Here is a 72,089-nt window from a genome sequence, read left to right on the forward strand (position 1 = left end):
TATGAAGCCCCTAAATAAGATCTGGTGCAATCAATTCCCTTCAGAATTAGTTAAATAAAGTCCACCTGTGTGCAATCTAAGTGTTACATGATCTCAGTATATATATACACCTGTTCTGAAAGGAGAGTCTGCAACACCACTAAGCAAGTGGCACCATGAAGACCAAGGAGCTCTCCCAGCCAAGGCTGCCAGTTGTTTGGTTGGCATAAACCAGGAGAAGACAGGATATGTCACACCCTGATCTGTTTCACCTGTCCCTGTGATTGTCTCCACCCCCTCCAGGTGTCACTTATTTTCCCCAGTGTATATATCCCTGTGTCAGTTTGTCTTGTATGTTTTCCAAGTCAACCAGTGGTTTTTCCTGTTCTTTGCTATTCTCCTTTTCTTGTCCTCCCGGTTTTGACCTTTGCCTGTTTTTGGACTCTGTACCCACCTGCCTGACCCCTTGGCATTTTTCCTATTTTGTTGCCTTACAACCTGGAATTAAAATTGATTTACACAACATGCCTACCACTTTGAAGATGCAAAATATTTTTTGTGAAACAAACAACATAACTATTCACCGTCCCAAAGTCCATACTTTGTAGAGCTGCCTTTGTCGAACACCAAACGTGTTTGCTTTTTCCTTTCTTTAAGCAATGGCTTTTTTTCTGGACACCTTTCCGTAAAGCCCAGCTCTGTGGAGTGTACGGCTTAAAGTGGTCCTGTGGACAGATACTCCAATCTCCGCTGTGGAGCTTTGCAGCTCCTTCAGGGTTATCTTTGGTCTCTTTGTTGCCTCTGATTAATGCCCTCCTTGCCTGGTCTGTGAGTTTTGGTGGGTGGCCCTCTCTTGGCAGGTTTGTTGTGGTGCCATATTCTTTCCATTTTTAATCATGGATTTAATGGTGCTCTATGGGATGTTCAAAGTTTCTATTTTTTTTTATTTTTATGTCCCAACCCTGATCTGTACTTCTCCACAACTTTGTTCCTGACCTGTTTGTGGCTGGACACTTTGCTGCTTTCTTTTTTCAGATACTGTATATTACCATGTTTGTAAATATGTAGGTAGCTTTTTTTCTCTCAAGAAATTGAAGCTAGATATAAATGTAGCTTACCCTGCATAAGGGCTGGGAAACAACCCTCCCCCCCATAAACTGATATAGGATTAAACTGACTGTCAGATTCAGTTCCTCTTCTCTTTGAGTGAACCAAAGCAAAGACCTGTGGCACTTCTAGATATATTATTTTGTGGTGGTGGACTGTACAGGAAATGGTAACTAGCTTGACCTCAAGGAGGACAGAAAAACAGTAAGGGAAAGGGGATACCTAGTCAGTTGTACAACTGAATGCATTTAACTGAAATACATCTTATGTCTTCCATTTAACCCAGTAGGCCTTTCCTGCACTGAACATAAGTCAGAAGTATTATTTTGTTAAAGTATACAGTGCCTTGCGAAAATTCATGGAAGCCTGAAATGTGGCAAAAGGTCGCAAAGTTCAAGGGGGCCGAATAGTTTCGCAAGGCACTGTACATGAGGTTTTGAGTTGTTGGCATGTAACCAGGCATGTAAGCAGGCATGCGATCTTCGGATCATGTCAATTGTGATTTATGAATGGTGTGAGTTTCTTTTAGAAAAATACAACATAATGATGCTTGAGACATGTTATAGCTGTGACACTTTAAGGTGAAGTAGTAATAAACAGGCGGTCAGTGTTTGGAAGTACAGTAGACCTAGGCCATACTGTAAAATAGATAGTCAGTACTGGACAACTTCTCACTTCATGACACTTCTCTTTACACTCTTTACGCAAGCCAGGTTTGCCAGGTCCAGCAAAAATATCTAGACAATGACCAATCAAAACCAGCCCAAATGTTGTTTTTTTCACAGCAAGAGAGGAGTTGCCACATTCGTCCAATAAACCCTTTTTCCAAAATGCTATCGTGCCAATGAAGGAGTATTGATGTAACTTGTAACGACATTAGAAGCTACATTTTCGTCAAAATAATCATTGTTGCGAGCAGTGACATAAAGAAATTTGAATATGTTGCAAGAATATCTGGATACAGTCATTAGCCGTGGTATATTGGCCAAATACCACAACCCCCCGAGATGCCTTATTGCTGTTATAAACTGTTTACCAAAGTAATTAGAGCAGTAAAAAGTTTGTCATACCCCTGGTATTCAGTCTGATATTCCACAGCTTTCAGACAATCCAGGGTTCAAACCCAGTTTATAATTGTAAATAAATCCCTTTTTCACATGTGCATAACTATAGATAAATCCAACAGGCGAGTTTGAGTGATGACAGTTGGACAGAGGATCTCAATCTCTCTGCAAGAAACTCTTGGACGAACTAAAAAAAACATGTTATGTGCCAGATGTTAAGACTACAAACTGTCATAAATGGACCATTTGCGAGATTTACTTGTCTTTTCAATAGGCATATGCGGCATAGTAACATATGGGTTTATGATTGCAACTCAACTTTGCCATGGTTTGCTCAGCTAGATGCAGGTAGTCTATAGCCATTGATAGGCCTACAGTAGCCTAAGCAAGATGTAAACTGAAGTTATAGGCTATTTATTGAATCTGTTTGCCAGCTCCAGATAGGCTACACAAGTGATAATGCAATTTTAACATATTTATTGTATCCAGTGGTGGAAAAAGTACCCAATTGTCATACTTCAGTAAAAGTAAAGATATCTTTAATAGAAAATTACTCAAAAGTGAAAGTCACCCAGTAAAATACTACTTGAGTAAAAGGCTAAAAGTTTTTGGTTTAAAATAAATGTAATTTCTAAAATATACTTAAGTATCAAAAGTAAAGGTATAAATCATTTCTAATTCCTTATATAAAGCAAACCAGACGGCATCATTAGGGCATGCTCCAACACTCAGACACTCAGACATCATTTACAAACAAAGCGTGATGTTCTCTGAATAAGTGTGTGAATTAGGTAATTTTCCTGTCCTGCTAAACATTCAAAACATAACGACTACTTTTGGGTGTCAGGGAAAATCTATGGAGTAAAAAGTACATTTTCTTTAGGAATGTAGTGAAGTAAAAGTTGTCAAAAAATATAAATAGTAAAGTACATATACCCTAAAACACTACTTTAAGTAGAACTTAAGTATTTTTACCTAAGTACTTTACACCAAATGGTTGGCTACAGTAGCCTACAATGACAGATGGATATGTATCATTCGCCACATTTAATGTCAGTTTCATTGGAGACTTTTTCCCAACAACAGAAACACAAGAGGGAGTTCCATAACTTCCATTTAAAAAAAATGTCCACTAGCACAAATCTCCTCTCAACCCTTGAGACCCAAGAACTGACCTTGAGTAAAACACTTCACTTGATACAGTTTCTCCATAGCGAATTTGTCTAATGCGCTCTAGCGCGCCAAAAGTTTTTTTCAAGTGCTATGTCGACAATATTTCTTAACTCGCATCAGTCCTAGCATTTAGCATGTTTTGTTGAAAACGGGTTGGAAATAAATAGGTGTCGCCATAATGACAATTTTAAATAGACTAACTACAAACCACTTCGGCCCTCCCCACAACTCAAGTCACTTAATCACTCAGAGACAGTCTGACTCAATGCCGGATAGTCAGCAGGTCACAGTAAATATATATATATATATATATTTCTCTCTGCAAGAAATACATTTTTCATAAGAGCAATGCCACGGCGGAGGCAGTGAGGTAGGCCAAAAACCGGCACTCGTTTTCAACAAAACATGCTAAATGCTAGGACTGATGCGCGTTAAGAAATATTGTCGACATAGCACTGGAAAAAACTTTTGGCGCGCTAGAGCGCATTTTTAAGCTATTCTGACAAATGGGGGTAATGACTGCAGTAGCTATGTTTTTGGTATCGCTCATGTCATACTGCGTGTCATTACTCAACTGTCTGGATTTTACATTCATTTTGGACCTCCACCAAACTGACACACTAAATCAACAAACTGTTTTTGTACATATTCAAGTAGCAATTCATAACATCCATGTACTGATTGTATTTGTCTTTCCATTAATTTCTTAAACTCATTGGAAATTAAATGGAATTCAACTATGCTATAATCCCACTGAAACATGAATAAGCCTCATTCAGATGATTTTATCTGTTTGACAATAAATCACTGCCTTTACAGAATTCATCTAAGATAACTCAAGAAATCTAATTAATCAGTGCACTTCTGTTGTAAAAGCGTTACATGGTCGCTGCCCATATCATTGCATAGTGCAGAAAATACACGAGACACACACACACACACACTTATATACTGCTTAGAAATGTCAGGTCTCTACACTATAAATATACCGAGAAGGAGGATATTGAAAAGTCTGTTGAAGAAGGTGGTGTGAAGGCCCAATGAATGGTACCATCCAATTACTAGCAAAAAATACGAGTACATGGCAACCCTGCCGCAAGCAAGCAGTAGAAAGAGCCACATGACCTGTGTAGAAACAGAGATATTAGAAAAAGAGGAGAAAATAATCCCATCGACAATTGTCTGTAAAACGTATAACGCTCCGCCCAGCACCGTCGACCAATTGCGTTCACGTTGTCATGCCGCGTCAAGTGGTTGCTAAACTAAACTAATCGCAACGCAAACTATTCTAAAAGTCAGGATATGAGAAACCTGACTGTTTTCGTCGAAAGTACGCAATGTTACGATTACAAAACTATACGATATTTCAGAGAATAAATTGCGCATCTCATATCTCAGAAAATATTTGTAATATTGTACTTTTCGTTCACGTAATTTAGTTTTTTGGGAGCAAGCGCCTAATTGACTCCGATATAAAAGCACCTGTGCCATAATCTCCCAGAATACACCGCGCGGCCCATTGACAACCCTTGGGCAAATACACAAAAGGCGTTAATACAATTCCCATCTCATCAAAAGTGAATATCTCTGGGAGAAGGAAGTAGCCAGTTAGATAGCAACAGCGTCAGAAAACCCGTATCCAGTAGAAATCAGATCTCTCTCGCGACTCCTCATAAATCGGGTGGAACGACGAACAAGTTGGTGGAAAATATAAATTAAACATGTACTTAAAACTTGTTTACGTTACATTAGTCCTTGCATTGGTAGCTGCAACAACAGTTGCGAGCGTAGGTAAGTTTGCGACCTAGTAAAGCACAGCTTGTTTTTGCGCTCTCTGCATAAGAAAGCCTGCGAGCTAAGCGCTAGCTCCTATACATAAATGCGCGAGCCGTTTTGAGTGCATATTTATGCCACTTTTCGTTCTAGTTGCCCCGAATGTGACAGCAAACTGTTTCTAAAAACGATTTGTGGGAATCATACGTGTTGTCAAGTTTGTTCGTTCTTAATGGTAGATGTGTAACGTTAGCCAGCTGAGCTAGCCCTCTAGTCTTTTTTTCAGACTGCGAGCGACAGCCAACGTGGGCTGCTTGATATCGTCATAGCTGCTAACGTTAGCTTTTAGGACAACATTACTGAAGTCAGCAACCCTGAAATAACAGGCACATATATGTATTTGTTTAATAAGAGTTTTGATTATTGTCCCTTTGGACAACATCATTTAGAAGATGGGTGGTTAGTGAAATGGCCAGCTTATGCTCTTGTTGGCTAGATGGCCCTTGCTTGCCTGTCAGCCTTGCGTCACATTTGAATTTATATTGCGTTATTAATCTATAGCTATATTTGCAAAAAAAAATCACAGGTCAAGCTACATAAGTCACACGGACAGAGGGGCAATACATTTTAATGTCCGTCATTGGGACAGCGGGTTTCTCAGTCCCTCTCTTCTTTCCATTAGTTACATGCACAGGTGTTTTAAATGTCATTAACCAACGTTGGAGATTGACATGACCAGGCTCACCTCGTAGGCATTCATCTACCAGAAATCATATCTAAGTAACTTTACTGCTCCCTGTGACTAACGTGCTTACAGTTGATGAGTATCTACTGTTGTGTTGTGCCTGTTAAGTAAATATCTCCCTGGCAAGTCCAATTAGGTCTATATCCATCAGTTGGGCTAATTCCCTCATTGGTGACAATTCTAACCTTTGTATACAACTAACCTTTGTATACACTTCTAATTACTTGTATGTTGATTGATGTTTCCCCTTTCAGATGATGGATGTGCTGAACTCGCTTGTGACACTTGTGTCGGTGACTGTCAATGGTTGAACTGCACATGTAAGTAGTACCTACCCGTTAAAGCTGGGTGATATGGACAAAAATCCATATTGTGATAAATTGCCTGAATTGATGTAATAACAAATGGAACGCTAAGTTTATAACATTAATGTGCACAACTGTTTTTTTTAAATACGCATTATCCTTTATACTGCTGCTACTGGTTTGATGGTTGTAGCCATCAATTGTCCCATTAACAATCACCCATATTAGGAAATGTATTTAATTTCAAGCTTCACATTTCTCTAGTATAGTCTATGAACGATATCCACAAAATGCCTGCGGTAAGTGGTCGGTATGGCAGTGTTGATCATTTTCTACATTTGTGCGATATTGTAATCAAGAGGCATACATTTTGTCCTTAATGTGTAAGCCTTATAATTTCCTAGGCCATGTACTGTATTTTGGGGTTATGATCATTGAACTACCAGACAGTACCAGTCTCTTCAGGTAGATTATAAGGCACTGGAGCCTGCCTTTTGACCAAGTCATTCCAAAGGATCAAGATTGAGCTATTTTGAGATCAAAGGTCAAAAAGGAATTGGACGGGCCTCCTGAGTGGCGCAGTGGTCTAAGGCACTGCATTGCAGTTGCTAGCTGTGCCACTAGAGATCCTGGTTGGAGTCCAGGCTCACTCTCAGCTGGGCCACTACCGGGGGTCCCATGAGGCGGCACACAATTGGCCCAGGCTCGATCGGGTTAGGGAAGGGTTTGGCCGGCAGGGATGTCCTTGTCCCATCGCACTCTAGCGTCTCCTGTGGCGGGCCGGGCGCGTGCATGCTGACATGGTCGCCAGGTGTACAGTGTTTCCTCCGACACATTGGTGTGGCTGACTTCCAGGTTAAGCAGGCATTATGTCAAGAAGCAGTAAGGCTTGGGTGGGTCGTGTTTCATGGGACGCATGACTTTCGACCTTCGCCTCTCCTGAGTCCGTACGGTAGTTGCAGCGATGAGGCAAGACTGTAAGTACCAATTGGATACCACTAAAAAAAGGGGTAAAATACAAAAAGGAATTGGGCAGGTTGCACAAGGCAGTGAACAGACACATTTGTGTCCTCCATTAAGTGTCAGCTTAGGACATTTGGCCTTAATCCCTTCCGCACCAGCCATTTTAGAGTAGAGAAATATATCATTGTCTTTGGACAAGAACACTTTTCTACGTAGTAATCTCATTATGATAATGGGAGTGCCGGTCAGACTTGAGAAATGTCTTGACTATGCAGGATAGTGTGCGTATGGGATCTCCAATGTTTGTTTTTAGGCTTCGGTCTTTGCTTTGGTCGATTGTGTGATATATTAAGCTCCTATAGGCCTGAGTCATACAGTATGCAGTATAACAGTCTTTATATAGCCAGCCTATTGCTTTGAGTTTGTTCCCTGCTGCTCTGACTGACTCAACCAAACTCACCTCTCCCACCAACTCTACTCTCACAGTTTGCCTGTTACTGTGGCATTGTAGTCCAAGCCACTGCTTTATTTGTTTGCCTGTGGATGTTATCAGCCCAGTAATGGGATTTTCTAAGCCAAGCTCAGGTCCTAGCCCATGAGCGCTGCTAAATGATAACGGTGAACAGCTGTGTCATTCCCCCGTGTGTGAGATACTCGGAAGAACCCAAGCAAATCCGCTTGTGTTTTTTTTAAGAGGTTGAGCCACTTAAGCTACCAAGGGTTGTGGGATGTTTTTATAAAGAGCCTCTGTCTGTCATGGTTTGCATAATTAACACCAACATTGCAAACCAACTAGACAGTCCCCTAAAATACTGTCAGTTGTGGGTGTGGTAAGTTTGCTTATAGTCAAGGTTCCAGGCATACTAGCCTCCTTGATTACGTGGAATGAGGACTGAGCTGGATCTAGGCCCTCGGAGCTTGTCACTGTTTGAGAGAGTGAATGTATTTGGGATGCTTTCTGAAAGGCCTCTAGTAGGCCTGAGCAAGTATGATGCCGAACAATGGTGCATAACAGACTTCCGTGTGTTCTACTCATACACATACTCCATGTCACTGTGTGGACCTCGATGAAGACTGTTCCAATCCCAGAGACGGGAGAAGACTGGTCGAATGTCAGGAAGATGACGAGAGGGAATGAAGGAAAAGGAATAGAGGAATGAGAAAAAAATGTGTTAGGACTAGGCAGAGAAATAAAATCTAGTTGCGGGGAATAGCAATCTACAGTGTTGGAAGCAAATCAAATCATCAAATCAAATTTTATTTGTCACATACACATGGTTAGCAGATGTTAATGCTAGTGTAGCGAAATGCTTGTGCTTCTAGTTCCGACAATGCAGTAATAACAAGTAATCTAACTAACAATTCCAAAACTACTGTCTTGTACACAGTGTAAGGGGATAAAGAATATGTACATAAGGATATATGAATGAGTGATGGTACAGAGCAGCATAGGCAAGATATAGTAGATGGTATCGAGTACAGTATGTACAAATGAGATGAGTATGTAAACAAAGTGGCATAGTTTAAAGTGGCTAGTGATACATGTATTACATAAGGATACAGTCGATGATAGAGAGTACAGTATATACGTATGCATATGAGATGAATAATGTAGGGTAAGTAACATTATATAAGGTAGCATTGTTTAAAGTGGCTAGTGATATATTTCCCATCAATTCCCATTATTAAAGTGGCTGGAGTTGAGTCAGTGTCAGTGTGTTGGCAGCAGACACTCAGTGTTAGTGGTGGCTGTTTAACAGTTTGATGGCCTTGAGATAGAAGCTGTTTTTCAGTCTCTTGGTCCCAGCTTTGATGCACCTGTACTGACCTCGCCTTCTGGATGATAGCGGGGTGAACAGGCAGTGGCTCGGGTGGTTGATGTCCTTGATGATCTTTATGGCCTTCCTGTGACATCGGGTGGTGTAGGTGTCCTGGAGGGCAGGTAGTTTGCCCCCGGTGATGCGTTGTGTAGACCTCACTGCCTTACGGTTGAGGGCGGTGCAGTTGCCATACCAGGCGGTGATACAGCCCGCCAGGATGCTCTCGATTGTGCATCTGTAGAAGTTTGTGAGTGCTTTTGGTGACAAGCCGAATTTCTTCAGCCTCCTGAGGTTGAAGAGGCGCTGCTGCGCCTTCTTCACGATGCTGTCTGTGTGAGTGGACCAATTCAGTTTGTCTGTGATGTGTATGCCGAGGAACTTAAAACTTGCTACCCTCTCCACTACTGTTCCATCGATGTGGATAGGGGGGTGTTCCCTCTGCTGTTTCCTGAAGTCCACAATCATCTCCTTAGTTTTGTTGACGTTGAGTGAGGTTATTTTCCTGACACTACACTCCGAGGGCCCTCACCTCCTCCCTGTAGGCCGTCTCGTCGTTGTTGGTAATCAAGCCTACCACTGTTGTGTCGTCCGCAAACTTGATGATTGAGTTGGAGGCGTGCGTGGCCACGCAGTCGTGGGTGAACAGGGAGTACAGGAGAGGGCTCAGAACGCACCCTTGTGGGGCCCCAGTGTTGAGGATCAGCGGGGAGGAGATGTTGTTGCCTACCCTCACCACCTGGGGGCGGCCCGTCAGGAAGTCCAGTACCCAGTTGCACAGGGCGGGGTCGAGACCCAGGGTCTCGAGCTTGATGACGAGCTTGGAGGGTACTATGGTGTTGAATGCCGAGCTGTAGTCGATGAACAGCATTCTCACATAGGTATTCCTCTTGTCCAGATGGGTTAGGGCAGTGTGCAGTGTGGTTGAGATTGCATCGTCTGTGGACCTATTTGGGCGGTAAGCAAATTGGAGTGGGTCTAGGGTGTCAGGTAGGGTGGAGGTGATATGGTCCTTGACTAGTCTCTCAAAGCACTTCATGATGACGGATGTGAGTGCTACGGGGCGGTAGTCGTTTAGCTCAGTTACCTTAGCTTTCTTGGGAACAGGAACAATGGTGGCCCTCTTGAAGCATGTGGGAACAGCAGACTGGTATAGGGATTGATTGAATATGTCCGTAAACACACCGGCCAGCTGGTCTGCGCATGCTCTGAGGGCGCGGCTGGGGATGCCGTCTGGGCCTGCAGCCTTGCGAGGGTTAACACGTTTAAATGTCTTACTCACCTCGGCTGCAGTGAAGGAGAGACCGCATGTTTTCGTTGCAGGCCGTGTCAGTGGCACTGTATTGTCCTCAAAGCGGGCAAAAAAGTTATTTAGTCTGCCTGGGAGCAAGACATCCTGGTCTGTGACTGGGCTGGATTTCTTCCTGTAGTCCGTGATTGACTGTAGACCCTGCCACATGCCTCTTGTGTCTGAGCCGTTGAATTGAGATTCTACTTTGTCTCTGTACTGGCGCTTAGCTTGTTTGATAGCCTTGCGGAGGGAATAGCTGCACTGTTTGAATTCGGTCATGTTACCAGACACCTTGCCCTGATTAAAAGCAGTGGTTCGCGCTTTCAGTTTCACACGAATGCTGCCATCAATCCACGGTTTCTGGTTAGGGAATGTTTTAATCGTTGCTATGGGAACGACATCTTCAACGCACGTTCTAATGAACTCGCACACCGAATCAGCGTATTCGTCAATGTTATCTGACGCAATACGAAACATCTCCCAGTCCACGTGATGGAAGCAGTCTTGGAGTGTGGAGTCAGCTTGGTCGGACCAGCGTTGGACAGGCCTCAGCGTGGGAGCCTCTTGTTTTAGTTTCTGTCTGTAGGCAGGGATCAACAAAATGGAGTCGTGGTCAGCTTTTCCGAAAGGAGAGCGGGGCAGGGCCTTATATGCGTCGCGGAAGTTAGAGTAACAATGATCCAAGGTCTTTCCACCCCTGGTTGCGCAATCGATATGCTGATAAAATTTGGGGAGTCTTGTTTTCAGATTAGCCTTGTTAAAATCCCCAGCTACAATGAATGCAGCCTCCGGATAAATCGTTTCCAGTTTGCAGAGAGTTAAATAAAGTTCGTTCAGAGCCATCGATGTGTCTGCTTGGGGGGCATTTAGCATTTAGCGTTGCGCATTTGCATTTCCAAGGGCATACTTGAGACGTCTGCGTCTCAAGTATGGTCAAGAAGTTAATCGGCAGATTTAAATAAAATATATTTTATAAATATATATATGAAAATTACAACAATAATGAATTAACTCTTATTTTAACTTAATATAATACATAAATAAAATTGGTCTCAAATAAATAATGAAACATGTTCAATTTAGTTTAAATAATGCAAAAACAAAGTGTTGGAGAAGAAAGTAAAAGTGCAATATGTGCCATGTAAAAAAAGCTAACATTTAAGTTCCTTGCTCAGAACATGAGAACATATGAAAGCTGGTGGTTCCTTTTAACAGGAGTCTTCAATATTCCCAGGTAAGAAGTTTTAGGTTGTAGTTATTATAGAAATTATAAGACTATTTTTCTCTCTACCATTTGTATTTCATATACCTTTGACTATTGGATGTTCTAATACATACTTTAGTATTGCCAGCCGAATCTCGGTAGTAAATAGGCTTGAAGTCATAAACAGCTTGAAGCATTGCGAAGAGCTGCTGGCAAACGCAGGAAAGTGCTGCTTGAATGAATGCTTACAAGCCTGCTGCTGCCTACCACTGCTCAGTCAGACTGCGCTATCAAATCATTGACTTAATTATAATATAATAACACACAGAAATACGAGCCTTAGGTCATTAATATGGTCAAATCTGGAAACTCATTTTGAAAACAAAACGTTTAATCTTTCAGTGAAATACGGAACCGTTCTGTATTATCTAATTGGTGGCATCCATAAGTCTAAATATTACTGTTACACTGCACAACCTTCGATGTTATGTCATAATTATGTAAAATTCTGGCAAATTAGTTCGCAACGAGCCAGGTGGCCCAAACTGACTCTGCGTGCAATGAATGCAAGAGAAGTGACACATTTTCCCTAGTTTAATATTGCCTGCTAACCTGGATTTATTTTAACTAAATATGCAGGTTTAATAAAATATACTTCTGTGTATTGATTTTTAAGAAAGGCATTGATGTTTATGGTTAGGTACATTCTTGCAACGATTGTGCTTTTTGCCCAAATGCGCTTTTGTTAAATCAATGTCTTGTTAGAGAAAGGGCTCTTGACTCTGACAATGGAGCAACTCTCTCCTGCTCGCTTTATTAACCCCTTAGAGTTGATGAGCCCCTGCGGAAATGTAATAAGCATCATAATTTTAAATCGGCCCTAATTAATCTGCCATTCCGATTTTAAATCGGTCGACCTCTAATTTACATGTCTACTATTCAATCCCTTGCTTCATTCTAGCTAGTTAGTCTGGTTGCACATCTAACTATAGCTAGAGCATATCTCTATTCTAGCAATGGATAGTTTTTGGCTGTATAGAATCTTTTAATAAGATTAACAATGGTTAGCTAGGATATACTGTCAGTCAGCTAACCATTTACAGTAACAGCAGTTTATAAATCAAGTCAATACACAGTAAATCTAATGCAGAAATTGAGAACTCCTACTGTGGCATGGTATGGGCAGCTATTAATTGATAAGAGTCCTAGAATGGAGTTATAAGGGTGACCAGAACCTTTTAAAGTACAGGAAGTGTTGGCTGTGCACTTGACCACATAACCCCACCAACATTTGAGGTTTTTCTTTATTTTTCCTATGCAAAAACAAATAAACGGGCAGTTTTCACTAAATAAATGATCAAACTACACAGATCGTAATCTTACATCAGGAATCTTGATTTCATGACGTCCATGAAGTAGGCTAATTATCTTGACTGCCATAACGTAGACGCCAAAATGTTCTGTCAATCCTCGTGAGATACATGAATTCCTGCACTTTAGCTGTTTTAAAATTGTGTGCAGTATCACACAAGCTCTTTAACAGATTTTTCAGAAAATCCTTTCCTCAATCAGCTGATGTTGTGTGATAATGTCACCACGTAAATAAACAGCTACACATTTACATTTGAGTCATTTAGCAGACACTTATCCAGAGCAACATTTTTTGTACTGGCCCTCCGTGGGAATCGAACCTACAATCCTAGCGTAGCCAGCGCCATGCTCTACCAACTGAGCCACACAGGACCAACCAATCAAACACGCATCAAACTATTATTTGTAATTATTGAAGTGACAGTATTGATTTGTTTAATTAATCATATTAAAGTTCCTCTTTCTGTTTTGAAGCATTGGATTTTGCAATCGCATATTATTTTGGATATGTGTGCCCTTGAACACTGTTTTCACATCGTAACAATGGGAGATATGAAATATTAGTGTTACCGGTGTGAAATGGCTAGCTAGCTTCTTAGCGGGGTGCGTGCTAATAGTGTTTCAATCGGTGACGTCACACTGAGACCTTGAAGTAGTTTCCCTTGTTCTGCAAGGGCCGTGGCTTTTGTGGAGCGATAAGTAACGATGCTTTAAGGGTGTCAGTAGTTGTGTGCAGAGGGTCCCTGGTTCGAGCCCAGGTAGGGGCGAGGAGAGGGACGGAAACAAAACTGTTGAATTCGGTTACAGTTAACTTCCCGAGATCTCCATACAGAAAGAGTCCAGCAGCAATATCCAGGAATTTCACAGGATCAAGGTCAATGTGTAATTCAATTGTTAAATGCTTAGTATATGATATAACAAACAGTATCATACATATAAGGAAAGGTAGTGCTTTGTCACATGATTTTTGACAAATATGGGAACTCAAAGCATAGGTTTTTGATTAAACTCATGTGTTCCCCTTTTTCTATCTTAACATGAGGAAAAAAAAGGCAAATGTATTATTGACTTTGAAACAGCGCCAAACTGTTGTCCTCTACAAGAAATTCTCACTCTTACCCTAGTTTTATAGAAAGATCCACTTAAGTAAAAATACTTTAATGTTCATTTTAGGGATATCTATACTTTAGTGCTTTATATTTTTGACAATTTCACTTCACTACATTCTTAATGAAAACAATGTATGTTTTAATCCGTACAATTTTGACACAACTACTTGTTACATTTCAAATGCTTAGCAGGAAAATTCAAATTCTTGTGTCTGGTATGCTAAATATAAGGGATGTAAAATTATTTCTACTTTTACTTTTGATACTTTAGTAGTATTTTACTGGGTGACTCACTGTTCCTTGTCATTTTTTTTATTAGGGTACGGTGTCTTTACTTTTATTCAAGTATGAAAATAGGTTATTTTCCCACTTAAGCTCCTCTGTCTCGATGCTCGGATCTGATTTATTTGGATCAGTTTTTTGTTGCAAATTACCGTTACCATGACAACCACCTCAAAATGTTAAGGAACAGTGACAGGAAATGAGTGTGGTATCTGTGTGCTACATCCGTGTGAATGCGCACATCTTATATCATCTTGTACAGGGTCACCTGTACAACTGAGTGTGGAGATATAGAAAGAATCCGATTTGGGTTCTTAGTAGTGATGGGGGAAAATATTTAGATTTTTTTTGTTGAATGTATTGTTTTGACACGTGCAATATTATTTTAGCCCTAGTCTGCTGTACCTGCACCAAAACTCCAGTATTTTCCCTTCATAGCCTGTTCTAATAGTTTTTTTTTTTACGTAGGGAGCCAATTTGTTTTCAGCACTTCTATTTCCATGTCTGATCAAAATACATTATCTCATGGCTCTCGTCACTCTGCAGCAATATTTTTAGATCACTGAATCACAATGTAATCACCGTATCGAATCGCAATACACACAATCGTGAGAATTGCAATACATATTGAATCGGCACCTAAGTATCGTGACTATATTGTCTCGGAAGGTCCCTGGCAATTCCCAGCCTTAGCTCTTAGTGGCTGTGTGAACACAGCCATAGTGTGTGTATGGCTCATATTCACTCCTCTCAGCAGCCACAACGACATAGACAAAATCCTAAAGCACCGTGTGTCACACACCAGAACAAACAACTCTCACCACTATTCCAGTCACTCTTAAACACACGCACCCAAACTAACATCTCTAACCACACAGTAGGTCTTAGGACTGAACTAATGCTTCTCACAATTCCCCAGCAGATCGCCTATTAGATATGAACTCAGAAAATCTGAAAGCTCACACACTCACTATGGAGGTGGCAGTTCTAAAGTACACTACAGACCCAGCTCACTTAGGCCTAGGTAATAACCCAACTCGCTGTGGTGAGTTTGTCAACCCCACTGTTATTATCAGATTTGTCTTTGATTTAGGGATTTCATGTGAACAATGCATTGCCGTCAGAGTGACACCATTTTGTTCTGAAGGCTGTATTTTAATGCCGCAGAGCTACGTGTGTCAGCTGGTTTAGCTCAGTGGTCTTAAAAGTCTTGATGTAAGAAAAACGGAAGGCGCACTTACGCATCGGTATTATGAGCCTTAAGGGTTTCTCCTCTAACAAGCTTCTTCTCTGCTCTCTCACTGGATGCCCCTAGCATGTCATAATCCTTCTGGAATGTGTGTGAGTTCCATCTTTCACAGCTGCCTGTAAGGTAACGGACCCTTCTACCCCCTCAGCCAATAGAATGTCTGCTGGATACACTGATAGTAGTGGGGTCAAATGTTATTTGTCACATACACATGGTTAGCAGATGTTAATGCGAGTGTAGCGAAATGCTTGTGCTTCTAGTTCCGACAATGCAGTAATAACCAACAAGTAATCTAGCTAACAATTCCAAAACTACTACCTTATAGACACAAGTGTAAGGGGATAAAGAATATGTACATAAAGATATATGAATGAGTGATGGTACAGAGCGGCATAGGCAAGATACAGTAGATGGTATTGAGTGCAGTATATACATATGAGATGAGTATGCAAACAAAGTGGCATAGTTAAAGTGGCTAGTGATACATGTATTACATAAATATGCAGTAGATGATATAGAGTACAGTATATACATATGAGATGAATGTTGGGTATGTAAACATTATATTTGGTAGCATTGTTTAAAGTGGCTAGTGATATATTTTACATTTCCCATCAATTCCCATTATTAAAGTGGCTGGAGTTGAGTCAGTGTGTTGGCAGCAGCCACTCAATGTTAGTGGTGGCTGCTTAACAGTCTGATGGCCTTGAGATAGAAGCTGTTTTTCAGTCTCTCGGTCCCAGCTTTGATGCACCTGTACTGACCTCGCCTTCTGGATGATAGCGGGGTGAACAGTCAGTGGCTCGGGTGGTTGTTGTCCTTGATGATCTTTATGGCCTTCCTGTGACATCGGGTGGTTTAGGTGTCCTGGAGGGCAGGTAGTTTGCCCCCGGTGATGCGTTGTGCAGACCTCACTACCCTCTTGAGAGCCTTACGGTTGTGGGCGGAGCAGTTGCCGTACCAGGCGGTGATACAGCCCGACAGGATGCTATCGATTGTGCATCTGTAGAAGTTTGTGAGTGCTTTTGGTGACAAGCCAAATTTTTTCAGCCTCTTGAGGTTGAAGAGGCGCTGCTGCGCCTTCTTCACGATGCTGTCTGTGTGCGTGGACCAATTCAGTTTGTCTGTGATGTGTACGCCGAGGAACTTAACTTACTACCCTCTCCACTACTGTTCCATCGATGTGGATAAGGGGGGTGTTCCCTCTGCTGTTTCCTGAAGTCCACAATCATCTCCTTAGTTTTGTTGACGTTGAGCGTGAGGTTATTTTCCTGACACCACACTCCGAGGGCCCTCACCTCCTCCCTGTAGGCCGTCTTGTCGTTGTTGGTAATCAAGCCTACCACTGTTGTGTCGTCCGCAAACTTGATGATTGAGTTGGAGGCGTGCGTGGCCACGCAGTCGTGGGTGAACAGGGAGTACAGGAGAGGGCTCAGAACGCACCCTTGTGGGGCCCCAGTGTTGAGGATCAGCGGGGTGGAAATGTTGTTGCCTACCCTCACCACCTGGGGGCGGCCCGTCAGGAAGTCCAGTACCCAGTTGCACAGGGCGGGGTCGAGACCCAGGGTGACGAGCTTGGAGGGCACTATGGTGTTAAATGCCGAGCTGTAGTCGATGAACAGCATTCTCACATAGGTATTCCTCTTGTCCAGATGGGTTAGGGCAGTGTGCAGTGTGGTTGAGATTGCATCGTCTGTGGACCTATTTGGGCGGTAAGCAAATTGGAGTGGGTGTCAGGTAGGGTGGAGGTGATATGGTCCTTGACTAGTCTCTCAAAGCACTTCATGATGACGGAAGTGAGTGCTACAGGGCGGTAGTCGTTTAGCTCAGTTACCTTAGCTTTCTTGGGAACAGGAACAATGGTGGCCCTCTTGAAGCATGTGGGAACAACAGACTGGGATAGGGATTGATTGAATATGTCCGTAAACACACCAGCCAGCTGGTCTGCGCGTGCTCTGAGGGCGCGGCTGGGGATGCCGTCTGGGCCTGCAGCCTTGCGAGGGTTGACACGTTTAAATGTTTTCCTCACGTCGGCTGCAGTGAAGGAGAGTCCGCATGTTTTAGTTGCGGGCCGTGTCCGTGGCACTGTATTGTCCTCAAAACGGGCAAAAAAGTTTAGTTTGCCTGGGAGCAAGACATCCTGGTCCGTGATGGGGCTGGTTTTCTTTTTGTAATCCGTGATTGACTGTAGACCCTGCCACATACCTCTTGTGTCTGAGCCGTTGAATTGAGATTCTACTTTGTCTCTATACTGACGCTTAGCTTGTTTGATTGTCTTGCGGAGGGAATAGTTACACTGTTTGTATTCGGTCATATTTCCGGTCACCTTGCCCTGATTAAAAGCAGTGGTTCGGGCTTTCAGTTTCACACGAATGCTGCCATTAATCCACGGTTTCTGGTTTGGGAATGTTTTAATCGTTGCTATGGGAACGACATCTTCAACGCATGTTCTAATGAACTCGCTCACCGACTCAGCGTATTCGTCAATGTTGTTGTCTGACGCAATACGAAACATATCCCAGTCCACGTGATGGAAGCAGTCTTGGAGTGTGGAATCTGATTGGTCAGACCAGCGTTCAACAGACCTCAGCGCGGGAGCTTCTTGTTTTAGTTTCTGTCTGTAGGCAGGGATCAACAAAATGGAGTCATGGTCAGCTTTTCCGAAAGGAGAGCGGGGCAGGGCCTTATATGCGTCGCGGAAGTTAGAATAGCAATGATCCAAGGTTTTTCCAGCCCTGGTTGCGCAATCGATATGCTGATATAGTTATTTAGGGAGTTTAGGGAGTCTTGTTTTCAAATTAGCCTTGTTAAAATCCCCAGCTACAATGAATGCAGCCTCCGGATAAATGGATTCCAGTTTGCAAAGAGTCACAGACACTTTGCAAGGGTAGTGGCAACACTCCACGTACAGAAAAGGAAGGGTATAAGAGATCCCCAAGGTTTCTGTTCGTGTCGATGTTTTGCTATGAGCAGCAGCAAGTCAACTTAGCCTAATTGTCTTCACACTGTTTTTATAGTGAGGCCAGACCAGATTGGTCATATGAGGATCTGTGTCAAAACAGAGGTGAATATCAGACACTTGTTTTTTTTTCAGCAGAGAGCTGTCATACATTTTCTGTTTTGGTTCAGTTTTCCAGTTTTGGCTGTGGTTGTTGTGCATGATGTCACAGAATAGTAAGTATAGCCCTACCTAATTTTTTTACCCTATGATAAGTGTGATGAAAATCAATGTCTTGTTAAAGGACCCTTGACTCTGACAATGGAACAACTCTCTCCTGCTCGCTTTAGTAACCCCTTAGAGTTGATGGGCCCCTGCGGAAATGTAATTAGCATCATAAAAAATCCCCATCAAAATCTTGTCAGTTTAAGCTGGTGATATCTGTTTTTTGGGCTGCCTCTCAAGCCACCACATCCGCCGATGTCGCTCTTCTGCATCTGTGGTGAAAGGTGGCAGAGCTAGATGAAAACGTCTGTCGTGTCTGAACGGTTTGGCCTAGATAACTATTATGACCCCTCTAAGGGAAGGTGAGTCTCTCACAAACATGTAAATGACTGAAGGTAGCTGGGTACAAGTTAAATCCATGTCAGAAGCTGTTATTCGTTGTGTTCCTATGGGCTAATAGAAGCAAGGACAAATCCAATGTTTCATCAAGTAATACACTAAGGGGTCCTAAAATTCGAAATCGAACAGCTGAATGATCCATGGTATACATTTTTTTTTTTTTTTGGGGGGGGGGGGGGGGGGGGGGGGGTGTTTTTAGACTCTTAAGGATTAAATAAAGACTAACAGTTATTCAGTGTCACTTCTTGTAGCTGATGTCCAGAGCAAGGGGTTTTGCTCAGGCTAGGATTTCTGGTCCTTTCAAGTCTCTTCCTGTACCTCCACACTCATCTCACTTTCTTTTTTTTTTCGCTCTCACACATGCACACCCTAAAGGGCCCTTGACTCTGACAATGGAACAGTAATCAGTAATGGAAAGATCATGCATTGGGAGGGGGAACGGGCTTTGACTCAGGACTTTCCAGGAAGGAGGAGGTCTGGGAGAAGGAACACACTGTAGACTCCTGAGCTGACACAACCATTTAATTAAAATCTCACCTTGTGCTAATTCATTTGACTGAAAACAAAGGTGATCCTTGTGTTTTTAAACTGCTCGTGTTCCATGGGGTGTCAGGATTAGTGTAAGGAATCTTTTGGAAATGATCACATGAATATATTTTCTTGTCTTTGTTTCCTGTAGAGCACACACAATCACATCTTTTATTTGTGCTTGTTTTTCTTTTATCCCCCTGTTCAGTTAGAGAAACTCCAACTGTCTCCAATGTTTCCTGTGTCAACATCATGTCCATAAACAGTCAGAACATGACCGTGGGCAACTGCTCTAATGAAACCTGCTCAGGTAAGGACTAATACCATCACCTGGTTCATTTAAAGGCCTCTCCAGAGGGATTAGATGTTTTGTCATTCCAGTGATTCACTTTGTTAACATGACAAGTCTACCTTTAACAGTAAGTGACTGATCTAGGTATATGTAGAGATTCTATATCTTTGTTCTGTGGTCTTAGTTGCTTTGTCTCAACACTCTAAAATGCTTCCCTTCTTTCCTAATTCCTTTGTCCCTGCCATTCTCCACCCCATGGCTCCTTCCTCCCATCCCTTATCCTTCCACTGGTCCAAAAGGATTAAATGGGTGAAAGCTATTTAAATGAATTCACCCTATTACATTCACCAATCTAGCCCTGTCAGATCACAAGGGAAGGAATCATTTTGGGACTTTTCAGACATAGACACCGCCATAACCTGGCGATCTCCTTCTTTCCTGCTTTTTACCCTGTCTATCTCATGGTGTCCGTCACTTCAATGGGATCTCCACCTGTTGCTACTACAGTTGTAACTGACATCCCTGCCCCACCCACAATCTCCCACTCTCCTACCACTGCTGCTCCAGTTACCCCTACGGCCAGCAATGCAACTAACAGCAGCACCACTGAGCCCGAGCCCACCCCAGGTAACCAGCCCAAACCAGCATCTCGTCTGCTCCCTTCAAATCGGTGTATGTTTGCTGTGTGACTTGATTCTTTTGAGGGAGTTTTTGTATGTCAAATTTAAATATGGTGAAATGGTCAACTGTTTTTGTATGTCTAGTATATGCATTTAGTGAAATGATACTAAACTGACATCTCACCGCTGGTTACAGCTGACCTAACCACTGCAGTACCAACTGCCCTGCCCGCCACTAACGGTACCGTCCCAGTCTCTGCCGCAACGCATGCTTCAAGTAAGTTCCCATGCCAGCCCAGCCTGGTATGAAATCAAGACTATTTTATTTATGGCTGCTTGTAGAGCACCAAGGATTCCATAGAAAGCGTTACTGAATAAAAACTGGATTCCACCTGTGTATTATCAATATGGTTCTATATCCACTTAGCCCTGGCTAGTGGCTCATACAGTGAAATAACCAACTTGGTGCTCTCCCTCCTTGTGCAGACGTCAGTGTCACCACCGCATCACCTGTGGGGCCCTCTCCAGCGCCTCATAAGAATTCCACATTTGACGCAGCGAGCTTCATTGGGGGCATAGTGCTGGTCTTGGGCCTGCAGGCCGTGGTCTTCTTCCTCTACAAGTTCTGCAAGTCCAAGGACCGCAACTACCACACCCTCTGAAGAACCCACTCCACCTCCACCAACCACAATACCTACTCTGGGGCCCACTATGGACACCCAAACCCGAACCCCTGGCCATTGTGATTATCACAGTGTTTCCGATCAGTGTTTCTCCCAAAAGCCTAATGCCATTGCGGTGCCAACCTGTGGTTTAGGCCTGTAGCTTAAATACACACAAGGTTATAAACTGTACACACCCACAAGTGCGCCACATCTTTTACTGTACGTAGTTTTCTGCACATTTCCCACACCCTGGTGCAGCTGAAGTGAACTCCAGCGCAGTGGCATTTGAGCCTTCAACAGAGGATTACATCACTGTCTCTCATCCCCTCTCCTCTCCTACACCCCCCCCCCCCCCCCCCCCTCCTGCAGTGAGTCATTGTGGCTATTCTCCTGTGTGCTGACTGGATGAAAAGCAGATTTGTTTACTGCTTCACTCCCCTGGACCTTCATTTTAATGTTTTACCTGCCTGGCCTGTCATTAATAGACCCAATAGTAATTTATGTAAACTTTCAATTCTGCTGGTGTATAGTGGGGCTGCCACAGCGTTGGAGTACTAGCTTGTTCATGCAAAAGAGCAGCTCAATGCAATAAACCCAAGTCAACCCCTAATTTCTACAACCCCCCCCCCCCCCCCCCCCCCTAAAATCTTTACCGACTTCAGCCAAACAGATTGCAGTGATGAGTCGGACCACTAGACTGGAGATGACCCCTTGACCCACCACCTTCCTTTAACAGGAAGGAAATCACAATGAGCCAAGTCTTTAGGACACAGGTGAAGGGGTCTACAGATAAAATATTGTGGTAAATATATGGGAGTGATAAATCAATCAGAAGTATACATTATTGTGTTGGATGGAGTTGGAAGAAGATAAGACAGCATGCACCTTGATGCTGACAGTATTGGAAGCAAAGTGCCTTTAATGTTATGTCTGTTACTTAAAGTGGGGGGAATGAGGGAGATTTATGATGATGCTCCTCTTCCTCCTGGCTGAGGCTTGATTGTCATGAAGTAAAAGCAGTCTGGACACAGGACATGAGCAGTATCGCGAGAACAGAACCACAGTTGGCCTCCGTTCCATTTTAATTCAGCCAACCCAGGTAGTAAACTGAAATTCCACATTTTCCTCATAGAAAATGATTGGGAGTGATTTACATTTCAGTTGACTTTATGAATTGAAATGGAATTGATCCCAACCCTGAGAACCCTAGTATCCCAGCCGTACTGAAGAGCCTTTTATTATTGAAGAGTAGATAGATACAGTAGTTGCTCATCGTGGTTTTGGATGGATGGATGAAGACCTATTAGGTTTAAAATGTTTTAGAATGGCATTGGTTAAAAATTGACCCCTATGCACACTGAATATATTTTGTTTCATTAAATGTAGGGCCTAAGTTCCACACAGCTCCCTAATGCTAGTTCCCCCTCATATTGTACACACATTCTAATGACCTGTGTTTTTGAAAATAATAAAGGTGGAAAGGCATTTATAGGTAACTGCCAAAATAAATGAAACACTTGCATGAATGAGGTATACAGTATATTGAAAGCATGTGCTTCCACACAGGTGTGGTTCCTTGGTTAAAAAAAGCCATTAACAGCTCATCATGATTAGGGTCATGTATTAAAAATGCCCAGTTGCCCATTATTTTGGCTACCATTGCTAGGAAGAAGAGAACTCTGTGACTTTGATAGAGGGGTCTCAATAGGAGGTTTAAACGGTGTGTCTCTCACAGGAGGTTGGTGACACCTTAATTGATGAGGGTGGGCTCGTAGTGGTTGGAGCGGAATCGGTATATAGTATCACAACTCAAACATGGTTTGATGCCGTTCCAGCCATTATTATTATGAGCTGTCCTCCCCAGTCAGTTACCTGTATTTTTAGCTTAGTTAGTAAATGTAATGTTTTCTGGAGTCATTGCATAAATTGGATAGAGTTTTGAAAGTGTCAAATAACTGACTTAATAATAACTGGTCCCAGAACTTAAGTGACTTTTAATGTTGAGACATTGTCCTTTGCATTTTGGGAGTTTTCTTTTCTCCTATTGAGGCACCTTTTAAAAAAAAAAAAAAAATGTATGTAGTGCCAAGGAGAGGAGATGGGTGTTGAACTACAGAAAAGCAGTGACTAAGTTTCCCAAGTTTAGAGTGCAAACAGTATGTGTTCTGTTCTTTGATTAGCTTGCTGCTAATAGTGTGACTTTGTCCCCTTTGTACATAGCTATCATGTCATTCAGTTGATTTACCTTAAAGGTTTGAACTTTCAATCCTGTAAAGGCAAGATTGTGTTTTCTTTGAGTTTTTTCAGTAGCATTCACTTGCAATGGCTTTTTTTTTTTTTTTTTTTGTCAAACAAATGGATATGTAATATTTTCTGTTGAATTATGCTATTGGGGCTTCAGACACTTAAAAGAGAAAGAACCACTTGATTAATTTGTCAAACCATTTGGTAGAGAAGAGTATGCCTGAATAATGTGTGTTAATGTCGAAGTTCTCAGTCTTGGCATGGAAAATGGAGTGCGGCACTGACGGTTTTGTTTTGTACTTTTTGCCTTCCTTGTTGCTGCCAAAAATGTATGAATGCTTGTGAGAGAACTCTTAGCTCAATATTTTCATAATTATGAAAAAAATATCACCTTGCTTTGTATGGAACACTCAGTGTAATTTAAAAGTGCACGTGTCTGTCGTTCATTGGCCCTGATTTAATGTATGTTCTTAATCATCTTAGGTTTGCCTTTTAAAGATGAATCTGCAGTCACCCGATGGCATTAGGCTACATCCCAAAGACGACCCCCCCCCCCCCAACTATGGCAAGTCAGATGTACATATCTAGTTTTGCTTTGTCTGCATTCACAGTATGCTGAACGTTAATGGCCAAATGTCAGGTGGAGAAGGCAACTGATAAGCATTTCTGAATCCATAGAGCATTCTGAGTGTTACTTCACCATTATTTCTCCTTTTGCCATGGTCTTAAGGACACCGTGATTTAAACTGTCTGCATGCCGTAGGAACACACAATGTAGCAGTGAGTATTTTCTTTCAGTGTTTGTCACAGGACATTGCCAGTACCCATAGCAACTGATACAAATATTCTGATACAATTTTTTTTCTTCAGCTCGGGCAAACTAAGTCACACGGCCCGGCCCCTCTCATGCACCTTTTCAAGAAAAGTGCCTTACTCAGTTGAACATAAATGAAGATATGTATTTTTGTCTTAACTTGATAGTACACCCAGTAGATATTAAAGGGACTCCGCACTTCCAGACCCCTTGTAAAGATTCAATCAAATATGCTTTGAGTGGTGAGAGCAGCTTTAAATGTATTTGTTTTCTTAGTCACACTCGACTTTGGGAGCTTAAACCAGACAGAAGAATGGGTCAGCTGGCCAGATTCACAGGCATGCAAAATGTCAAATTGTGTTCCATGACTTGGCTACATTCCAACAGAATTCGATTTACATTCTTGACCTGAGAATGTAGCTGTCTTTGGAACAATGGCACCCATTACTATTGTACATCTCAAACCCAGTTTGCTGATGTTTACATGTCTATGGCTCTGGGGGCAGCCACCATTTTCTGTGTGAAGCTTTGAAGCTTATGTTTATAGAGCTTTTAAAATTGAGTTTTTGTTTGTTGCTTTCTAACAATGTCCATATGTCACCTTGATTTTAGTCCAGTTAAATAAGAGGTTCTAGGTCTTATGGAATGATTATTCTGCGTTGCTCTCATGTGCACAAAGATGCAGATGAATATGTACACGTACAGTTGCTGTTATATTTAGCCATGATGCCTGCTACTGTTTTTTATGCTTGTTTTACATCCATTTTGCCTGGAACTTGATTTGCCTTGTTTTCTTTTATTAGTTTTGCCATTAGCTTGAAGATGTTAAATTCAATAAAGTTTGAATATTGTTGAACATAGACTTTGTATTTCTGTTGCTGCAACTTCTGACGTTTCATAGCAGGGAAATCTTATTTAGAATGCAGTGCAACATGCTGTAAATCTCAAACCAAGACCACTACAATGGGCTCTACACTGTGAAACAGTTTGGTAACCAAGGCCTTGAGTTTGAACCTCTTATCAGTGGGACAAGGTGGCAGGTTGGCTCAGCAGCAGAAGTTACAGATTTCAGAGATTAGCTGCTGGACTAATAAGAAGTGCCAACTGCATTCGGTACCCCAAAGTGAAGGTGTGGATGTCAACGACAGTCAAACATAAACACAGATCACTCTTGGCTTGGTGGTCTAGCCGCGTGCTGGAGGGGTCAAGTTGCCCACAACTCCTGTAGAGAGGCAACAGGTTTTTACTGATTTTATTCTGCAGCATTGTCTCTCACAGACATGCACACCTGTCTTGCGCCTATCCAGGGTAGTAGGGGCAAATCCTGGCCAGAAAAATACTGTTCTCTTTTACCCCTTCTCTCTATATTGCTCCTCTACTTAGTGCTCTCACACACAACAGGATCTCTACCACTGGCTGTGTATGCAAACAGTGACCTTGATATGACTGGCTTATTGACAGAGTTAAGGCTGCATTACCCATTAAGGAGCCATACTGATACATTATATTGGACCAAAGAGGTCACTCACTCTTGCCCCACCCCCTCTCTTTCTCTCACACTCCTTTTTTTCCTCAAACATCCAGTTCAGTGTCCACTCTCTCAAACTAACAGGATATTTGGTCAGTTCCCAGGGTCACAAGTCCTGCTTACTTAGCAGAAAATGCTAGTGGGAGAGAAAGTGTGTGTGAATAAGTGCATGTGCATTTTTGAAGGTGTTTGTGTGTGCCTGCGCTGTCGCTGTGTTAAATATAATTTATGCTTGATCTGTCAATGGGGTCGGAGGCTCCTTATGGACGATGTGAAGCAATTGCGGAGCCTCCAGAGGCCAAATTGAGCTCCATACCGCGTTGCCATGCGCCTCCCAAATTTTGTAACAATGCAGATGGCTCCGTATAGCTCAGCATTGACAAGTTTGGTTGGCGAGAGGTCCTGAATACACAAACTCACTTCCTTGACAACAGCTCTGCGCTGCTCCGTCATCTACCAATGCATCGCCTTTTAGAGGGTTTCACTCTGTTCAGGAGCAGCACTCGAGGCTTGCGTTCTTTTCCTTACAGGAAAGACGAGGTGTTTTGGACACTGAATACTCTGTCCTTTCTATCTTTCCAACACTAACAATCTTACGCCCTGCACTAAAAGACAATTTATGCTTCATCTGAAAATGTGGCCAGAGGCTTCGTATGGAGTGTGGGACGCACTTGTGGAGCCTCAGGAGGCAAGCAGAGGCCAAATCGAGCTCCATACTGCATGTGCACCTCTCAAATTTTGTAACAATGCAGAGGGTTCCGTAGCTCCGTATTGACATGATTGGTTGAAGGTAGGTAGGGGCGGTACGTCCTGTATAAACTATTGACAACTTCCTTTACAATTGCTCTGCTCCGCGAGAGCAAGAATTATGAAAGCCCTGACATCTGCAGAGGCAGTAAATGCTGAACGGCCACTTTGGAATAACCGTGCAGTGGACATGAATGGTTGGTGAGCCACATGGTTCTTTTACTTTAGTCAAATCCATCTCAGATTTATGTCCCCAGATGCCCTTATACAGAAGAGGGGAAAATCTCCCAGTCAGTCTTATCAGTTTCTTGATTACTGATCAACTCACTGTTATAGACTGACAGGGAATTTGTCTTGTGAAATCATTCAAGTCAACATGCTTCACTTTAGTTACTGTTTAGAGATGGTCAGTAACCCAAACAGACAGAAAAAAAGGCCATTATTATTTGTCATGTTTTTATTTTATTAGAATTTGAAAAGACCTTGAGTGCCAATTGTCCAGGGACTGTGTTTTGGGACTTTCACACACCCACAACAACATGCCTGGCACTGTAACAATACAGACAATTCTCTGGGCTTCCCCTCTGGCTGCTACTGAAAACCATTCTGTCTTGTCCACTGGCCAGTTTCAGATAGGGCAGGAGAGGGAGGGAGGGAAAGTGAAACCAGATTAGGAGGTTGAGAGAGTGAGAACGGGGAGTAAATCAAAGAAAGTAAGGGAGTGGGTAAAGCTGGTGGTGGAAGAGGTAACTGGTGAGAGTGATGGAATGATAGAGAGAGAGAAGGAAGGAGAGGTAGAGAAAGGCCAGGGCTCATCTGAGTTAACTTGATTTCTGCTCCCAGTGTTAGTCGACAATCTAATAAGGAAGTACGAAACAAAACACTGGATTCAGTACTGCTCTCTTATCCCCTCTCTCTGTGCAGAGTGATGCAGTGAGCTCCGAATCACACAGAATATACCAGAACCCAGTGATAGCAGAGATATGGAAGCGAATCATATGGCTGGTAAAAACAACGAGTGTCAGCTGAGCCCCTTCTCCCATGACTCGGGGCCCTGTGCATTCCATTTCAGCTAGGGTTAGAGACCAGCCCTGCCAGGTCCCCATTTTCACTTTTTTACAATTTAGATTTAGCTTTTAATTGAACCCTGAGTAGACCAGAGAAAGCAGACCACTGCCCTATTACCACACACACACACCTGCAGGTCAGGACCAAAGTTGGGGTTGATTAATAGTTGGACCACTGTTTTTTGGGGGCATCTGGGAAGTTTCTTTGGTAATTATGTGTCTGAGACTGAGACAACGCCTGTGTATCTGTTTGTAAACAAATATAAGTCTCCATGTCCCTAAATCGAACTCATAATTTCACATCAAGCTGTAATCAATTACTGACTGATGAGTTGAAGTAGAACTGGAGGCCTTGATGTGCATCTAGTTTCCTATCCAGGAGAAAGATTGCCATCTAGTGGATATTGACTGTATGTGACCATTAGGCCACAAAGCACTGGACTGAAGTAGTGTTGAATAGTTGCATTAAAATCTGACGAATTTAGAACATAAGAAAATAGTCTGATGCTGTTATATTAGTGTTTATTAGACAAAAACATGCAAATGTCACAATAGTTAAATCATTACAAAATGACTGTTTGTGCATGTACAATGTGTATGACAAACAAACATACATTACAAATACAAGTAACAAAAGGTTACCCGACAATCATTCTAATAAAATATTTTAGACATTTGGCCACGCAGAAGCTGACATGTAAAAACCACAATGAGGGACCCACAATGCTTTGTTTGTGTGCTTCCCTAAGCCGGTCCTGAAGGACCCCTATACGCTCCCGAGTGTTGCAAAAGGCATCACTACAGCCCCTGGTTCGATTCCAGGCTATATCACATCTGTACGTGAATGGGAGTCCCATAAGGCGACGCACAATTAGCCCAGTGTCGTCCCGGTTTGGCCGGTGTAGGCCGTCATTGTAAATAAGAATTTGTTCTTAAATTACTTGCCTAGTTAAATAAATGTTAAATGTTAAATAAAAAATTGTGGGCAGGCTTTCTTCTTCATATCACACTGATCAATGGGCATCTCTTAAACATAATCAAGCATGGTTTGAGATTAACCTGTTCACAGAAGGATCCTCCAGATCCAGTTGTGATACATGTTGATAGGTGATATCATCTTTCTTCAGGCTGGTTCACAGTGTCTAGGTTTATCTGAGCACCTGGAGGTTCTCCTGACTCACCCCTGCTCTCACCCCCCCCCCCCCCCCCCCCCACCCCGTGAGGTGGTCTTAACAGGGGAGTAGGGCAGGGGTGTCACCCCGCTCCCCCTTAAGCACTGCTGTCTTTACAGGGGGAGGAGATACAGTATTATTAGATATATCAAAAAAGCCCCTCCCCAGTCCCCACCAATCCTCCTTCTCTCACTTCTCTTTCAGACCCAGAACATCCCCTTATTCCATTGTTTATCCCATCTCTCTTTCCGTCTTTGCGGTATTATGTTATATTGTCTGCTAGTGCTGGTGGGGGGAGTGGGCTGGTGGAGCTTCATCATGTGGAGGACATTCTGCATGTTAGCATGCACCGAGTGGCTGGGGATTGTCGACTGAGAAAGGGAGAGAGAACAATAGGGAGAGATGTGGTGTTATGGCTTTCTTCTGTTGAAGGAGAGGCGGACCAAAACACAGCGTGGTTATTGTGATACATCTTTAATAAAGATGAAAATAGAACAATATACAAAAAAAAAGAAACGTGAAAAAACCGAAAACAGCCCTATCTGGTGTAACAAACACAAAGACAGGAACAATCACCCACCAAAACCCAACACCAAACAGGCTACCTAAATATGGCTCCCAATCAGAGACAATGACTAACACCTGCCTCTGATTGAGAACCATATCAGGCCCAAACACAGAAACAGACAAACAAGACATCCAACATAGAATGCCCACTCAGATCACACCCTGACCAAACAAAACATAAAACATACAAAGCAAACTATGGTCAGGGTGTGACAGTATCCACCCCCCCCCCCAAGGTGCGGACTCCGGCCGCAAAACCTGAACCTATTGGGGAGGGTCTGGGTGGGCATCTATCCGCTCTGGTGCTGGACGTGGCCCCCACTTCACCATAGTCTTAGTCCGCCCCATTGTCCGCTTCCGTGGCCTCCTAACCACGGCGACCCTTCTAAATGAACCCACTGGACTGAGGGGCAGCTCGGGACAGAGGGGCAGCTCGGGACAGAGGGGCAGCTCCGTACTGGCTGACGACTCTGGCAGATCCTTTCTGACTGGCGGCTCTGGCAGAACCTGGCTGACTGGCGGTTCTGGCGGATCCTGGCTGACTGGCGGCTTCTGGCTGACTGGCGGCACTGGCGGCTCCTGGCAGACTGACGGCACTGGCGGCTCCTTGCAGACTGACGGCACTGGCGGCTCCTTGCAGACTGGCGGCACTGGCGGCTCCTTGCAGACTGGCGGCACTGGCGGCTCCTGGCAGACTGACGGCACTGGCGGCTCCTGGCAGACTGGCGGCACTGGCGGCTCCTTGCAGACTGGCGGCACTGGCGGCTCCTTGCAGACTGGCGGCACTGGCGGCTCCTTGCAGACTGGCGGCACTGGCGGCTCCTTGCAGACTGGCGGCACTGGCGGCTCCTTGCAGACTGGCGACACTGGCGGCTCCTTGCAGACTGGCGGCACTGGCGGCTCCTTGCAGACTGGCGGCACTGGCGGCTCCTTGCAGACTGGCGGCACTGGCGGCTCCTTGCAGACTGGCGGCACTGGCGGCTCCTTGCAGACTGGCGGCACTGGCGGCTCCTTGCAGACTGGCGGCTCCTTGCGGTGCTGGGAAGACTGGAGACTCCGGCAGCGCTGGGGAGGAGGAAGGCTCCGGCAGCGCTGGACGGAGGAGCTCTGGCGCCTCTGGCACAAAATTACATTTTAATTGCATGTCATTAAGTTGTGGTTATTGCGGGTAGTACACTGGAGGCGGTATTGGATTTTTTCTTCTTTGGTTTGACCTCGTCAGAGACAAGTTGAGAGATTAACTTTCAATCAACTAATATGATGAATCAAAGGGGCTTGGAACAGGGGCATATCTGAAATTTTTCATTTATCAGTCTAACAAGAATTGAAAACACCTTTGTTCTTTGCCTCAGTCTGGATCCATAATTAAATCAATTGAATTGGCACTTCAAGCAACTTTAGCTCAATATTTGGCCATGTAGAAAATTATTATGAATTATATTTTCATACCTTCAGAAAGTTGTCAAAGCTGGAGCAGCCTGTTTGCAGATGTTGATGATGATGAGATGCAGAAAAAAAAATGCAGATTTCTGCATGTGCCACACAGGTTTGGGTTTTGTGAGTTGTGTGTGTGTGTGTGTGTGTACATGTATAAAGAAACGGAAAAACATGTCTGTCTGACACTTGCCATCTGGTGACAGTCGTGAACGGGACATCAGTCTGCACACGTCCCACTGTGGTACTCTCCCCATCACAGACTGAATGTTTTCACAATGATTAGTCCAAATGATGAAAAACCTCAAACTATGATGTCATTCTCTCCATACCCTAGCTGAGGAATGTTTAATTCCGTTCTCTTATAACAGAGTTGAGTGTTCCTCAGTTATCCATACCATTGTGAAGGACTCTATATCTTCAAATAGAAAAATGCACATTTCTATATTCAAAGAGTTGTAAATGTTGGCACTGTTGCAAACAGTATTTTAAATGTATCTGTGTCACCTGATATATGGAATAGAACTTCTAAAATTGTGCACTTCTAAAATTGTGTTATTATACATTTCTAATAAACAAGGGGAAGGGGGCCCTCTGCTCAGCAACAATCACTATGTTTGCTGGGAGGTGTAGTTTGTTATTTCTCTTCATCCCATTTTTGAATGGGTCCGATTGCTAAAAGAAACAAACGTCCATGTTTCCCCTGCAGTGGGTATGGGCCCTCTTTCACGATGACTATTGGCCAAAATCTGGATAGAACTGCCTATATTTGGTTACAGAGCAGACTATTGGACATTGGACAAGTCTTACCAATCAAGTGTCAACCCAAGATGCTGCTTTTTTACATTTTATTGTATAGATTTTTTTATGAACACAACAAATACAAAAAACAGAAATATACTAACAAGAGTACATAAACCTAACAGACAGGGGTATTACATATCAAGATTCATTTTCAATTTGTTAAATAGTTCCAAGTTGCTGCTCTGTAGTAATGAAATATGCTTTGGTGTCTCACTGCCGCATGAACTGTGGAAAATAATGTAAATTAACTAAGTATTTCTCTATGACACCCTTCGTTTGCAAGATGTACTGAAAGATGAGGCTACGGTATATAACTGCTAAAATATATATTTGTACTCAATAGGTGTTTGTAACCATTCACTGTTCATAAAAGGGTAGAGACCGAGAGAGCAAGAAAATATTGAATGGACCATTTGGCTAGCTAACCAACGGTAAACCATATACCACATGTTTACAACCAGCTAATGAAACCACTAAAACAATGGCTGTGTTATGGATACTGTTAGACCAGTGGCAAGCCTTTTGGAAGTACATAGGAAGCATGTTTTTTTGTGTGGGTTTTTTGCATGTTGAACAACACATTATAAGCTGCTAACGAACTGCAAAACAGCTAACGTTAGCTAGATTTGTACAGCAAGCTTGCTGTACTCTGCAGTAGTGCTACTGTAAAAGCAGGCTTCCATTGTTGGCATTAACCTTCTGGTTTACAAACGACTGGCTTTCGCATAGAGTGTTCAGAAAACTGTTCTGCATTGTCCATTGATATGCATTTTTGTTCATTCCCTCAGCTTTAGACACATATCTTGACAATGCAAACAATGTCCTTTTTATTAAGTAAAAATGTGTTATTTTCTTTTGCATAATAGGGGGAAACCCTCCAGCCACATTGTTCAAGTTGACATATTTGTCAAGAACATTCATGAATATTTGTACTAGCTGCTGTCTATTGAATGCATTTGGTGGTAGGCTGTAGATAAAATATTTTAGCATCTGAGTATTTGACAACGGTTGGCATTTCATGCACTTCCAGTGGTGGAAAAAGTACCCAATTGTCTTACTCAAGTAAAAGTTAAAGTCACCCAGTAAAATACTACTTGATTATTAGTCTAAAAGTATTTGGTTTTAAATATACTTAAGTATCAAAAGTAGAAGTAAAAGTATAAATAATTTAAAATTCCTTATATTAATTAAGCGAAGCCAGGGGCACACTCCAACACTCCAATATTTTCTTTAGGAATGAAGTAAAAGTTGTCAAAACTATAAATAGTAAAGTACAGACACCTCCAAAAACTACTTAAGTAGTACTTTAAAGTATTTTTACTTATGTACTTCATACCACTGTCCACTTCATATGCCACGAGAAATCAAGACAATCCGAATACCATGGACATCCGGGATCAGGATGCCACGGCCAGATGGGACGCGCTGGGCAGCCGTGACGCGAGATCCAGAGACACGGCAATGGAGCACATCAGCCAGGAGGTGATGAGGAGAGTATAGGACCCATACCAGCTACTGTTCCCTCTCCTCCAGCTACCGTAGGTCACCGCACCAGCGACCTGAACGACATCCTGGCCCGTCTACTCATGCTGTCCATGCAGTGCCCCTTCGATGATGTCAGAGAGTGTTGCTTTTGGCTGCTACGGAATGTCCAGGTAGGAGAACGCGCATTGCAAGGTCGACAGATGTGGTGCTGCTCTGATGCGGCAGCGGCTGTACCACTACTGTTGCCAATGATGCAGTTGTTCGTGGTGTTCTATGTCCCAGTTTGTTTTCTAAAGTGTTAGTGTAACGACAGATTTCCTCTTCTTCGTCTGAAGAGGTGTAGCAAGGATCGGACCAAAACGCAGCGTGGTAAGTGTCCATGTTTTAATAGTATAAACTGAACATGACACAATACAAAATAACAAAGTGAATATAAACGAAACAGTCCCGTGTGGCACAAACACTGACACAGGAAACAAACACCCACAAACCAACAGTGAAACCCAGGCTACCTAAATATGGTTCTCAATCAGGGACAACGATAAACAGCTGCCTCTGATTGAGAACCATATCAGGCCAAACTCAGAAATAGAAAAAACATAGAAACACAAACATAGACTGCCCACCCCAACTCACGCCCTGACCATACTAAATAAAGACAAAACAAAGGAAATAAAGGTCAGAACGTGTCAGTTAGTCCACATCGTCTTTCTGTTTATTAATATACATCATGTAGGAAGAGTAGTTGGTCTGTAGCAATATGTTTAGCCTACAGTCATAATACCTTTAATCGTGTAGCTAGGCAGAGTGAGCTCTTTTTTTTTGTTGTTGTCTGGTTATTAAGCCCTGTGCACACCTCCGATCTCAATGGATCACCATTGACAGGTGTGGGCTGCAATGGATGGAGATTACTGTACACTATCATAATGCTGAAGGGGCTCCTGGCAACTGTATTATTGACTACTGAACATGGTCAATAACTATGTAACCAGCAAAGCACTAAAGGAAAATGACAATAACCTAATCTCTGATCTTGACCCTATCTCCTGTTTTCTGTCTTAATTATACTGGTCGTTTAAAAACTATAAATAACAGTATCAGTGCATAGGGAAACTTTGCCGTGTTAATCAACATAGGGGTGTCTTTGACTATTATAAATATTGCCATTTGTTGCATGCATGGGAAAATAGGTTAAACAATGCACCCTATAGAATAGGCCATAAATGATTTGTAATTTTACATAACTTGGTGGACATAGCCTGTATCCTCTCCAGATAAAAGTTTATCTGTCTATAAGAACAAACCATCAGAACAGCTCATGACGATGTGGGATTATAGGATTATATTCATTATAGACAAAACCCTGTTAGGTTCCAGGATTAATTCATGTTTGTGTCCAAAAGTGTATCCGGGTGACAGAGAGAGCAAGAGGGCGAGGGTCAAAAAGAAAGCTGCTTTGTGGTTTAACAGTGTGCCACCGAGGGTATGCACCACCGTCTGGCATTTCCAAATTATGTTAAACTGCCATTGTTGAGGGCTTGCCAAAGGTTGCATTTATAAGCCCTGCACATCTGTCCCTCAGCATCCCTGTGCTCTGGTCCCACAGAGGTTCAGGCGGATGGGCCTCTAATTCTGGCGGATCTGAAGATTAAGAGAAAATCTTGGAGAGCACAGGGCAGGCAGTCCGGCTAGTCTAATCACACAGCTGCCCCCCTCCAACAATATTCTCCAATGTGAGGGTTTCCTGCTTAGTGAGAATAATCTTTCTGTAATACCCCTGTAGTTAACAACCCAGGAGTTATATCAATGACCTTTGAATAATGTAGTTTCCTTTCAAGCATGAAGTGAAATAATGTCTTAAAGCCTGAGAGAATATTGGGTTATCTGTTTGTAAATGGAGGCTATTTTTGAAAATAGAAATAGCTTCTTCTCTCGTTCAGACACATCCTAAAATACAATCTGCATTTTACAAAATTGCACATGACATAACATAAGCAGCTGTCGTGTGCTATGTTTTCCGAGGAGGCAGCCTCTGAATATGTAGGACAGTGTTGACAGTTGCAGTGAAAGGAGTGGGCTCATATTTTTCTGGTGTTGTGTTCTGTACTGGAGACTGCTGGGGGTGAAGGGTTAGGGGAGCATGGTCCAAATATGTCTGCGGGATAGTAGGGCTGGGCAGGGGGGTCGAGTTCTACAAGCCGTCGCTGTATAGGGGGTTCAGAGAGGTCAACGCTCTGAGGTCAGAACAGCTCGCCCTGGCAACATAAGCAACAGCGGTCAGAAGGTCACCCTGGTCTTGTTAGCATTGTGCTTTCATTAGAGGTTGAGTCGATGCATGTAGGAGCACAGCTTCTTTACAGACACACACACACACAAAGTGAAACAAGGCAACAGTAAACATATCATCCCCCAAGACTAATCGGCCATTCAGTGTAATTTTAATTTCTCATCTCCATGGCAAGATGCATCATTCACCCATGTTTCGTCAAACTCGGGCCAGTGGTGTCTGTGATATTACGTGTGACTAACATACAATTTCGTTATGGGGGACAATAAATTATCTCAGTTGATCCTGTTTTACCATGTTATTTAGTTCCTGTTATCTACATTAGCTTCTAAACGCATAGATGGGACACATTTTGGATTTGATCAGAAGAAGCCAGACTCATTGCCACAAGTTTGTAAAAATGACACTGTAATTAAAATTATTCTCTAATCTATCATACAATGCTAGTAGGAAAAGCCTTCTAGGCATGAGCAGAGGTTATGCTAGCTAAGGGAGGAAGTGTTATTAATGCTTTAAAGCTTTTCATTTTTTTTTTTACATATACATTGAACAAAAATATAAATGCAACATGTAAAGTGTTGGTCACATGTTTCATGAACTGAAAAATTAAAAATAATTGTGTTTGCCACTTGCACCAAATACAAAAGGTGTAGACCTTACCGTGAAATGCTTACGTACAACCCCTTAACCAACAAGAAAAATAAAAATAATTAAGAAAATATTGACTAAATAAATTAAAGTTTAAAGGGGGTCAATGTACGGGGGTAAGGGTTAGTCTTATGGCTTGGGGTAGAAGCTGTTAAGGAGCCTTTTGAACCTGGACTTGGTGCTCCGGTACCGCTTGCCGTGCGGTAGCAGAGAGAACAGTCTATGACTTGGGTGACAGGAGTCTTTGATGTTTTTTGGGGTCTTCCGCTGACACACCTAGTATATAGGTCCTGGATGGCTGGAAATTTGGCCCCTGTGATGTACTGGGCCGTACAAACTACCCTCTGTAACGCCTTACGGTTGGATGCCGAGCGGGGATTCAACCGGTCAGGATGCTCTCAATGGTGCAGCTGCATAACTTTTTGAGGATCTGGGGACCCATGCCAAATCTTTTCAGTCTCCTGAGGAGGAATAGGTGTTGTCGTGCCCTCTTCATGACTGTCTTGGTGTCTTTAGACAATATAGTTTGTTGGTGATATGGTCACAAAGACACTTGAAACTCTCAACCCGCTCCACCACAGCCCCGTTGATGTTAATGGGGCCTGTTCAGCCCTCCTTTTCCTGTAGTCCACAATCAGCTCCTTTGTCTTGTTAAAAATATATACTTGATTTTATTTCACCTTTATTTAACCAGCTAGGCAAGTTGAGAACAAGTTGTCATTTACAATTGTGACCTGGCCAAGATAAAGCAAAGCAGTTTGACACATACAACAACACAGAGTTACACATGGAGTAAAACAAATATAGTCAATAATACAGTAGAAAAATAAGTCTAAATACAATGTCAGCAAGTGAGGTGAGATAAGGGAGGTAAGGGCAAAAAAAGACCATGGTGGCAAAGTAAATACAATATAGCAAGTAAAACACTGGAATGGTAGATTTGCAGTGGAAGAATGTGCAAAGTAGAAATAGAAATAATGGGGTGCAAAATAAATAAATAAATAAATAAATACAGTAGGGGAAGAGGTAGTTGTTTGGGCTAAATTATAGATGGGCTATGTACAGGTGCAGTTATCTGAGCTGCTCTGACAGCTGGTGCTTAAAGCTAGTGAGGGAGATAAGTGTTTCCAGTTTCAGAGGTTTTTGTAGTTCGTTCCAGTCATTGGCATCAAGAACTGGAAGGAGAGGAATTGGTTTTGGGGGTGATCAAAGAGATATACCTGCTGCTGGAGCGCGTGCTACAGGTGGGTGCTGCTATGGTGACCAGCGAGCTGAGATAAGGGGGGACTTTACCTAGCAGGGTCTTGTAGATGACCTGGAGCCAGTGGGTTTGGCCACAAGTATGAAGCGAGGGCCAGCCAACGAGAGCGTACAGGTCGCAGTGGTGGGTAGTATATGGGGCTTTGGTGACAAAACGGATGGCACTGTGATAGACTGCATCCAATTTATTGAGTAGGGTATTGGAGGCTATTTTGTCTTTGAGTCTTTTGTTCACACATGTAGCTACAGTTGAAGTCCGAAGTTTACATGCACTTAGGTTTGAATCATTAAAACTAATTTTTCAACCACTCCACACATTTCTTGTTAATAAACTACAGTTTTGGCTATTCATTTTTCCAACAATTGTTTACAGACAGATTATTTAACTTAATTCACTGTATCACAATTTCAGTAGGTCAGAAATGTACATACACTAAGTTGACTGTGCCTTTAAACAGCTTTAAAAATTCCAGAAAATTATGTCACAGCTTTAGACGCTTCTGATAGGCTAATTGACATTATTTGAGTCAATTGTAGGTGTACCTGTGGATGTATTTCAAGGCCTACCTTCAAACTCAGTGCCTCTTTGCTTGACATCATCGGAAAACCAAAAGAAATCAGCCAAGACATCCCCCCAAAAAATGTAGACCTCCACAAGTCTGGTTCATCCTTGGGAGCAATTTCCAAATGCCTGAAGGTACCACGTTCATCTGTACAAACAACATGGGACCATGCAGCCGTCATACCCCTCAGGAAGGAGCCGCGTTCTGTCTCCTAGAAAAGTGCAAATCAATCCCAGAACAACAGCAAAGGACCCTGTGAAGATGCTGGAGGAAACAGATACAAAAGTATCTATATCCACAGTAAAACGAGTCTGATATTGACATAACCTGAACTTGCTCAGCAATGAAGAAGCCACTGCTCCAAAACCACCATAATAAAGCCAGACTACGGTTTGCAACTGCACATGGAAAAATGTCCTCTGGACAGATGAAACAAAGAATATAACTGTTTGGCCATAATGACCAACACTGTGTTTGGAGGAAAAAGGGGGAGAACACCATCCCAAGCGTGAAGCACATTGTGGGGGTGCTTTGCTGCAGGAGGGCCTGGTGCACTTTGGTGCACTTTGCAAAATAGATGGCATCATGAGGGAGTAAAATTATGTAGATATGTTGAAGCAACATCTCAAGACGTTAAAGCTTGGTCACAAATGGGTCTTCCAAATGAACAATGACCCCAAGCATACTTCCAAAGTTGTGGAAAATGGCTTAAGGACAACAAAGTCAAGGTATTGGAGTGGCCATCACAAAGCCCTGACCTCAATCCCATAAGATAATTGTTGGCAGAACTGAAAAAGCGTGTGCGAGCAAGGAGGCCTAAAAACCTGATTCAGTTACACCAGCTCTGTCAGGAGGAATGGGCCAAAATTCATCCAACTTATTGTGGGAAGCTTGTGGAAAGCTGCCCAAAACATTTGACCCAAGTTAAACAATTTAAAGGCAATGCTACCAAGTACTAATTGAGTGTATGTAAACTTCTGACCCACTTCGAATGTGATGAAAGAAATATTAGCTGAAATAAATATTCTCTCTACTATTATTCTGACATTTCACATTCTTAAAATAAAGTGGTGATCCTAATTGACCTAAAACAGGGATTTTTTTACAAGAATTAAATGTCAGGAATTGTGAAAAACTGAGTTTAAATGTATTTGGCTAAGGTGTATGTAAATTTCCGACTTCAACTGTAAAGCTAAACAATGAACCATAATCCCAATCCAGATATGTTCAAAGTTAGCTAGTTAGCTAGCTAACATTAGGCTATAACTAGCAATGCAAATGGCTTTCTGAGATAATATTACTACACAGATCGTACACGTAATGTTACCTAGCGAGCCAGCCACCTAAACGTCACCAAGCTAACAGTAAGCTCTTGGTACTAGGGGGCAGTATTTTCATTTGGGAAAAAAACGTTCCCGTTTTAAACGGGATATTTTGTCAGGACAAGATGCTAGAATATGCATATGATTGACAGCTTTGGATAGAAAACACTCTAACGTTTCCAAAACTGTAAAGATATTGTCTGTGAGTATAACAGAACTGATGTTGCAGGCGAAAGCTTGAGAAAAATCCAATCCGGAAGTACCCCAGGTTTTGAAAGCGTTGCGTTCCAATGAGTCCCTATTGAACTGTGAGTATGCTATGAACCAGCTTACGCTTTCTACGTATTCCCCAAGGTGTCTACAGCATTGTGACGTAGTTTTACGCATTTATGTTGAAGAATAGCCGTAGGCGGCCACATTGTGCAAGTGGTCACATGGTGGCTCCGAGAGAGATTCTCGCGTAAAATACAGAGGTAGCCATTACTCCAATCGGTCCTAATGAAAAACAAATTGTCCCGACGGATATATTATCGAATAGATATTAGAAAAACACCTTGAGGATGGATTATAAACAACGTTTTCCATGTTTCTGGCGATATTATGGAGCTAATTTGTAATATTTTTTTGCCGTTTTCGTGACTGCAATTTCCGGTCGATTTCTCAGCCAAAGCTGTTTCGCCTACAAAAATAATATTTTGGGAAAAAATTAACTTTGGCTATCTACCTGGGAGTCTCGTGAGTGAAAACATACGAAGTTCATCAAAGGTAAACGATTGAATTTGATTGCTTTTCTGATTTGTGACAAGGTTGCCTGATGCTAGCAAGGCATAATGCTATGCTAGGCTACTGATAAACTTACACAAATGCTTGTCTAGCTTTGGCTGTAAAGCATATATTGAAAATCTGAGATGACAGGGTGATTAACAAAAGGCTAAACTGTGTCTCAATATATTTCACTTGTGATTTTCATGAATAGGAATATTTTCTAGGGATATTTATGTCTGTTGCGTTATGCTAATTATTGTCAGGTGATGATTTAGCTCCCGCATGCGGGATGGGGAATATCAAGAGGTTTTAACTTTCTGACAAAATTATAAGTGTACACTGCTCAAAAAAATAAAGGGAACACTTAAACAACACAATGTAACTCCAAGTCAATCACACTTCTGTGAAATCAAACTGTCCACTTAGGAAGCAACACTGATTAACAATAAATTTCACATGCTGTTGTGCAAATGGAATAGACAACAGGTGGAAATTATAGGCAATTAGCAAGACACCCCCAATAAAGGAGTGGTTCTGCAGGTGATAACCACAGACCACTTCTCAGTTCCTATGCTTCCTGGCTGATGTTTTGGTCACTTTTGAATGCTGGCGGTGCTTTCACTCTAGTGGTAGCATGAGACGGAGTCTACAACCCACACAAGTGGCTCAGGTAGTGCGGCTCATCCAGGATGGCACATCAATGCGAGCTGTGGCAAGAAGGTTTGCTGTGTCTGTCAGCGTAGTGTCCAGAGCATGGAGGCACTACCAGGAGACAAGCCAGTACATCAGGAGATGTGGAGGAGGCCGTAGAAGGGCAACAACCCAGCAGCAGGACCGCTACCTCTGCCTTTGTGCAAGGAGGAGTAGGAGGAGCACTGCCAGAGCCCTGTAAAATGACCCCAGCAGGCCACAAATGTGCATGTGTCTACTCAAACAGTCAGAAACAGACTCCATGAGGGTGGTATGAGGGCCCGACGTCCACAGGTGGGGGTTGTGCTTACAGCCCAACACCGTGCAGGACATTTGGCATTTACCAGAGAACACCAAGATTGGCAAATTTGCCACTGGCGCCCTGTGCTCTTCACAGATGAAAGCAGGTTCACACTAAGCACATGTGACAGACGTGACAGAGTCTGGAGACGCCATGGAGAACGTTCTGCTGCCTGCAACATCCTCCAGCATGACCGGTTTGGCGGTGGGTCAGTCATGGTGTGGGGTGGCATTTCTTTGGGGGGCCGCACAGCCCTCCATTAGCTTGCCAGAGGTAGCCTGACTGCCATTAGGTACCGAGATGAGATCCTCAGACCCCTTGTGAGACCATATGCTGGTGCGGTTGGCCCTGGGTTCCTCCTAATGCAAGACAATGCTAGACCTCATGTGGCTGGAGTGTGTCAGCAGGTCCTGCAAGAGGAAGGCATTGATGCTATGGACTGGCCCGCCCATTCCCCAGACCTGATTCCAATCTGTCTGATTCCAATTGAGCACATCTGGGACATCATGTCTCGCTCCATCCACCAACGCCATGTTGCACCACAGACTGTACAGGAGTTGGCGGATGCTTTTGTCCAGGTCTGGGAGGAGATCCCTCAGGAGACCATCCGCCACCTCATCAGGAGCATGCCCAGGCGTTGTAGGGAGGTCATACAGGCACGTGGAGGCCACACACACCACTGAGCCTCATTTTGACTTGTTTTAAGGACATTACATCAAAGTTGGATCAGCCTGTAGTGTGGTTTTCCACTTTAATTTTGAGTGTGACTCCAAATCCAGACCTCCATGGGTTGATAAATTTGATTTCCATTGATCATTTTTGTGTGATTTTGTTGTCAGCACATTCAACTGTGTAAAGAAAAAATAATTTAATAAGAATATTTCATTCATTCAGATCTGGGATGTGTTATTTTAGTGTTCCCTTTATTTTTTTGAGCAGTGTATAATGTCTGAAACTGTTGCTCGATTCTTACTCTTATACATGGATATACGCTTCACGTCATTAAAAAGACATTCTTTGTCGTTTCTGTTTTGTTTGTACAGCTTGCTTGGCCCGTTGTGTCAAGTCACTCTGGTTCACACTGACCATGTGCAATGCCATGAGAATCATTAGATATTTCTCCCTCTGTCACGGATTCCATGGTTGCCCATAGTTTAAGATGTAATCCAATACTGTTGATCGCTGTTTCTTCCCAGTCACTGTGATCATAAGACTCTTCTTCAATTAAAAAGGTTTTACCTAAGTCAGGTATTTCCTCATCGTTTGATTCATTTTCAGAGTCAGAGAGAGTCAGCATGCTACAATTGTCCTCCTGAAACTAGTCCATCACAACTTTTTCCCACTGACATTTGTTGATAGCGCCTGATAAATTCAGGGTAGAAATGTTATTGAGCGCAGTAGCAACATATTTGCAGTTCTCCATGCTAACGTTATAGCTTTTGAAAAAAACTGCAGTAGAAATGATTATCTACACATAACAAGCAGCTCATTTTATAGACAGAAGATGCTACACGGCAGACCAATCCGAAACTCGTCTCTCGGCATGTCCAGCCCATTCATTATCTCAGCCAATCATGGCAAGCGGGAAGGTTCCTCTCTTTTTCTGTGGCAAAACCAACTAGACTCATAATTTAACAAATGTATTTGTATTTACAGATGGCATACAAGTTTGTTATTAAGGCACATGAAAGTTAAAATGTGACCCGATTTCAGGAAACTAGGCGTATGTCGCAAGTCACGACTTCACAGGAGAGCCGTTTGAACATAAAAAATACTTTCTTATCAAAATACATTTTTTAGCAGAAATGCCTTCTCGAACATGTAAACTTTCATGTGCCTTAATAACAAACTTGTATGCCACCTGTAAATACGAATACCATTGTTAAATTATGACCTTTGTTGGTTAAGCCACAGAAAAAGTCAGTGACCTTCCCACAAGCCGTAATTGGCTGAGTTAATGAGTGGGCTGGACGTGCCTAGAGAGGAGTTTGGATTGGTTTGCCATATTGAAGGCTGCTGTCTATTTGAGCTCGTCAGTCTGTGTTGGTAATCCTGTCGAATACAGCTTTAAAAAAAAATGTATTGTGTAGTGTAGCTGCATAAGTGTTGCTCTCTGCTTTCTGGAGGATCAAGTTTTGAAATCAGTGGAATTAGAGTATGATAGCTAAAGAGATGGAGAAAACACCTGTCTCTGGATTACATCTTCAAATTAAGGGCAACCGTGGAATGGCATTCCTGATTGGGAGATGCGTCCATCATGCATGATGATGTAGACAGGTACGATTTTCAGATATTACACATTTCTAATTTTGACAAAAAGTGTTTTCATGGCCTCCCGGGTGGCACAGTGGTCTAAGGCACAGCATTGCGGTGCTAGCTGTGCCACCAGAGATTCTGGGTTCGAGCCCAGGCTCTGCCACAGCCGGCTGCGACCGTGAGACTCATGGGGCGACACACAATTGGCCCAGCCTCGTCCGGGTTTGGGAGGGTTTGGCTGGCAGGGATATCCCTGTCTCATCGCACACTAGCGACTCCTGTGGTGGGCTGGGCGCCGTGCACGCTGACCAGGTCACTAGGTGTACGGTGTTTCCTCCGACACATTGGTGCTTCTGGGTTGGATGTGTGTTGTGTCAAGAAGCAGTGCGGTTGGGTTGTGTTTCGGAGGACGCATGGCTCTCGACCTTCGCCTCTCCTGAGTCCGTACGGGAATTGCAGCGATGAGACAAGACAGTAACTACTACCAATTGGGGAGAAAAAGGGGTAAAAAAAAGTGTTTTCATTTCAAGCTAAAGTGTACTTTGCTATCTAACATTAGCTGGCTGGCTCCCTAGCTGATGTTATTATTTGTTTCCCAGAGCAGTTTTCTTTTCTTGTTAGAGCCTAATGTTATCTAGCTAACATTGCACGGTGACATTGTTGGCACTTTGTTCATTTTTGTTTAACTAGCTAACGTTAGCTGGCTCATTAGCTAATGTTACGTGACTTGTGTGTTTTGAACCAGTAGGTTGCTCTCCTGCACATACTCTTGAGCTAAAGTGTCTCGCTAGCTAACTTTACCTGGCGGGCTCCCTAGCGGACGCTATTATTCGTTTCCCAGAGCTGTTTGCTTTTCTAGTTAGAGCCTAATGTTAGGCATTGTTGGCACTTTGTTCATTGTTGTTTAACTAGCTAACTTTAGCTGGCTGGATCGTTAGCTAACATTACGTGACGTGTGTACAACACCCATTGAATATGGCCGGTGTCAGTAAACGTCTGCAAAAAAGCGTAATGACAATGTTGCCAGCAGAGCTGGTTAGGCTGTTTACATGTAATCCAGAGGTAAACAAATCATCGGTCAGAGCGTCAAGTGTGCGCTCCGAGAGCGAAACGATATGGGCTTTAGGGTGAGGGTGTGAACGATGCTGAATGGGTGTAGACAAATAAGAGCTCTTCACTAGATACCAAAACATTCAAAGACAAATTTCTCAGAAGTGAGTTTATAAATTGAATTACTTTCCCATTGTTCCTCAAATGCAGTGTATGATATACCATTTTGTAGCTCTGAGTCTCTACTTTTATCCAATGTAAAAAAAAAAACACAATTTCACATTTTGCTACATAAGACCGAATCCAGCTGGTGAGTCACAAATATTCCAGAAGGCCTTTCTGCCAAAATGTTTTGGTCAAAATTTTGAATAAACGTTCAAATGCCTCTCATGTGAAGTCGTGACTTGCAACATACTTCTAGTTTCCTGAAATGAGTCACATATTTTCTATTGTATCAATAAAGAGAAATGGAGAGAAAAGAAGACCGCGGTCTGGGACTCTGGGCAGATCTCCTGGATTATTGTGATTGCTCAAACGAGGTCAGACAAATTACATGGTGGGGGGAGAGAGTATTAAGGCAGCGCAGCGACAGAGATGCTCTCTCTGTGTATGGAGAATGTGATAGTGATATAACACCCTGGATTTACAGCTGACTGTCTGCAGGGCCTGTGTAGTAGCAGGACGGAGGGGTTTGGGCCGCCTGGCCTGTGGGAGATTGGTCTGTTTCTCAGGATGCCAGCAGACTGAGTGGGTTGGGTCTATGGGAGACATGTCATCAGATCATCTGACAGACAAACTGTACCTGCATGTGGGAAGCTTTTGTTGTATGCTGAAATGTGTTTCATGTTAACCAACCATCTCCAAATATGTTTTTCACATCCTATGTTTTTCACATCCTATGCTCCCATCCCACGCCTAGACCTATATTTTGAACATGCGTTAAGGGCACCGCCTCACACATAAACTCCAACCACCCAAAGACAGACTCCTCCCGAGTCACACAATGCTCAGTGCAGACTGCTGAGAGGGAGTGGGGAGTGTGGGAAGTGTGGAACTAGGTCAGAGTCAACCCCATTGGAAGCTTTATGGAAATTATAAACACTTCTTATACACTACATACAAGCACAGGGGTGAGCATTTTGTTTATTTCCCAAGCACTAAATAATTAAAGCTTGACAATGATTAGTTGAAAATTTGATTCGCCCTAGTTTTTCGCTAGGGCGAAAAACAAAACGTTTTTTGGGGTCTGTATTTGGGGTCCCCAGAACCGAGTTTGGGAAAAGCTGTCTCACTGTAATAATAGACGGGTGTTTACTACATGCATTTCTAAATGTAGGGCTGTTTTTATTCCTCTCAATGTTTAGCCAAAGTGCATTTTATACTGGCGTAGAGGGATGGAGGCTGAGATGGGTGGATGGGGTGTTGCTATGGTACCAGTGGTAGGAGGGGCATTATAGGGTGTCCAGTTGGTACCATTTACCAAGGGACTGGCCTGGGCTTATTTCTGGAAGAGCTATTCAAAAACAAGGGAAAGAGAGCGGGCTAGAAAGTGGGAGAGAAGGAATGAAAAGGAGAGAATAAAATATTATGTTCAAATGGAAGAAGACCCAGAATTTGAAAATAAGGAGAGGGGAGAGGGGGGTGACAGTGTTCACAGCACACTGACTGTAATGTCTTTCCCTCTGTATTCAGTCAGCAACCTCCAGTGGAAATCTACCAGCACCCCACAAGTGCAGTGCAGTGCACACCCCTCTCTCACCCCCACCCTGAGAAAGAGAAGGAAGGATGGGAGGGGAATGAAAGAAGAATACAGAGAGATATCGAGGTAGACTGAAAGGCATGGAGAAAGAAAGCCCATTAGAAACACACACACACACACACACACACACACACACACACACACACACACACACACACACAAAACCATGGGTATTAATATGGAGTTGGTCCCCCCCTTTTGCATCTATAACAGCCTCCACTGTTCTGGAAAGGCTTTCCACTAGATGTTGGAACATTGCTGCAGGGACTTGCTTCCATTCAGCTATGAGTATTAGTGAGGTCGGGCACTGATGTTGGGCAATTAGGCCTGGCTTGCAGTCTGCGTTCCAATTCATCCCAAAGGTGTACGATGGTTGTGGACAGGGCTACAGTGGGGCAAAAAAGTATTTAGTCAGCCACCAATTGTGCAAGTTCTCCCAAAATTAGAAGAAAAAAAATCCAGAAAATCACATTGTAGGATTTTGAATAAATTTATTTGCAAATTATGGTGGAAAATAAGTATTTGGTCAATAACAAAAGTTTATCTCAATACTTTGTTATATATCCTTTGTTGGCAATGACAGAGGTTAAACGATTTCTGTAAGTCTTCACAAGGTTTTCACACACTGTTGCTGGTATTTTGGCCCATTCCTCCATGCAGATCTCCTCTAGAGCAGTGATGTTTTGGGGCTGTTGCTGGGCAACACGGACTTTCAACTCCCTCCAAAGATGTTCTATGGGGTTGAGATCTGGAGACTGGCTAGGCCACTCCAGGACCTTGAAATGCTTCTTACGAAGCCACTCCTTCGTTGCACGGGCGGTGAGTCTGGGATCATTGTCACGCTGAAAGACCCAGCCACGTTTCATCTTCAATGCCCTTGCTGATGGAAGGAGGTTCTCACTTAAAATCTCACGATACATGGCCCCATTCATTCTTTCCTTTACACAGATCAGTCGTCCTGGTCCCTTTGCGGAAAAACAGCCCCAAAGCATGATGTTTCCACCCCCATGCTTCACAGTAGGTATGGTGTTCTTTGGATGCAATGGATGTTGGATGAACATCAGAGGCAGAGGAGACCGTTCACACGGTCCCAGAACCCACGGGACTGAGTGTCTTTAATTTATCAAGCAAGATATTGAGCCCTGCCCATGTCTCTTTGCTTAATAAAGGGGTATCTTTTGTGCCTACAACTCAGTGCAACGATTTTGATGTTAAGGTAGACATGTTTAAGTTTTTTAGAAACATCCGTTTAAGGGAATACTTTAGCTCCCCTAATTCTGACACTTCTATTGAACCAGTAGGTTGCTCTCCTGCACATACTCCGACTCCTTTTAGAAGCAAGAGTTATTTTATACCTCCAGCCAATCGCAATCACTCTATTGAGACATATTGTAGACTTGTGGAAAAAGATGTTGGACTTCTCCTTAAGAATAAACAGGGATCCAAATCTTTCCATAATTTACCCAAGAATGAAAAACAAGCTTTGCTTGATTTACAATCTGATACGTCAGTCCTTATTCGTCCCGCTGATAGGGGTGGGTCGGTTGTACTCATGGATAGGACAGCTTATGTACATGAGTGTCATAGACAGCTGCTTGACAACACCTTTTACAAGAAACTCAGAAGTGACCCCACTTCCCAATTTCAGAATACTATCTTGTCTGTCCTAGATGGGTATTTAAGTTCTGGTCAGATAACCAAAAAAGAACATGCTTTTTTGGCTATTCAACACCCTAAAATTGCCACTTTCTATACTTTGCCGAAATTACATAAGAATGTTACACAACCTCCAGGGCGTCCTATTGTAGCGGGCATTGATGCAGTAACGGCCCCTCTATCTACTTTTGTTGACTTTTTTATTAGACCACTCGCAGAACAGCTACCCTCCTTTGTAAAGGACACCAGCAGTATGATCTCTATCATTGAATCTCTTGATCCTCTCCCTGAGAATACCTTGTTAATTACTTTTGATGTTGAGTCATTATACACTAATATTCCACACGAGGGCGGTATTGAAGCTATGGAACATTTTCTTCTGCAACGTGACCCTTATGAACTACCTTCCAGTGCATGCATTGTAACATTGGCTGAAATAGTACTCACGCATAACTATTTCATGTTTTTAAATGATTTCTTTATTCAGATTAAAGGGACTGCTATGGGATCCCCCATGGCTCCTAACTATGCTAATTTGTATGTGGGTTACATGGAGAAACAGTCTATTTTCAATCCTCTCAAAAATGTTTTCTTGCCTCACATCATTATTTGGAAACGGTATATTGATGATATTTTTGTTCTATGGAGGGGTGATGCAAAACAGCTCCAGGCGTTCCATGCTTTTCTTAACTCCTGTTCTGAGCATCAGAGATTTACTATGCAATCTGATACACGTCAAATCAGTTTTCTTGATCTTCTGATCTTGTGTGAAGATAATGTTCTATACACTGATCTTTACAGGAAACCTACTGATCGTAACAGTTTGTTGAGGGCTGATAGTTGTCACCCACTTCCCTTAAAAATAGTTTGCCCTACAGCCAATTCTGTCGAATCAAAAGAATTTGCAAAAAAGTCAGATTTCGACAGAAATATGGCTGAGACGCAAAGAAAGTTCAAGGAGAGGGGCTACAAGAATGATCAGATTAATATTGCCATTGAGAAAATTCAAAACAAAACGAGACATGACCTTTTTCAAGGTCAGTCTCGCAAAAAGACGCATTCTTGCGTTCTAACTACCCGTTATTCAAAGTGCTCTGAACAAATTAAGGGAATTGTTCACAAACATTGGCACATCCTAAAATCCGATGATAGTCTCGGTAATGTGTTTTCGGACCTTCCCTTGGTCGTATTCTCGTGGGGCAGAAATCTCAGAGACCAATTGGTAAACTCTGATTTACCACCCCAAGATATTCCTGAACAATGTCTATTTGCGCCCCTACTGGATGGAAATTACAAATGTAATGGCTGTGCTCAATGCAATGGCACTTATAAATGTAGATCCTTCAAACACCCACAAACAGGGAAATCGATCCCAATAAAAGGTGTTATTACGTGCTCCACTAAGGCAGTTATTTATCTTATAACTTGTCCTTGTGGTAAAAATTATGTAGGTAAAACAAAGCGCAAATTAAAAGTACGTATTTCAGAGCATTGTAGCACCATTAGGTGTAAAAACTATCCAGTTGCGGCCCACTTCTTGGAGGCAGGCCACTCGATTTTGTCTCTGCGTTATATTGGCATCGAACATGTCACCCTCCCTAGGAGAGGGGGTGACCTTGATAATTTATTGTTAAAACGAGAGGCTGCCTGGATCTTTAATTTAAAGACCCTTGCGCCCTTCGGTCTCAACGTAGACTTTGATCTGAAGCCATTCTTGTGATTATTGTGACTTTGCCATTGTAATTGTGTGTAAACTTGAATAGTCAAATTAATCTATGATCGTATGCTATCCATTTGTTTGTATGCTGTTCTTTGTATGACATTTTAATATTTGATTATTAACCAATGATATTAGGCCACTCCTGGCCATGATTACAGACACCTGTGTCTTTTGACACTATATAAACGAGTCATCCCGCAGTGTTTGTGATTATACCCTGATGAAGACAGCTTGGCTGACGAAACGTTGGTATTACATTTTTGCATCTGAGCTCCAAGAGTGTGCAGCTCTCTTTTATTTTCAAGTTTCCACTCCGCTAGCCAGCACCTCGTCTTAATAGGTGTGCGTTTCTTTTTCTTCTAGATCGTTCTTTGGATGCAACTCAGCATTCCTTGTCCTCCAAACACGACGAGTTGAGTTTTTACCAAAAAGTTATATTTTGGTTTCATCTGACCATATGACATTCTCCCAATCTTCTTCTGGATCATCCTAATGCTCTCTAGCAAACTTCAGACGGCCCTGGACATGCACTGGCTTAAGCAGGGGGACACGTCTGGCACTGCAGGCTTTGAGTCCCTGGCGGCATAGTGTGTTACTGATGGTAGGCTTTGTTATTTTGGTCCCAGCTCTCTGCGGGTCATTCACTTGGTCCCCCGTGTGGTTCTGGGATTTTTGCTCACCGTTCTTGTGATCATTTTGACCCCACGGGGTGAGATCTTGCGTGGAGCCCCAGATCGAGGGAGATTATAAGTGGTCTTGTATATCATCCATTTCCTAATAATTGCTCCCACAGTTGATTTATTCAAACCAAGCTGCTTAGCTATTGCAGATTCAGTCTTCCCAGCCTGGTGCAGGTCTACAATTTTGTTTCTGGTGTCCTTTGACAGCTCTTTGGTCTTGGCCATAGTGGAGTTTGGAGTGTGACTGTTTGAGGTTGTGGACAGGTGTCTTTTATACTGATAATAAGTTCAAACAGGTGCCATTAATACAGGTAACGAGTGGAGGACAGAGGAGCCTCTTAAAGAAGTTACAGGTCTGTGAGAGCCAGAAATCTTGCTTGTTTGTAGGTGACCAAATACTTAGCTTTAATATTGCAAATAGATTGTGGCTTCTATCAGTGTAATTGTCTGCATCATTTCCAATCCCCCAAATATCATTTTTTTTAGATAATACAGTACCAGTCAAAAGTTTGGACGCCTACTCATTCAAGGGTTTTTCTTTACTTTTTACTATTTTCTACATTGTTGAATAATAGTGAATATATCAAAACTATGAAATAACATATGGACTCATGTAGTAACCAAAAACGTGTTAAACAAATAAAAATAAAGCATAAAGATGGCGCCGGAGGAGATGGCTGCCGCTTTACGGTCTCCTAACCAATTGTGCTATTATGTGGGGTTTTTTCACGATATTTGTAAATTATTTTGTACATAATGTTTCTGCAACCGTATCTTACGGCAGAAAAGAGTTTCTCGATATCATGACAGCGATCACTCACCTCGGATTAGACAAAGATTTGCAGGACTCACACGGTATTCTCCAAAACATCCCACAGCACAGACATCCCAATTATTCGCAAAAGGAAGTGACGCAGAGGACGAAGAGCCGGATGCCTCGTTCGGACCCTCAGAAGGCGAATAGGAAAGCTACCGTTACTGTCGATATTACTCGCCAACGTGCAATCATTGGACAATAAACTAGACGAAGCCATGGATTACAGGCAACATTCGCACTGTGATTGTGGACTACAGGATTGTGGACTACGGGAAAAGGAGGACCAAGCACACCCCCATTCTCATTGACGGGGCTGTAGTGGAGCAGGTTGAGAGCTTCAAGTTCCTTGGTGTCCACATCAACAACAAACTAGAAGGGTCCAAACACACCAAGACAGTCATGAAGAGGGCACGACAAAGCCTATTCCCCCTCAGGAAACTAAAAAGATTTGGCATGGGTCTTGAGATCCTCGAAAGGTTCTACAGCTGCAACATTGAGAGTATCCTGACCGGTTGCATCACTGCCTGGTATGGCAATTTCTCGATCTCCGACCGCAAGGCACTTCAGAGGGTAGTGCGTACGGCCCAGTACATCACTGGGACAAAGCTGCCTGCCCTCCAGGACCTGCCAGAGGAAGGCCTTAAAAATTGTCAAAGACCCCAGTCATTGACTGTTCTCTCTACTACCGCATGGCAAGCGGTACTGGAGTGCCAAGTCTAGGACAAGAAGGCTTCTCAACAGTTTTTATCCCCAAGCCATAAGACTCCTGAACAGGTAACCCGGACTATTTGCATTGTGTGCATCCCCCCCCCCCCCCCCCAAACCCTCTTTACGCTGCTGCTTGTCTCTGTTTATCTTATATGCATAGTCACCTTAACTACCTCAATTGGCCCGACCAACCAGTGCTCCCGCACATTGGCTGACCGGGTTATCTGCATTGTGTCCCACCACCCGCCAACCCCTCTTTTTACGCTACTGCTACTCTCTGTTCATCATATATGCATATTCACTTTAACCATACCTACATGTACATACTACCTCAATAAGCCTGACTAACCGGTGTCTGTATATAGCCCTGCTACTCTTATTTTCAGATGTCATTTTACTGTTGTTTTATTTCTTTACTTACCTACACACACACACACACACACACACACACACACACACACACACACACACACACATCGCTGCAGAAAGCTGTGGTAGCCATGCTGGTTGAATGTGCCTTGAATTCTAAATAAATCAGTCAGTGTCACCAGCAAAGCACCCCACACCATCACACCTCCTCCATGCTTCACGGTGGGAACCACAGATGCAGAGATCATCCTTTCACCTACTCTGCGTCTCACAAAGACATGGCGGTTGGAACCAGAAATCACTAATTTGTACTCATCACACCAAAGAACAGATTTTCACCGGTCTAATGTCCATTGCTCTTCTTTCTTTGTCCAAACAAGTCTCTTTTTCTTATTGGTGTCCTTTAGTAGTGGTTTCTTTGCTGCAATTGGACAATGAAGCCCTGATTTTCGCAGTCTCCTCTGAACAGTTGATGTTGAGATGTGTCTGTTACTTTAACTCTGTGAAGCGTTTATTTGGGCTGCAATTTCTGAGGCTGGTAACTCTATTGAACTTATCCTCTGCAGCAGAAGTAACTCGCCTTTCCTGTGGCGGTCCTCATGAGAGCCAGTTTCATCATAGCGCTTGATGGTTTTTGCGACTGCACTTGAAGAAACTTTCAAAGTTCTTAATGTTCCTGTCTTCTTTCTTTATGTCTTAAAGTACTGATGAGTTGTTCTTGCCATAATATGGACTTGGTTTTTTACCAAATAGGGCTATCATACCACCACTACATTGTCACAACACAACTGATTGGTGCAAATGCATCAAGGAGGAAATAAATTCCACAAATGAACATTTAACAAGGCACACCTGTTAATTGAAATGCATTCCAGGTGACTTCCTCGTGAAGCTGGTTGAGAGAATGGCAAAAATGTGCCAAGCTGTCATCAAGGCAAAGGGTAGCTACTTTAAAGAATCTCAAATATAAAATCTATTTTGAATTTTTTAAAACTTTTTTGGTTACTACATGGTTCCATATGTGTTATTTCGTAGTTTTGATATATTCACTATTATTCTACAATGTATAAAATAGTAAAAATAAAGAAAAACCCTTGAATGAGTAGGTGTGTCCAACCTTTGACTGGTACTGTATATTATTATTATTAAAAATATATATTTTTTCCTTTTATTATTTTCCCCTAACGCTACCTCCCCTTCCCTAATTGTAGTAAATTAATGGACAACAACATTTAGGCTTCTACTTCCAGCTTATACATACTATATGCATTTTACAGTCACAGTATATTTTACATGAGTTATCGTTTGATTCAGCTACCCTAGTTGCCTAGTTAAATAAAGGTTAAAACATTCAACCTCCTATCTCCGAACACCATCCGGTTTTGATTTCTATTTGCCATATATTCTTCAACTGTGATGTGGTGTGGTGTTCTAATCAATTGCATTTACCACAGGTGGAGTCTAATCATGTTGTAGAAACATCTCAAGGATGATCAATGTAAACAGGATGCACCTGAACTCAATTTCAAGTCTCATAGCAAAGGGTCTGAATACTTATGTAGGTAAGGTATTTCAGTTTTTTATGTTTAATACATTTGCAAACATTTCTAAAAACCCGTTTTCGCTTTGTCATTACGGGGTATTGTGTGGAGTTTAATGAGTATTTTTATTTTATTTAATCAATTTTAGAATAAGTCTGTAACGTAACAAAATGTGTTTGAAAGTCAAGGGGTCTGAATACTTTCCGAATGCACTGTATGTGGCACTGTGTAACAAAACTGCACATTTTAAAGTGGCCTTTTGTTGTCCCCAGCACAAGGTGCAATCAGCTTCTTGATATATGACACCTGTCAGGTGGATAGATTATCTTGGCAAAAAAAATCCCAGAAGTTGTCCATACCAAGCTCATGCTCACTAACAGGGATATATAAATGTCTCCACAAAATTTGAGAAAAATAAGCTTGGTATGGACAACTTCTGGCATTTTTTATTTCTTCTCATGAAACATGGAACCAACACTTTACATGTTGCTTTTATATGTTTTTGTTGTTGTACAGCATTCTGACAGTACAGTCCATAAGGACACACACACACACACACACACACACACACACACACACACACACACACAGGTAAAAAATGTTTTTTTAATACATTTGCAAACATTTCTACAAACCTGTTTTAGATTTTTCAATGTAGGGTATTTTGTGTAGATTGAGGAAAAACATGTATTTAATCAATTTTACAATAAGGCTGTAATGTAACAAAAATGGGTCTGAATACTTTCCAAATGCACTGTATATATATACTGTAGCATTCTGTTGGTTGCAATTTTGTATTATGATTTAAATAGAAAAACTCAAAGTATTGAATCCGGCATCGTTTCATGTATTAGTTCATAACCATGTGCCATGGAATCGGTACATTGAAAAACTCTTCCTAACGATTTTGTAAACTGAATGGCACAACTGTGAAAAAAATTATCCTTAAATTGAACTGGTATATCGTTTTCTTTAACCGATTTTGGTCTTTAATGCAGGGCCGACAGACAAGCTCCTTACTTTCTCCCCTTTCCACTTGCCTCTTCCATTTTTGTGGTAATTTTCATTTTCAAATAACCGAAAGTGAGAGGTTGCAATCTGAATAAAGGGAAATAGGCCATTCTTGAAAACTGGGTGAGCCATTCTTACTAATCTGCTAGAGAACCAGTTCCTTTTTACCCCCACCAAATTTTATAGTTGGACTATGCATTCGGGCAGGTAGCATTCTCCTGACATCCGCCAAACCCTGATTCATTCATCGGACTGCCAGATGGTGAAGCGTGATTCATCACTCCAGACTACGTGTTTCCACTGCTCCAGAGTCCAATGGCGACGAGATTTACACCATTCCAGCCGATGCTTGGTATTGCGCATGGTGATCTTAGGCTTGTGTGTGACTGCTCGGCCATGGAAACCCATTTTATGATGCTCCCGACAAACAGTTATTGTGCTGACATTGCTTCTAGAGGCAGTTTGGAACTCGGTAGTGAGTGCTGCAACCGAGTGACAGGCATTCTGTGAGCTTGTGTGGTCCACTACTTCACGGCTGAGCCGCTGTTGCTCCTAGACGTTTCCACTTCACAATGACAGCACCTACAGTTGACCGGGGCAGCTCTAGTAGGGCAGAAATTTGACAAACTGACTTGTTGGAAAGGTGGCATTCTATAATGGTGTCACGGTGAAAGTCACTGAGCTCTGCAGTAAAGCTATTCTACTGCCACTGTTTGTCTATGGAGATTACATGGCTGTGTGCTCGATTTTATACACCTGTTAGCAACGGGTGTGGCTGAAATAGCCGAATCCACTCATTTGAATGGGTGTCCACATACGTTTGTGTGTGTATATGTGTGTGTACCTTTTCACTGTATTTCAAACTCGACATTGTATTCTTTAGGCAACTTAACCATGATAATCTTTAGGCTTACGTCACTGCAATAATGTGCAGATTAAACAAGGCTGTTATTATATCCGTGCACTACAGGGCGCCAGATATCCACGCTTCACCCCCTTGCGTTGGCCTCTTGTGCTTTAAGAAAATAATTTCCCATGCACTGAACTGAATGCAAGCAATGCCTGTGCATGGATTTTACTTTTTTCTGCCTGCCCTGGCCAAGCAACAAACATCCCGTGTGTGTCTGTTTCTCTCAATTAAATTCAAAGGGCTTTATTGACAGGGGAAACAAATATATGTTTACATTGCCAAAGCAATTGAAATGAACAGTACACATTACTCACTAAAGTGTCAAAGGAATAGAGACATTCCAAATGCCATTATGGATATTGTCGTGTCTTTGTCTATGCCGGATTAAGTGATATGACATACTATTCTATAAAATAATTTATCCGTAATTAATTATTACCTGATTGAGCTAATCATGTAAATGTAATTAACTAGAGAGTCGGGCACCACAAAATAATATTTACAGAGCTGTTATCTTCCGAATAAAGGAACACAAAGGAAAAGGGCTGGGTTTGAGTGAAAGAGCAAGAAGACTGAGGGACACAGGGAGAAGCTGTGCTATCGTAAATACAGTATCTGATGCATTCTAAATTACCGTCATTTGGAAAAGGAAAATGCAATAAATATTTACTCTGAGCTGCGCTTCGGTAGGTTGGTGGTAGTTGGAAGGCCGTGTGGCCCAACCGAGTCCTTTGAAGAATGTCTCTGGTTGTCAATTGGATACGTTGTAGTAACATCGTCGTGGGGTAGACGGGATACTCTGTCTGTTCCTTCCTAACCTGCGTTTGCATCTGCTGTTGCTAACTCAACGGCTAGGAGGTATCACTTCTGTAGTGAATAAGAGTTCAAAGTTCATACCATTCGCAACCAAAACTCACGCTGATGTTGGCTTCGTTCTGTAGTTATTATCTAAACCATTCTGACATAGGACTGTCATCCTCACATCTTTGGAACAGGAGGTTATAGCCCATGTCCCTTCACAGGGGCGGGCCACTGATTGAGCAGAGCCCTGTCTTATGAAAACCCAAATCTCACATTTTTAGAAGCTAAAATCACATTTCATCCCATCGCGAAAAATGTCATATTCAAACATTTAAATTGAACAACAATTCCATGTGAATCTAATAACTCTGATGTGTAGACTTTCCACTGTAGAGTTTGTCATCTTATCATTGATGAGAATGTCTCAGATGACAACCGAACTGACATCATATTCATTAAGTACCACCGCATATGTTCCATTGGTCAGATTACCAGAATCTAGTTCATTTCCCCCCACCTTCTGACGTTCCCAGAATCTCTATGTTAACCAAGGGTTTTGCAAATGTAACCTCAGAAGGGTAGAGAGAGGAAAAAGGGGGGAAGAGGTATTTATGACTGTCAAAAACCTACCCCCAGGCCAACGTCATGACAATATGTACAATGTTATAATGATGTGCAAATAGTTAAAGTACACAAGGGAAAATTAACATACATATGGGTTGTATTTACAATGGTGTTTGTTCTTCAATGGTTGCCTTTTTCTTATGGCAACAGGTCACACATCTTGCTGCTGTGAAAGCACACTGTTGTATTTCACCAAATAGATATGGGAGTTTATCCAAATTGGATTTGTTTTCAAATTCTTTGGAGGTCTGTGTAATATGAGGGAACTATGTGCCTCTTATATGGTCATACATTTGGCAGGAGGTTAGGAAGTGCACCCAATTTTGTGGCCAGTGTGCACATGTCCTGTCTTCTCTTGCGAGCCTACGGCGGCTGCTCTCAATAGCAAAGCTATGCTCACTGAGTCTGTACATAGTCAAAGCTTTCCTTTTAGGTCCATCACAGTGGTCAGGTATTCTGCCACTGTGTACTCTCTGTTTAGGGCCAAATGGCATTATAGTTTGGTCTGTTTTTTGGTAATTTTTTTCCAATGTGTATGAATAATTTATCATTTTATTTTTGACATGATTTGGTTGGGTCTAATTGTGTTTCTGTTGCGGTCCTGGGGCTCTCAGCTTGCTCTAGGTTAATCTCCTCTGTAGCTGATGGCTTTGTTATGGAAGGTTTGGTTTAACATTTTGATAAATAGCAGGTATCGGCATAATTCTGCTCTGCATGCATTATTTGGTGTTTATTACGTAGTTTTTGCAGAATTCTGCGTTCTGTCTCAATTTGGTGTTTGTCACATTTTATCATTCTTGATTGATGAGTGGACCCCAGACCTCACAACCATATTGGGTAATGGGTTCTATAACTGATTTAATGTATTTTTAACCAGATCCTAATTGGGATGTCGAATTAAATGTTCCTTTTGATGGCGTAGAAGGCCATTCTTGCCTTGCCTCTCAGATCGTAGACAGCTTTGTGGAAGTTACTTGTGGTGCTCATGTTTAGGCCAATATAGTTTTTTTGTTTTTTTGTGCCCTAGGACAACAGTGTCCAGATGGAATTTGTATTTGTGATCCTGGATCTTTTTTGAAATCCCATTATTTTTTTATTACTGACATTGACTGTCAGGGCCCAGGTCTTACAAGATCTAGGTGCTGCTGTAGACCCTCCTTGGTGGGGGACAAAGCACCATATCATCAGTAAACATTTGACTTCAGATTCTCTCTATCTTGCTCGCTCTTTTGGAATGTGTACAGTATCTTTTTCCGTCTTGTATAACATGCAGGATTGAGAGGCATCTTAAGGATCAGGTGACATTGAGGCAAAGCATGAATAGGCCAATGGCAGGTCTCCAGACCCAATTCTGATGTAGGCTGTGTTGCGTTACAACTCCAAGGCCTCTGTCTGGGATATAGTTTAGTTCTTGTTCGGGAGCTGTTGGGTCTTGGTGTTAAATATTTGGATTTTCCTTAATTTTCTTGTTTGTGTTGATGACATCCCTGCATATGTGGTGTCCCTAGATGGTGAGCAGCTTGATTGTAAATCTGGCAACTGGTTTATGATATAAGGTTTAGGCTGGGTGTTATTTGGGGATGTTTTCTTTGGTCCTGTTCTAAGTCTAGTTCAAGTGTTCAAAGTGATTCTGGTGTGCTGTAAGGGTTGTGTTTGGACCTAGGAGATCCCACACTTTGAGGCTAGGGATAATGCGGTTTCAGACATTTTGTCTTGTGTTAGGCTAGGTTGTTACATTGTGTAGAGTTTTGTTAAGCCCACTTCATTGCATTGTGTTAGACTGGTTGAAGCTGTGGTGACAGTGTTATTTCAGTGTGTGTGGTTACTGTGGCATTGTTTAAGGCTCAGTGTGGTGTCGTTGTGGGGGTATTGTGTGGTATCCTTTGGAGCATTGTCTCAGGCCCGTGTGTATGTGGTGATGTTTATGTTGGAGGGACCAGATTGTCATGATGATGACACCCCTGACCCCTGGTCACCACTCCCACTTCCCACTGCCATATACTGCTCTGCTAGACCTTTCTGTGTAGAGACTGATGTATAGGCTACCACTGTGTCTGTTTGTTAACATGCATAGAGCTGGTTTCCCAGAATCCATTGAACATGCTTACTTAGTCCAAGACTATATCAGGAATCAAGGTAAGACCCAGATGCAGACACGTTGAATAAACAATGGTTTAATAGTCCAAGGGGCAAGAGACAGGTCAAGGCAGGCAGGGGTCAGTAATCCAGAGATGGGGCAAAGGTACCGGTCAGCAGGCAGGCTCAGGGTCAGGGGCAGGCAGAGTGGTCAGGCAGGCGGTACAGAGACGGGACAGGCGAGGGTCTAAACCAGGAGGGCGAGGAAAAGGAGAGGCTAGGGAACAACAGGAGCTGACAGGACAAATGCCTTAATATGTGTGGTGTTTTTATGTTTTTCCTCCTGCCTTTTGGGGGTGTTTGTTGTTTGGGAGGCACATGGACACCAGCCACTGTACCAAAATGTCTCTTCTTTATGTCTATTTTTTGTTGTTGTATTTTATTAGGATCCCCATTAGCTGTTGCAAAAGCAGCAGTTACTCTTCCTGGGGTCCACACAAAACATGAAACACAATACAGAATGACATAATACAGAACATCAATAGACAAGAACAGCTCAAGGACAGAACTAGATAATTTTTTTTAAAGGCACACGTATCCTACGTATCAATGCATACACACAAACTATCTAGGTCAAATAGGGGAGAGGCGTTGTGCTGCGAGTTGTTGCTTTATCTGTTTTTTTGAAACCAGGTTTGCTGTTTTTTTTTAGCAATATAAGATGGAAGGAAGTTCCATGCAATAAGGGCTCTATATAATATTGTATGCTTTCTTGAATTTGTTCTGGATTTGGGGACTGTGAAAAGACCCCTGGAGGTATGTCTGTTGGGATAAGTGTGTGTGTGCCAGAGTTGTGTGTAAGTTGAGTATGCAAACAATTTTGCATTTTCAACACATTAAATGTTTCTTATAATAAGAAGTGATGCAGTCAGTCTCTCCTCAACTCTTAACCAAGAGAGACTTGCATGTATCGTATTTATATCAGCACTCTGATTACAATTTAGAGCAAAACTTGCCCCTCTGTTCTGGGCCTGCTGCAGCTTTTTAATTTTATTTAACTAGGCGAGTCAGTTAAGAACCAATTCTTATTTACTATTACAGCCTATTGGGGAACAGTGGGTTAACTACCTGACAGATTTGTACTTTGTCAGCTCAGGGATTTGATCGAGCAACCTTTCGGTTATTGGCCCAACGCTCTAACCGCTAGGCTACCTACCTCTCCTTCCAGCACTGGACCACACAACTGAACAATAATCAAGATTTGACAAAACTGTAGCTTGCAGAACTTGCTTTTTGGAGTGTGGTGTCAAAAAAGCAGAATATTGCTTTATTACAGCCAGACCTCTTCCCATTTTTACAACTTTTGAATCTATATATCTCCCTCACTAACTTTAAGCATCATCTGTCAGAGCACTTACCGATCACTGCACCTGTATACAGCCCATCTGTAAACAGCCCACCCAACTACCTCATCCCCATATTGTTATTTATTTTTTTGCTCCTTTTTTGCTCCTTATATCTCTACTTGCACATTCATCTTCTGCACTATCACTCCAGTGTTTAATCGCTAAATTGTAATTATTTCACCACTATGGCCTATTTATTGCCTTAGCTCCCTAATCTTACTACATTTGCACACACTGTATATAGATTTTTATATTGTGTTATTGACTGTGCGTTTGTTTATCCTATGTGTAACTCTGTGTTGTTTGTGTCGCACTGCTTTGCTTTATCTTGGCCAGGTCGCAGTTGTAAATGAGAACTTGCTCTCAACTGGCATACCTGGTTAAATAAAGGTGAAAAAATAAATATAAATAAATAAATGTTTTGACCATGACAGTTTACAATCTAAGTAATTTAGTAATTTAGTCTCCTCAATTTGTTCAACAGCCACACCATTCATTTCCAGATTCACCTGAGGAAGGAATGATTTGTACCAAAACAATGCTCTTAGTGTCACGTTCTGATCTTTATTTCCTTTGTTTTGTATTTATTTAGTATGGTCAGGGCGTGAGTTGGGTGGGCAGTCTATGTTTGTTTTTCTATGTTTTGGGGCATTTCTTTGTTTCGGCCTAGTATGGTTCTCAATCAGAGGCAGGTGTCATTAGTTGTCTCTGATTGAGAATCATACTTAGGTAGCCTGGGTTGCACTGTTTGTTTGTGGGTGATTGTCTATGTTAGTGGCTTGTGGCAGCACAGGTCTCATTTTGTAGCTTCACGGTCGAATTTGGTTTATTGTTTTTGTTACTCTTTTGTATAGTGTTCAGTCTTTCTTTATTAAAGATCTACCATGGACACTTACCACGCCGCATATTGGTCCTCTGATCCTTTTCGCCTCTCCTCTTCAGATGAAGAGGAGGACGACCGTGACAGAATCACCCACCAACCAAGGACCAAGCGGCGTGGTAAAAAACAGCGACGACAGCAGCAGCAGCAGCAACAACAGCGGCAGGTATCACAGGACTCCTGGACATGGGAGGAGATACTGAACGAAGAGGGACCCTGGGCACAGGCTGGGGAATATCGCCGCCCCAAAGCAGAGCTGGAGGCAGCGAAAGCTGAGCGGCGGCGATATGAGGAGGCAGCACGGCAGTGCGACAGGTACGAGAGACAGCCCCCCCCCAAAATGTTTTGGGGGGGGGCACACGAGGGGTGGAGCTAAGCCAGGTAGCAGACCTGCGCTCACTCCTTGTGCTTATTATGAGCAGCGCGTTACTGGTCAGGCACCGTGTTATGCGGTTAAGCGCACGGTGTCGCCAGTACGTGTCCATAGCCCGGTGCGCTATAGGACAGCCCCCCGAGAGTGTCATGCGAGCGCGGGCATCGAGCCAGGGCGTATGGTGCCTGCTCAGCGGGTCTGGTCGCCGGTACGCAGTTTTGGTCCAGGGTATCCTGCGCCGGCTCTGCGTGCTGTGTCTCCGGGGCGCTGGGAGGGTGCAGTGCGTCCTCTGCCTGTGCTCCGCTCGTGCCGGGCGAATGTGGGAAGGGAGCCTAAGGGAGAGGTGCGTGTAGTAAGCACTAGATCACCCGTGCTTACCCACAGCCCGGTTCAACCTGTGCCTGCACTCTGGAGGGTCCGGGCTAGAGTGGTTGTCCAGCCTGGGGAAGTGGTGCCAAGGTTGCGCTCCAGTGCTCCCCCACAGCCCGGTCCTTCAGGTGCCTCCTAACACCAAGCCTCCTGAAGGTCTCCCCAGACTGGTGGTTCCTGTGGCAGCCCCACGCACCAGGCTGTCTCTCTGTCTCCTCCCTGCAGGTGGTCCCGTCTGTCCGGCGCCGCTGCCGGAGCCTCCCGCCTGTCCGGCGCCTCCCGCCTGTCCGGCGCCGCTGCCGGAGCCTGAGGCGCCAGAGCCCCTCAGCCCAGAGGCGCCAGAGCCCCTCAGCCCAGAGGCGCCAGAGCCCCTCAGCCCAGAGGCGCCAGAGCCCCTCAGCCCAGAGGCGCCAGAGCCCCTCAGCCCAGAGCAGCTGTCCCTCTGTCCCGAGCAGCTGTCCCTCTGTCCCGAGCAGCTGTCCCGAGCAGCTGTCCCTCTGTCCCGAGCAGCTGTCCCTCTGTCCCGAGAAGCTGTCCCTCTGTCCAGTGGGGTCATTGAGAGGGGTGGCCATGGTGAGAAAGCCACGGAGGCAGACAACAAGGCGGACTAAGACAATGGTGAAGTGGGGTCCGCGTCCCGCGCCAGAGCCGCCACCGCGGACAGACGCCCACCCAGACCCTCCCCTATAGGTCAAGGTTTTGCGGCCGGAGTCCGCACCTTTGGGGGGGGGTACTGTCACGTTCTGACCTTTATTTCCTTTGTTTTGTATTTATTTAGTATGGTCAGGGCGTGAGTTGGGTGGGCAGTCTATGTTTGTTTTTCTATGTTTTGGGGCATTTCTTTGTTTCGGCCTAGTATGGTTCTCAATCAGAGGCAGGTGTCATTAGTTGTCTCTGATTGAGAATCATACTTAGGTAGCCTGGGTTGCACTGTTTGTTTGTGGGTGATTGTCTATGTTAGTGGCTTGTGTCAGCACAGGTCTCATTTTGTAGCTTCACGGTTGAATTTGGTTTATTGTTTTTGTTACTCTTTTGTATAGTGTTCAGTCTTTCTTTATTAAAGATCTACCATGGACACTTACCACGCCGCATATTGGTCCTCTGATCCTTTTCGCCTCTCCTCTTCAGATGAAGAGGAGGATGACCGTGACACTTAGTTTTAGAGATGTTCTGGACAAGTTTATTACTGGCCACCCATTCCAAAACAGACTGCAACTCTTAAAGGGATTCAGTGACTTCATTAGCTGTGGTTTCTGTGTGTATGGTTGAATCATCCGCATACATGGACACACATGCTTTGTTTAATGGCAGGTCGTTAGTAAAAATAGAAAAGAGTAGAGTGCCTAGAGAGCTGCCCTGCGGTAGACCACACTTTACATGTTTCACATTAGAAGCTTCCATTAAATAAAACACTGTTATATTAGATAGCTCTGAATCCATCATATGGCAATCTGAGGTTGAAAAGCCATAACACAAGTTTTTTTCAACAACAGTTTATGGTCAATTATATCAAAGGCTGCACTGAAATCTAACAGTACAACTCCCACAATCTAATTATTATAAATTTCTTTCAACCAGTCATAAGTGTCAGTTCAGTACATGTTGAGTACCCTTCTCTATAAGCATGCTGAAAGTCTGTTGTTAATTTGTTTACAGAGAAATAGCATTGTATTTGGTCAAACACCATTTTTTTCCAACAGTTTGCTAAGAGCTGGCAGCAAGCTTACAGGTCTGCTGTTAAAACCAGTAAAGGCCGCTTTACCACTCTTCGGTAGCGGAATTACTTTGGCTTTCCTCCAGGCCTGAGGACTAAGACTTTCCTCTAGGCTCAGATAAAAAATATGACAGGAGTGGCTATAGAGTCAGCTACCATCCTCAGTAGCTTTCCATCTAAGTTGTCAATGTCAGGAGGTTTGTCATTATTGATCGATAACAATTTTCCACCTCTCCCACACTAACTTTATAAAATTCTAACTTGCATGCTTTTTATGCATGAATACAATTGCTCACTGTTCAGTGTTGTCATTCCCTGGCTATGTTTGCCTACTTTGTCAATGAAATAATCATACAAATAATTGGCAACATCAAAAGGTTTTTAGATGAATAAGCCATCTGATTCGATGAAAGATGGAGTTACTGGTAGCCTACGGGTTAGAGTGTTGGCCTAGTAACCGAAAGGTTGCAAGTTCAAATCCCCGAGCTGACAAGGTACAAATCTGTCATTCTGCAGTTAACCCACAGGCAGTTAACCCACTGTTCCTAAGCAGTCATTGAAAATAAGAATTTGTTCTTAACTGACTTGCCTAGTTAAATAAAGATTAATTTAAACTACTCCAAAGTTGTTTTCTGTCATTCTTTATATCATTGATCTTGGCATAATACAGTTTCTTCTTTTTGTTGAGTTTAGTCACATAATTTCTCAATTTGCAGTAAGTAAGCCAGTCAGATGTGCAGCCAGACTTATTAGCCACTCCTTTTGCCCCATCTCTTTCAACCATACAGTTTTTCAATTCCTCATCAATTCAGGGAGCCTTAACAGTTCTAACAGTCAGTTTCTTAACAGGTGCATGTTTATCAATAATTGGAAGAAGCAATTTCATAAATTCATAAAGTGCCGTGTCTGGATGCTACTGATTAATCACATCAGACCAACAAATATTTTTAACATCATCCACATAAGAGTCACAGAAAAATCTTTTGTATGATCTCTTATACAATATTTTAGGCCCAGCTGTTGGAACTTTGGCTTTCCTGGATATAGCCACTATATTGTGATCACTGCATCCAATGGGTACAGACAAAGCTTTAGAACAAAGTGCTACAGTGTTTGTAAAAATGTGATTGATACATGTGGATGATCTTGTTCCTATAATGTTTTTGTAAACACCCTGGTAGGTTGATTAATAACCTGAACCAGATTACAGGCACTGGTTACAGTAAGAAGCTTCCTCTTGAGCAGACAGCTTCATGAAAACCAGTCAATATTCAGGTCCCCAAGAAAATAGACCTTTCTGTTTACATCACATACACTATCAAGCATTTCACACATATTATTTAGATACTGACTGTTAGCACTTGGTAGCAACACCCCAAAATAAAAGGCTTTAGATGTGCCAAGTGAACCTGCAACCATACCACTTGACATAAGATCTTCTCTAAGCATTACATGGATATGGCTCTGAATATGAAAAAACAAGGGCACTGAGGAGGAACCACACAGAGAGGGCTGTGATGTTTGAGAAGACCCTCAAACCCTTCATGATCGCTCTGAATGACGGAGATGGTGAGGAAGGTGTGTGTGTGTGTGTGTAATTTATTTGTAATGTGTGTGTGTGTGTGTGTGTAATGTATTTGTAATGTGTGTGTGTGTAATGTGTGTACTGTGTGTGTAATGTATTTGTAACGTGTGTGTAATGTGTAATGTGTGTGTGTAGACTCTGTGGTGCAAGGTCCCCTGGCTGTGTGTGTAATGTAGATGAAAAAAAGTGCAAAAAAATATGAAAAAAGAAAATGCATGACTTTCCCATCTACCGTTGTTTTATGAGGTTTAACCATGTTTGTAATGTTATGTAAGCATTTCTGTCTCTCCTATAGATGTTACATCCTTGTATTGCTACTGATGTATCCTCAAATGAATTATCAAATTTAAATCAAATCAAATCAAATTTTATTTGTCACATACACATGGTTAGCAGATGTTAATGCGAGTGTAGCGAAATGCTTGTGCTTCTAGTTCCGACAATGCAGTAATAACCAACAAGTAATCTAACTAACAATTCCAAAACTACTGTCTTGTACACAGTGTGAGGGGATAAAGAATATGTACATAAGGATATATGAATGAGTGATGGTACAGAGCAGCATAGGCAGATACAGTAGATTGTATCGAGTACAGTATATACATATGAGATGAGTATGTAAACAAAGTGGCATAGTTAAAGTGGCTAGTGATACATGTATTACATAAGGATACAGTCGATGATATAGAGTACAGTATATACGTATGCCTATGAGATGAATAATGTAGGGTAAGTAACATTATATAAGGTAGCATTGTTTAAAGTGGCTAGTGATATATTTACATCATTTCCCATCAATTCCCATTATTAAAGTGGCTGGAGTTGAGTCAGTGTCAGTGTGTTGGCAGCAGCCACTCAATGTTAGTGGTGGCTGTTTAACAGTCTGATAGCCTTGAGATAGAAGCTGTTTTTCAGTCTCTCGGTCCCAGCTTTGATGCACCTGTACTGACCTCGCCTTCTGGATGATAGCGGGGTGAACAGGCAGTGGCTCGGGTGGTTGATGTCCTTGATGATCTTTATGGCCTTCCTGTGACATCGGGTGGTGTAGGTGTCCTGGAGGGCAGGTAGTTTGCCCCCGGTGATGCGTTGTCCAGACCTCACTACCCTCTGGAGAGCCTTACGGTTGAGGGCGGAGCAGTTGCCGTACCAGGCGGTGATACAGCCCGCCAGGATGCTCTCGATTGTGCATCTGTAGAAGTTTGTGAGTGCTTTTGGTGACAAGCCGAATTTCTTCAGCCTCCTGAGGTTGAAGAGGCGCTGCTGCGCCTTCTTCACAATGCTGTCTGTGTGAGTGGACCAATTCAGTTTGTCTGTGATGTGTATGCCGAGGAACTTAAAACTTGCTACCCTCTCCACTACTGTTCCATCGATGTGGATAGGGGGGTGTTCCCTCTGCTGTTTCCTGAAGTCCACAATCATCTCCTTAGTTTTGTCAGTCTCAGAAATCAGTCAGTCTCAGAAATGGCTAATATATGAATGGTATCTGAAGTTAGCAAGTTATTGATTTCATGAACCTTATTTCAAAGGCTACATATATTAATATGGACCATTTTCAGCCCTTTCCTGGGTAGCTTATCGGAGATAGACATAATGCTGAAAAGAGCAAACAAAGCAAGAGAAAAAAACATACATTCAGCGGTCCGTTAATCAATTGGTGTGTGTGTGTGTGTGTGTGTGTGGTGTGTGTGGTGTGTGTGTGTGTGTGTGTGTGTGTGTGTGTGCGCGCGCTGCGGGGTTGAAGCTGCAATCCAATAGGCTTGGCTCTCTCATCCTTTCCAGGCATTTGGGAGGGAGGGTGGAGATTGAACCTGTCATAGCGGATGTAAGCAATGTCCCTATGCACTCTGGCAGCTTTCATGGCTGGGATCAGTTCTTTCCTCTTCCGGCGCACAGCTTCAGGATAGTCCTCGTTGAGGAAGATATACGTTCCTCTCAAGTTCTTGGCTCTTTGCAGAACAGCTACCTTGTCCTTGAACCTCAGGAACTTGACCACTATCGGCCTGGACGTATCATCTGGGCCGGTGGTGGGTTTTCCAGTCCTGTGGGCGCACTCCACCTCAATCTTCCTGTGGTCCATTTTCAATTTCTCAGAGATCATTTCCCTCACTTTGTCCTCAGACTCCATCTATTTCTCATGTGGAGATTCTGCAATTCTGTCCACAACCATGTTGTTCCTCTTTGATTGTCCCTCGAGATAATCTGATTTCTCTGACATTGTTATCATGGATTCACAAACAGAACTGATGTCCTCTCTCAATGAATTACAGATTGCTGTCATCTTGCTGTTCTCCTGTTTCAACTCATCGAGCTGACCCTGGGAGAACTGTAAACTGTTCTTCAGGTCCTGGACCTCTCTGGTCTGGTCGTCCATTCTTTTACTGTTAAAATCCATGAGTATTTGGACAAAACACTTATCTATTTTAATAATCTATTTTCTTGTTGTTGTAACAACTGCTTGTAGGTCTCTTTTTGTTAGTTTAAAAGATCCTTCATGTGTGACAGAGAGACACCATTGTCCTCAATGGTACTCCCGCCAGCTTTGGTCTTTGTCATTGTAGCTAGCAAGTTTGGTTACACTGTTACTTCTCGCAGTTCCAGACAGGGCAGGTCACAAGGAAGATTGAAAACAACAAACAGCAGGGATCTAGACAGTCACAAACCTGGGACAATCCGTGATCCCTGCCACAATGGCTAACAGCATCGCGGGCTGCGTTCAGGAAAACCCCGCTAGCTTGATATGCAGCTAGTTAGCAGCTAGGCTAGCTGCGACGCTAAATAGCTTCTCAGACCCGTCCTTGGTCGGCAGGATCACTGGAAAGACAACAGTCCCAGCAACTGATGCAAACTGCTTCGCGGGATCCAAACTAAGAAGCTAGCTAGCTTCCAAGAACTTTCCAATACACTTCAAACTACAAACCTTTCAAATAAACAAAATCGAGCTCTTCCTCATTCCGCATTCACCAGGAAGTGACGCTTGGTGACGCCTGGTCTATGTGTCTGATGCTGTTAGCGTGTATTTACTGTACATGGGTATGTATAATATGTAGGTTATTTTGGTCCGCATTGGCTCTTCAAATCCAATTTAATTTGTCACATGCTTCGTAAAGAGGTGTAGGCTAACAGTGAAATGCTTAATTATAGGCCCTTCCCAACAATGGAGAGAGAAAGAAAAATAGAAAAGTAAAACTCACAATGAATATACAATGAGTAAAGATAACTTGTCTATATATACACTGGGTATATACAGTATATTCAAGGGTTGTAGTATGTGCCCTTCTGGTTGTAGACTAGATCTTTGTCATGACATGTGCCCTAGTAGACAGAATCCATGTGTCTTTAGAGGAAATATGGGTGTTTCTCTTTTCTCAAGTTGGCAGTTATTAAAAAAGGATGAGCTCTGACCAATTGTGTTGTGAGGGTTCTTGCCATATCATGGACTTTGTCTTTTACCAAATAGGGATATCTTCTGTATACCACCCCTACCTTGTCACGACACAACTGATTGGCTCAAACGCATTAAGAAGGAAAGAAATTCCACAAATGTATCTCTTAACAAGACACACCTGTTAATTGAAATGCATTTCAGGTGAGTGCCTCATGAAGCTGGTTGGGAGAATGTCAAGAGTGTGCAAAGCTTTTATCAAGGCAAAGGATGGCTATTTGAAGAATCTTAAGTTATAACATATATTTTGATTTGTTTAACACGTTTTTGGTTAATACATGATTCCATATGTGTCATTTCATAGTTTTGATATATTCACTATTATTCTACAATGTAGAAAATAGTAAAAAATAAAACAAATCTTGAATGATTAGCAACAGATTAAACTACTGTCACGCCCTGGTCGAGGTATTTTGTGTTTATCTTCATTTATTTGGTCAGGCCAGGGTGTGGCATGGGTTTTTGTATGTGGTGTGTTTTGTCCTGGGGTTTTGTTAGGTATTGGGTTTGTGGTTTAGTGGGGTTCTCTAGCAAAGTCTATGGCTGTTTGAATTGGTTCTCAATCAGAGGCAGGTGATTATCGTTGTCTCTGATTGGGAGCCATATTTAGTCAGCCATATTCTTTGAGTGTTTCGTGGGTGATTGTTCCTGTCTCTGTGTTTGTTGTCACAAGATAGGCTGTATAGGTTTTCGTGTTACGTTTGTTGTTTTGTATTTGTTCGTTTGTTCTTCTACATTAAAGAACATGAGTAACCACCACGCTGCATTTTGGTCCGATCCTTGCTACACCTCCTCGTCCGAGGAAGAGATAGAAGAAAGCCGTTACAACTACTTTTGGCCAAGGGATCCGTGGAATAATTGTAGTGTGTAATACAATGTAATATTATTAATCTATAGGCTCACAGGAATATTGATATTCACAGTACTCACCAATTATTTTCAACTCCAAACTATGCCTCCTCCCCCAATATTTTTTATTTACATAAAGGCACTGTAAAGTAGCTTTAAAACGGCAACGTTTTCTCTCTGCCTCATGACGAGATGTGAAGAATTGCAGAATATTAGCTAAAAAGCTGAAACAACAAAAACTTCTTTGCCCACTGACAAAATGTATAGAATTGCAGGAAATTACCTTTAAAACTGCAAGATTTTCTTTCTGATGTCAAGAGTAAAACTCCATGTAGACGATTTTTATATGTTCTGATTGTGAGGTGGTCCTCGATGAATTTGCTATCACAAAAGGGTTCCCTGGCCCCCAAAAGTTTGCGATAACCTGTAGTAATCTACTGAGATGGTATTCAAGAAATAAGATGTCCATGCAGGAATGATTCAAGATATTTTGATGTTCAACCCAATTCAGGGATTGTCATGAATTTTGGGATGACAATTAGGCTATTTGTCTTATATTTGACTCTTCAAATAGGGAATCATTTTATTTTGTTCAATGGAGATAAATTCATTTTTGTAATATCATGGGTTAAAGGACTTTCTAGACAGGAAGCAATTTGTAGTGGGGGAAATAATTCAAGACTGTTTACATATCATTATTTTTTATCATATATTGCTCCTGAGTGTTGCAGCCGTCTAAGGCCCTGCATCTCAGTGTGGCGCACTATCGACTGTGCCGCAAAAACATGCTCGTGCGGCAATGTCGATTTCCGTGCTTATAAACCCAGGGTCGTTACACTACTCCCTCCTTTCAAAGAGCGCATCCCCGCGCTAGCTTGCGAATCTACGTCTTACAGGAACGCGCTCACCGGCCAAGCACACACACTGTCGTGGATGCAAGGTTCGATCACTTCTGACACCAATGTAATGAAACAGCAGGGAGCAGGTTCGAGCTCGACCTTCGAGCCCGAGGTCCGGCGCGCTATCGACTGTGCCGCAAAAGCATGCTCGTGCAGAGTCGATTTCCGTGCTTATAAACCCAGGGTCGTTACAATATAGAATGTATCGACACCTACGTGTCGTGATAATATGGTATTGTGAGGTCCCTGGCAATTCCCAGCCCTTAAAGCAATGGGGCGGAATGGGGTTCGCCGAAATAGAGCAGATCCATATTTTCTCTGTATCGGCTGAGCGGCTGTCAGGCCCAGAAGCACCGCCGATCACTCTGCCTGGATAGAATTCTGCCCCCCCCCCTCCCCCAACTAAATTCATTGAAAATGAATTGGCAACTCCGCTGCCGCTTCATGTCTGGAAAGCTCTTAATTCACCACCTAAGTTGAGGCGTCCACATGATTCCCAGCCGAAACAGTTTGGTAGAGTTTGTGCATATTTTAGGACATTCCATGACGTTTTTGATCATTTGGTTCAGACACACACATTTTTTTCTGGAGGCAAGCTGAAGTACGGAGCCGAAGTCTACGCCCCTTCGATGGTGATTCGTCAATGGTAAGGATTCTTCAATAAAGTCTTTGTTGTCATTCAACGAGAGACAACTCGTTTTCATGCAAAAAAAATTAATGGAAAAATACTGCATCAAACATCTTAGTTAGATGTCAAATCACGCAACAAAAACATCAACATTAATGACATTTCTTGAGTTATCTATTTTAAGGAACTATATACTGGCTTTGTTGTCTCAAAATGGACAAACAGTACTATCACTGCTTTTCTTCTAGTTTATTAAGCGAAAGTCTTTAAGGGAGTATGCGAGCACACTCGTTTGGTTCGGCTAAGGCGCTAACTGAACTGAGGCTTGCTGACGCCTTAAGTGGAAACTCCAAACACATTAGCTAGATCGCTAACTCTAAACATAATACCCACTGCTGGTAGCCATGTATTAATCTAAAGGTAGCCTAGGCTCCATGTCTCAAAGCAATATCAAACATCTTGGTTGTAAAATCGGCCTATAGAGCTCAATATTAAGAGTTGAGAAATACAAAATTATACATACAGAAAGCTGAGAATGAATATCGTCTCTTCAACCGTGACAACAGTAGTTTGAAATATGTTTGAAATGTTACAGCCTACATTCAGAACGCATTTCTTTCATCCAGCGTAGGGGGAGAGGGAGTGAGTGACTTGCTAATCACAGCAGCAGGCCCCAGAGAAACAGAAGCAGGGTAGGGACTTTCATTACAGGAATCATTAGAATAATGCACATGGTCTCAGTCTGGAGCCCTGAGACTGGAAGAATAGAGAGATGAAAGAAAGAGAGTGGAACGAAAAGTGCCTCTCACAAAATCTGATTTGAGTAAGTCAGATTTCGTGAGAGACACTGAAAGGAACAAAAGGTTAAAAAAAGTGAGGGAGAAAAGGAGAGGGGAGGAAAAGGGAGTTTGAGGATGATTCGGCCAAGTGAGGCTGAGACCAATCGGGAGAGAGGAGAAAAAATAAAACCTTTTCCTGCTCTATTCTTTCCTTTGTGGCAGCGTGCCACACCTTGTCTGTGTTCCTCTGCTCTCTCTGTGGGTCTCTAGGCATCCAGTCATTATGAAACATGGCCTGTTTGTCAAGTTCTCAACTACACTCCAGAGCGGCCCTCACTACTCACACTAGCAACCCCATCATCTTTCACTACCTCCAAGGAAAAGTAAAAA

At 42.7% G+C, this 72,089-nt stretch overlaps 1 protein-coding gene across 2 annotated transcripts; it reads left to right on the top strand.

Moving 5' to 3' along the window:
* The first annotated feature begins 4,896 nt into the window (after positions 1-4,896).
* LOC139415390 (sialomucin core protein 24-like) lies at positions 4,897-25,013 on the top strand. 2 transcript variants are annotated; one of them, XM_071163502.1, is made up of 6 exons: positions 4,897-5,114; positions 6,096-6,161; positions 19,731-19,832; positions 20,322-20,441; positions 20,631-20,711; positions 20,921-25,013. In XM_071163502.1, the coding sequence occupies exons 1-6, from the start codon at positions 5,045-5,047 to the stop codon at positions 21,094-21,096; spliced, it is 615 nt and encodes a 204-aa protein (XP_071019603.1). In that variant the 5' UTR covers positions 4,897-5,044; the 3' UTR covers positions 21,097-25,013. The 2 variants fall into 2 exon arrangements, with proteins under 2 accessions (XP_071019603.1, XP_071019604.1); XM_071163503.1 differs by lacking the exon at positions 20,322-20,441 and having other exon boundaries at positions 4,903-5,114.
* Positions 25,014-72,089: the final 47,076 nt, after the last annotated feature.

Source organism: Oncorhynchus clarkii, chromosome 8, assembly GCF_045791955.1.
Source record: "Oncorhynchus clarkii lewisi isolate Uvic-CL-2024 chromosome 8, UVic_Ocla_1.0, whole genome shotgun sequence".
In the NCBI taxonomy this organism is placed as follows: Eukaryota; Metazoa; Chordata; class Actinopteri; order Salmoniformes; family Salmonidae; genus Oncorhynchus; species Oncorhynchus clarkii.

Bases quoted from the DNA above. Each gene is read 5' to 3' on its own strand.
- LOC139415390 (XM_071163502.1), top strand. From the start codon at position 5,045: ATGTACTTAAAACTTGTTTACGTTACATTAGTCCTTGCATTGGTAGCT. The intron at 6,162-19,730 runs GTAAGTAGTACC...CCCCCTGTTCAG, and splicing joins TCAATGGTTGAACTGCACAT to TTAGAGAAACTCCAACTGTC. The intron at 19,833-20,321 runs GTAAGGACTAAT...TTGCTACTACAG, and splicing joins CTCTAATGAAACCTGCTCAG to TTGTAACTGACATCCCTGCC.